Here is a 72,089-nt window from a genome sequence, read left to right as displayed (position 1 = left end):
CACAGTCGAAGAAACGAATTTGGAAGAACGTTGATCGATGCCGGAACCGCCATCAACATCATTCCAATAAAAACCTCAGAGCCGCAGGCATCAGTCGACAAGAAGCTACTCATGCTCTCATCTCATTAGATACCTTGAAGGAGCGCTCGGAATACTTATGGCTACATCACTCTCAAAGTGAACATAAGTTCAACACTGGACAGAAACCAAGTTTTACATAATCAGGAAGATCCAGGATATGACATGTCCTTCAGACGAGCGTGGATCTACGCTGAAAAGATGGGTACTTACAAAGCGCCTTTGGTTACACGTCTCTCAAACGAAGAAAGTTCTGATCCAGAAGATTTGACGGACATTCCATCATCAGAGTACTTGGAGGAATTTCAAACTTTGACGAGGTTGAAGAAAGAACCTGTAAAAGATGCATATACATCCATCAAGAGGTTCCGCACTCAGGCAAGTCTCATCCCATGTCTATGTCATTTATTTCCTCACATGCTATCCTAGCATGGGGACTCAATTCTGCTAGCAACTCTGCAAGACGTTATGAATGGTAGCTTCACCACATTAGTATTTTACCAAGTGGTTGAATCTGACGATCCTCCGAATCAAGCACTGAAACATTCATTACCGAGATGACGTCCAAACATGGCAAAGAACACTTTGGGTGTTTCTCCTGCAAGTCCATGTATTCCACAAAATCAGAAAGCTCTGATGTCTGCACAAGTGTCGAATCCCACTACCGCAACGAAAGGGATGATGAATCAATAGAAGATACTCCAGGGCCGAGATGATCAAACATTCGATACTTAAGGAATATACGCTTCAATGCTCAAGTATCTAAGAAGCCATCAAATTGTACTCCCAATCAAAAAGTACAACTTCAGAACAAATATCTCGACGATGACACATTGATTCAACACCAACACGATCAAATTGTAACTAAACTACAATCGATAAGTCTTCATTATCCCATGATAAGACTTCTGAAGCAGATGCAACATCATTCATACATGGATGGCACTAACTCCTTCAACATACACTGGGCAACCTGAGTTATGCTTTTAGGAGCATTCAGGACACCTTCATCTTAGGGACGCTCAACTCATCAACTAGTTCATAAAAGGCTCACTGGATGGAGGAGCAAAGATTATATCTATAATCATGGTTCTATCCTTTTCGGTCTTTGGAACAACTTCAACCATGGTATCAAAATCAACAATAATATCTGGAGGAACACCATCCATGATCTCAGCATCGACAAGGATCTCTGGAGCGTAATCATGGTCTCAGCACCAACAACGGTCTCAGGAGCAACATCCTCAGGGCTTCATCAACTAATCATTCTCTGAAGTGTTACACATGAAGCGGACTCCTCTAATAACCAATGATTCATATCGAGATGTGTAGACCTGATAACATTCTCATATAAAAGTATTCCCAAAGCTGGCGCGACTGGTGGGCATAATCCAAAGTCTTCTACAAGATGTTCTCATCACCTCTACAAATGAGATACAACACACTTCAGGCCATGGGTTTGCAAAAACGTACCAATGGGTGAGGAATGGGACAATGCTTCCTCAAACGAAAGATGTTCGTCTATGTCTCTTCTACAACTTACCAAAATGGCACATTGATCGGACATAAGAGCTGAAAGATATGGCCTTTACAGTCAGGTTTATGAAATATGAAAAATCTATACGGGATTACAGATCACAAATGTGCACGCTTCGTTGGATGACCTCTACAACTCCGAATTGAGTGATTCTTTTCTCATGTGACAACTCAATCTCTTAGCTTCAAAAGTTGGGGTCAAGCATCAGATTTCGACGTCGTATGAGGTTCCTACAGCTTCCTGAGCATACAACATGCAAGCAACAATTCTTAGACGGGATTCATGACTTCCACAGTCGATCGGTGTCCACCAGGTATTTTCGCTAAGTCCTTCATCAAGGTACCTCCAATTTCGACTACCTGGGTCTTTACATCAAATTTTCTACCTGGATCCTCTATTTAGGTCCTGCCAGAAGAAGGGAAAACGAAATAGAGAGATTCAACAAAATACTGGGGATTGACGGTCCACTGGTCAAGACGATCGATTTCACAATCCAAAACCAACCAAGAAATCAAGACCATAATAAAACCTTACATCTCTCAGAAGTCCAAGGTTCAAGATATCATGGAAGAAAACTAAAGAAAGTCAGCAAAATAAGATTTCTGCTTTTTTGCATCCTCCAAGACTTGCAAAGTAGCTTTCTCCGCCTCCAGCTTCTTGGTCAGCTCAGCAACTTCATCCATCTTCTTCAACACGGCATCACTGGTGGTGAAAGGAGTGTCACCTTCCACTGCTTTCCTGATAGCATCAATCTTTTGACGAAGCCATTTCAGATTGAAGCCAAGTTCTTCAGCTTTCTTCAAGTTGTACTCCCAATCAAAGAGTACATCCCGGGTGACAGTATTTCCAACTGTGATGCGGATATCATTTATAACACGCAAGATGGCTTCTACTTGCCTCGTCAAGAAATAACTATGCTCCGGATCCTTGTTAACGATGATGTGCCCATACGTCTTCCACGGTTTCTTGTACATAGCAGCATATCTAATGGGAACGCTAAATCCACCAACAAACCTGCGATATGGGAGTATCTCAACAAATGGAGGAGTAAAAGAAGTCCCTGCGTTGGGATACTCATGCACTATTATCCGGTTCTCAGTCGCTGGAGCAGCGTCAGCAATCATAGGAACAACTTCGGTTGAAGCAGCTTCTTCCATTCTCGATTCGGGTTCCACCATCTCACGCAAAATTGGAGTTCCAGTCACCTCCACGGAATCAACAACAAGCTTTCCATGACCTTGAGTTACAGGGATGGAGGTCTCATTATCAACGGCTCCATAGTTGCTCAAGTCATCATTGTCGGATCCATTATTCCCAACTTCAGCATTTGACACCTAATGTGAAGATTATATGGGATTAGAATGATTCAAGCGTGGAAACCCAACACAACCATAAAATTCAGAATCTAAGTGAACTAACATCATCTAAGTTCCTTATTATGCACCCAAGACATGCGCAAATAGTGTAGAAGTCATGAAACACGTTTTCAAACAAGCTCAGGTAAAGAGATTTTACACTGACCTGTATTCAACGGAGAACTGGGAGCAATTGATAAGTAATTTAAGGTTGGTCATATACCATTCTCTTCGTATTGATGTTGACTACAACATATCAAAATTTCATAGCAAACATATGAACGAGTTAACAGATATGGCCAAAACATCGGACAACATGCAATCTGGAAAAGTTCTGAAGGTCTCCTGGAAGTTCACTATTTCGCCTTTTTCAGGCCCTAAACATGCTCAAACTTCAAAGATATTCTTTGCTAAAGCTTGGAAATTTCCTGGGCTTGAAGATACATATGCAAACCGAGAAAATATTACTTCGGACGAGGATTCTACAGCGTTTCTAGTAAAGTCCGAAGTCTGAAATTTTCTGGTGACGTATTTCGCCAAAGTTATCCATAAATTCACATGGATTTTTATTCATTCATTCACGAATCAGCGATATCATACTTCTTTGAAGAAATTACAGGAGATATACTTACTAAGGGAGTCTCTAAATCATTTGAAGCCTCGACGAAGCCAGAATCTCCGACAACACCGCTATTTCCATTCGGTTCGGGATTTCGGGAATTCTCCATATTCCCATGTCCCAAAGAAGAGTGCTATTAGGAAATAATATAAGAGAGACTATATTTAGGAGATTTGGACTTTTAAGTTGTGTGAGTTATATTAGGAATGAAATATCTTGAGAACCAAGCCTTGTGTCTTGAGAACCAAGTCTTGTGATTGTATAAATAGCTTGAAGATTTAATGAGAAAGATACACCAAGATTATTATTATCAATGTAGTCTTTTACGCTTCCGCGTTTATGCTCTCCTCTATCTTGCTCGATCCTTAACATGGTATCAGATCAAGACGAGAGGGAGAGAGGAGAGGAGAGGAAAAGAAAAATCAGTTGTGTTTTCATAAAGAGTTTGCAAGTCGTAAGAAGAAAAAACCGGAAAAAAAATAAATAAAATCTGATGATAATTGAGAAGAAGACGTATCATGACTTGTTACCTGTCAAGTCGTGTTTGTGCGGTTCGAGAGTTTTATTAACAAGAAATAAAGAAAATTATGAGTGTTTGTTTCGTAGGGTTATGACTTGAGTTCGAAGCCAAGATCTCGTGATGTACAGATGAAGAAGTTAGAATCGTCCATGGTTATTGAAACTGCTTGACAAGGATTAGGAGATCGGGTATGCTTTTATTGATTCTCGCCGGTAAAGATGAGGAGAGATTATGGAATTTGTTGCCCTACTTTGGTGACGTTTGATCAAGCAAGTCCGTGAAGAAGAACTGTTGCTTCCATTAATATGAGGATCAACAGGACAAAGATACGGTGGCTGCTAAGAAGAAAATGTTGAGTTGTTATGGGCTCGAGAAAGTGAGAAGAACTCTAACGAGTTGATGGTGACTGTATCAGAAGATGATGCTGATATTATTGGTGTGGATGTGTTGAGGTTTGGTGTAGTTGATAGGGGTTTGTCCGACAAGCTGTTTCGAACCTACTGCAAGGAAGAATTGATACGAGTTGCTTATGTGAGAAAATAGATTTAGGAAGGAAGATGGTGATGGACATTGGACGGAGGAGTTATTCCAAATCTATTGTTCGGTTACGATCAATGAAAGAGAATTTCAGCGAGAGAAAGATGGAAGACGTATGAATTGGGAATAGTTTTCAAGCCATGAAAACCTCAAGGACTTGTGTTGTTGCTGGGATGATAGCTCGAGAAGATGAGACAGTCTCTGTTGTGCGATGGTTAAGAAGGTACTCGAGCTTGGCAGTGACGATGATGATATGCTGCTATTGTTGAAAGATGAAGATGGAAGAAGAAGCTCATGGTCGGAGACAGAGATTGTGTTGATGGAGAACAGTGAGAAAGCTGTTAACGCTGCCAGACGTGCTGGTGCAGATATTGAAACTATTAAGAAATCTACTGCGGGAACAAATAAAGCTGCCTCCAGCGGAACTTCATCGAGCACAAGTTAAACAGGGAGAAACTGATTTCCAGATGAAGGAAGATGATATCATGAAAGCAAGGTTACTACTGTACGTGACTTGTTTTTCCCGCAAGGCCAAAGCCAGGCTTCGCAAGTTACTACAGGTTCTAATGAAAAGAAACTGCAGCCCAGATGGTTTGGGTTTGAGGTCAAGTCCGTGGAGTTTTTGGTCCAAGTTGGAACCCTAAAAAGAAAGAGAAAAGGTTTAGAGTTCGATTTAGAATCTGAAAAGAAAGAAGAAAAGGAAGTTTGGTTACTAGTTGATGGAGTTGCTGTGAAGAAATTTGAAGTTGCAGCAGTCACTGCGAAAAGAACTTGACGGTTGCTGCCATATTAAGGACGAAACTCGAGCAGATGGATAATGGAGCTGTATCTGTGTTGGCGACGTTGATTGATAGAACAAGCTGAGAAGCAGAAGAGATAAAGGAATTCTCGGTGAATGATGGACATAATTGACAGAAAAGAATATGGAGCTGTAGATGATTTATATTGCAGCGATGGTGAAGCATGGGACGCGCTGTGAAAAGATGCCTTGAGTTAAAAAGTTGGCTGCATTTTATTCGAGTTAGATACAAAGACAGAAGTATCACGAGTCTGCTAGTGTGGTTCAAATGGTCGTTGTAGACATAGAAAGAGAAGAGAGAACTAGGAAGAAGTGAAGAAACATGAAACAGCTAGCCATGGTTGTTTTTCGATTGGATGATTTTCGTGATGAATGGCTAGGGAAGGAAAAGTTGATTGTTAGCAGAGAAGAATGGAGGAGGATGTATCGGTTGGAAGCGACGAAACGTTGAGGTGTGAACGGAGTTAAAGACCGAGAAAGAAGGAGCGGAGCTTGGTCGAGTTTGCTTGATTGCCAGAGATGGTTTAGGAATCTGTGTGTCTATTTCCTAATTCGGTTAAAAAGTGAAGAGAAGGTGTTTGTTTAAATGCCTACAAACAGAAGTGTGACAATTATGTCACAGCGTTGCAAATCTGTTGCAAAATCTGATAGCGTGGCAAATTTGTGACAACAAATAACAAGAAACAATAGTTACAGCTTGTGGCAGAAGCGTGACAAGAAGAAAGATTGTGAGAGAATCTTGAAAACCAAAGAAGTGTAACAGTTTTCGCAACAAAAGCGTGACTGGAACAAAGAAGAATAGAACAAGAAACAACAAAAATGTTGTGAAGAAAAAAAAATCACCAAGATGTGATGAGAGAAAGAACAACAATAGTAGGTTAAAATCCTATGAGTTGTAGAGAATAACAAAAATGGGTTAAATTTTAAGGAGTACAGAAGTATTCTCCCCAAGAAATCGAAGAGGACCGAAATGTCCCTAAATTACAAAGAGGACCGTAATGTCCCTAAACTTCCATTGGGACCGTAATGTCCTTAAACTTCCGAAGGGGACCGAAATGTCCTAAAACTACGAAGAGGACCGAAATGTCCCTAAACTACGAAGAGGACCGAAATGTCCCTAAACTACGAAGGGGACCGAAATCGTCCTTAAACTACGAAGATGGGATCGTAATGTCCTTAAACTACGATTGGAAGATTTTTTTTAAAATCTAAGTTTAAATTTCTTTTGTCCAAGATGGGCATTTGAGGTCTACATGCTCCATCTTGAGGGAGGGTATTAGGAAATAATATAGGAGACTCTATATTTAGGAGATTTGCACTTTTAAGTTGTGTGAGTTATATTAAGAATGGAATATCTTGAGAACCAAGCCTTGTGTCTTGAGAACCAAGTCGTGTGATTGTATAAATAGCTTGAAGATTTAATGAGAAAGATACACCAATATTATTATTATCAATGTAGTCTTTTACGCTTCCACGTTTATGCTCTCCTCTCTCTTGCTCGATCCTTAACAAGTGCGCTTCATCAACATGCTTCTTATCTACAATGGTTTCTTCCTGGATTCATCAACAAAAATTATTATTATTTCATTCAAGGAGATGCCGCGATCACCTGCACGAAAGAGATATTTACATCGACTTCTTCATCAGTACTGGATTCCTGAATTGTTCGCATGGGAACAAGTTGAAGACCGTCAATCGATGGAGAAAAGGTCTGAAAAGAAATAACAAAACCTTGGTCTCGTGGTCCTAATTGCACGGGCAGGAAAAAGTCATGACACAAGGAGCGCTAACAACTCACCAAAGAAACGGCTGGGGACTGCACGTCATTTGCTAACATCCTGTAGTCCTTACTTCTGGGTGCTCCGCCCCGAAGGCTTTCTTCCATTTCCGAGGAGTCTACATTGATCTGAAACCTCACTACACGATCATCCTGTGGTATAGTTGATGAAATAACCAGGAGTACAACTCAGTATGAAGGATCTCTCACCATCACTCAGAGGTCCCAGAAGTACCATTTCTTGAAGTTGCACCCGCGGAGATGTCATCCCTGGAAACATCGTATTTGAAAGTGTCATCATGGGAGTCAGTCATTCTTGCAAAGTGGCTGTGACAGATGCATAACATTCAACGCATCATTCAAAGCGCAGGATTCAACAAAACGAATCATGGAATAAAGATGCTCACATCAACGTCTGCATAAATGGTAACTTTCAACTCTTACCTGTTTACGATTCCACTAACAGTACATGAGTTAATACTTCAAATCTTGCTCGTTCCTTCAAACCTGCTAAGACGAGCAAAATTCTGACATGATTTTCATAAAACCTTGAAAAACCCACGTAAATTTTACAATGTGAACATTCACTGGTTTCTCAAAATCTGGACAGACGTCCATTCTACGATTGTGAAAACTCACATATAGACATTATTTTACCATGTATAATGGTATACATTCAACGGTTGTTAAAAATCAAAACATAATTTTACAAACTATATAAATATTTAACGTGAAACTCACGTAAATTTGGAAAATATATCTATATATTTTTTCTCCCTCGCACGAATATATCTATATTCTACGAGAGTATATTCTCAAAGAGTTCTGAAAGCTCGAGATAAAAAAATTTCATGAAATCTCATAAACAAAATTTTATTACTAACAGATGCACGTCTATTTAAAAAAAAAAACTTTTCTCTCGTACGAGCATCCACCTTTGAAACGAGAGTTTATTCCACTTTGTGAAATCTCACATATTTAAAAAATAAAATTTTGTTTTTCGTGAAAGCTCATAGACAAAATTTTTATCATTAGACTCAGGTCTATTTTGTTGTTTCTTAAACTAAAGAACGAACGAGCGTCCGTGCTAAAACGGATTCCTTTCTTAGGCCCGATCCGGGAATCCTAAATGACCAAGGTTGCATCGTCCAAACCAGCGGTTCAACGCCACATTATGCTCATCAAACGAAGCTCTATCATGCCACTGAGATCTTCATTCAAGTCATGGTATGCTCGCACTATCAAAATCCGGTAACGTCTTAACTTACGACTAAGTTCAATTACTTATATTGTTTATGACCGGAAAATTACCATTCAATGCTGACTGAGGAACACGAATTTCCTCACTAAGCAGGGGACTTAATGTAGATGGTGGATTTTCGACAAAGGCTAAAATCGTAAACCCATAATTATACGAACTCCTGATCCAGCAATCAGATGTGAGTATTGAGACACGGTTCTCTCATCGAATCCTCTGACTGAGAATACTTTCTCTCAGAGTACATGCAGATATGTAGTCTCTCGGCTAGACAACGGCATATCTCATGAATACTGAACACTTCAGTAATTATTTCTATATAGAATCACGAGATTGACGGCTCCTAGACAGCTTTCTCTGCTAGTATAGAGCGATAACGTCTTCAGGATACAAACAACGAGTTTCCCTGACTATATAAAGGATATGAAGCTCCAGCAAGCTCATGTCAGAATAATTAATACTCCTTGACAGCTTGCTCTGCTAGTATAGAGCCATAAGTTAATTATTTATAAATTCTTGGATTCATCCACTGAATTTCCGAAAATATTCAAATATTTTCGCAGTATTTCGTTACTTCAATCTATGGTTCTTCCCAGCAGAATTCCATGGATTAGTAATAAATATTCAACGCACGGGCATCTGAGCTACCTCTGAGTAAGCCCCGGCTCAAAAGGTTCAAGTGTACTCAACGATGACACACTAACAGTCACCGCACGAACGAGTATTTCAAAATACGACGAAACGATGAACCTATGCAAAATATGAAAGAAAATAATCAATAATTAAAATATTGACCAAGGCGCCAATGGATTGGGCTCATCGGCCGGCCGTGCTGTGGCCAATCCCACGCCAGTTTTATACTTTATCATATTTTTGTTATTTTCCTTGATCTTATGAAAATCCTTTCATTTGAACAAATATCCTTCGTTTTGAGGAAACTCCTCAGTTTCATGGTGCTTCCTTCGCACGAAGGAAATAATATAAAATTGGGAAAAATATTGTGGGGTCGTGATTGTTGGCCAACCGGCCATGCAATGATCCCGACCAGCCCCACACCTCATGGTTCCTCATTATTTTATTATTATTATTTCCCTAATCTCATGGTATTTTCACAAAACCATGAAAATATAATATAAAATTAGGGAAACTCGTGGGATCGGTCCCCAGCCGGCCGGCCACGCCTCAGCCGGTCCCACACGCTCCTTATTTTATTACTGTTATTTTAAGGTTTCCTTGATCCCATGAAATTCCTTGATTTCATGGTATTTCTTTCAAATTATGAAAATTTCTTCAAATCATGGAAAATAATACACAAAAGTTACATAAAATTAGGGAAACTTGTGGGACCGGGCCCAAGCCGGCCGGACATGCCCTAGACGGCCCCACACGCCCTTATTTTATTATTTTAATATTATTTGCTTCCTTGATCCCATGGAAACTCTTTCACTTTAAGGAAACTCCTTAATTTGAACAAAATTCCTTGATTTCATGATATTTTCATAAATTCATGAAAAATAATATAAAATTAAGAAAGGCACCACGGGACCATGGTCATTGGCCGGCCGTCCATTCCTTGGCCTCAGCGGTCCCACGCTTCATCATTCCTTCATTTTATAATTATTTTCCTTCATCTCATGAAGTTTCCTCAGTTTCAGCAAAACCCTGATTTTGTCATATTTTCTCAAATGGTTGCTCAAAGGCACGCCAGAAAATATCAAAATTCTCAGGACTGAGACACGGACATGTTGACGACGCGAGCATGTTACCTTGGCCGACCAAGGTTGGCTCTTTGGATCGTAATGAGCCAGTCCCGCATATTTTCATGATTTGACCTAATTTGCGCAATTGCACATATTAGGTCAAAAACTCTTCCAAATAATTTTGGAATTTCATGAAGTGATCATCATTTGATCCCACGACCATCCAGGGCCGGTTTCATGACCCCTTGATTGGTCTTACCTCTCCATAATTAATTAGGTTTTATCACCTAAGGCTCGGACGAGCATTTTTCGAATAAATGATTAAACCAGCATTTAATCATTCTTTCGTCAACAAATCACCAACTCTTCAAGAGATCTTGGTATTTTGCTCACGCGGGCATATGGACGCTACATAATCGAACCACGGTCTCATGTAACCGGTCCTCCTTCATTTCATGGTTAATTCTCAAATAAACCATCAATTGGTCATCAATTGATCAAATTAGGGTTTCTGAGTCCAATGATCATAATTCTCGACTCGAACACTAATAACTTTACGACGATCTCATGATCAGTATTCTTATTTATTATGCTCGGTTCAACTACCAGTATACTAATTAATGTTTTATTTTGGTCACGCTACCAATAATTCATCAGACGAGCAACACTTGCTCAAACCAAGGAATATTGGTTCAACTATCAATATTCAACGATTCATCAGATGAGCAATACTTGCTCACCTCAAAGTGAGAATTATACCTCTGTCTACAGGCACGTTCAATTTATGAGTCTCAGAATATTTTACAGAATCATGTTCAACTCAGCAAATACATGGACTCATCGTCCCATAAAGTCATGAAGTCAACAACTGACTAATTAACCATGAGACATCAATCGTGTCACATGGGGGATATTAACTAGGGTTTTGGTCTGGCGGTCTACGGCACGTGTGTTCAAACACACGATGGAATGTTAGCAAGTCGTGCAATCAGTTGAAGGAGTTAACAAAGTAATGGATGGAAAATCGACCAAGTCTCCGCACGATGAGCAACTGGTTTCAAACACGATTTCCACCTCCCCACTCTTTGATTCCATCAACTGTCACACTTCATGGGATCATGGTGTCTACAATTCCAGCAATATAAATAAGTCTCTGAATCATGATTGAGGATAGAACAACGATCTCACGTCTCACAGACAACACGAGATCAACACCTTATCAATTGAGCAATTACTCTCAACTGAGAAACTTCAATCATTCAGAACTTATCTTATTCATAATATACAACACACCCACAATCTTTGATTTCCATTGATTCCACACATTTCTCAGCTTCCCTCCTACAGATCAACCCATCCTCTCTTGTGACTGAATTTACTCTGGAACGACCATTGTCTTGGTTTAGGCCGGAGTACTACAGATTGATCTCTCGAATTCAAATCACTCCCTTCTTGCAGTGCATCTGTGTGAGGTTGAACATTTCGCTCGGTTCGAGGAGTCTCCTCCGTACGGTCGTCCCCTCAATTCCGTAAAAACCGGCAAATCGTTTTGCCCCATCCACATTACTTACTTGACTATTTTCTTGAGGAATCCCTTCACAAATTTTTCTCCAAAAGATCTTTAATGGAGACAATACATGAACCCTAGAATAGTTCACGTACGCGGACTGATGAGAGGGGAAGGAGGGTATGCGTACCCGTACTTATTTTATACCCACAGATGGGCTTGGACCCGTACACGAACCGCGACCCACAAAGAGGAAAGTGGGATTTTTAAGTACCCGTATTTAGAAGGAAAAAGGTACCTACACAATCTTTTTGAAAAGCTTTTGTCAGAAAAACTTAATAAAAGGATTACATAAACAAATTCAAACTGTTACTTGCCCCATTTTAAGTTATATACAAATGGGGTGGATCCAATCCTGAATTCAGGTTGTGGAAAGTGCAGAGGATTTCTCATGCAATTTTTTCGGTTGACATTTGTGATCAGAGCCAGGAGCATAATCATAGTGATAATACTCAGAGTTCTTTAAGATCCTTTTCTTATGACATGGAAATGACTTTTTCTGATAAATGGTTCCTTTACCAACCTCATAGGAAATCTTTTTATCAAATTCACATTAGTAGGTAGTTGGAACAGTTTGTACATCATGAGAACATGATTTGACAGGTACAAAATTTTTATCAGAATGATTCAATTTCTCTATGGAAGTAAGTTTTTCTAAGAATTTCAAAACATTTTCAAACGCTCTAAACAGATCCTTGTCAATTGATCCATTATGATAGTATTCCTCAAAGAGATTAAGAGTGATTCTTGTGAGGGTCCATACCTTTGCGCGTTGATCATGTTTCTCCTGAAAACTCTTTTTAGAAGGTTTTTTATTTTTCCTTTAGACTGTTTCTCATCATCTAGATTCGGTGGTATACTAGATGATACAAGATTATTAAGAGAGACCGCAGGTCTAGAGAGTAATAATCTTTAAATAGTCTTTAAGGAGTTCTAGTGTGCGTTGCAGATGCCACGAGCAAGTATTCCAAAATAAATTTCCCATAGGAAATTTTTTAAGGATCAAGCAAACACAAACTTATTAGGTTTATAGTGTTTTCCTGCTCTGATACCAATTGAAAATGCGGGGGTCTAACAACCTCACCCAATATTTCGATTAGCAATCTGTATGGACTAACTCTAATATACTTTTAAGAGAATCAACTAGAGAGTCAGACTCAATTTTAATAAAAAGTATATCAAGGAGTTAATATCTCGATATCTTGATTTAATCTTATACTCAAGCAAATAGAAATCTGCGAGTCTTTATTAAATACAAGAGATATAAACTTGGATGGTACCAAAGACCAATATCCAAGGATCAATAAATTTCCAATCAACAACCAAAGGTTGGATTTCACAATTGATCGATACAACGCATAACCTGTAATATTTCAATTATATAACAAAATATAATGCGAAATAGAAATAACACAAACACCAGAAGTTTTGTTAACGAGGAAACCGCAAATGCAGAAAAACCCCGGGACCTAGTCCAGATTAAACACCACATTGTATTAAGCCGCTACATACACTAGCCTACTAAAAACTAACTTCGGTCTGGACTGTAGTTGAACCCTAATCAATCACACACTGATTCAAGGTACAGTTGCGCTCCTTACGTCTCTGATCCGAGCAGGATGCTACGCACTTGATTTCCTTGATGATCTCACCCACAACCAAGAGTTTCTACGAACCAAAGTCGATGACTTGAATAAAAAAATCTATATCACACAGAAAAAGTCTATAGTAATAGATAAATCTGTCTCCCATAGATAAACCTACAAGTTTTGTTCCGTCTTTTGATAAAATCAAGGTGAACATGAACTAATCGATAAACCGGACTTGTATTCCTGAAGAACAACCTAGAATTATCAATCACCTCACAATAATCTTAATCGTATGGTAGCTGTAGTTGCAGGAAATCCCACAACACACCCCTTGTATTATCATGACTATAATTTTTAGATCTAAACTTATTTGATATGAAAATAAAGATAAAGATAATGAAAATAGAAAATAAGACACAAGATTTACGTGGTTCGATCAATGTGATCTACATCCACGGGGTTAGGGATCTTCACTATGATTGTTTGTAATTACATATGGATTACAATTGAACTCCATTAATGAGTATTTGGAGCTCTTGGTTGAAGAAGGAAGAAGAAGATAATAATACAAATTCTGCTCTCTCTCTCTCTACAAATGTGTCCTCCCTAAAGTGTCTCTCTCCTTTTGTTTTTGATTATCCTCCTTTCTCTCTCTTGCCTTTCTCTTTATATAGGTATTTATATAATGGATCACAGCTCATATATGGTGGGGTACAACTAACATTTCCCCTAATTTCGTATCTGGATTGCGGTATTTTCGAAAACTTACAAATGTTAACTTCGCAAACATCATAAATTTCGCACGATCATCATACTTTTCTCACGTTTAAGCTGATGTCATCTGTTATGTCATTTCTGAAATCATACTGCGATGTCTTCGTGATGTATTACTAGTAATTTCGCAAGCATGTCGTTGTTGCGAGATTCTGATCCTACATCTTGCCTCTTTTTTCTTGAGTATTGCTTGAAGAGCGATCTTCAGGAAAAAATTCGTTGTTGTAATTGTTGGAGCGAGATACGTGTTTTTGGAGTAGTTTTTGATCTTTGTGATGAAAGAACGAGCGAAAGAATACTGGACTTGAAAAGTACGTACTTTCCTCTATTCTTTTGTGAAGTTCCGGAATGTTGCGAAGTAAATAAGAAGTATCATCTTTTGAAGTATGCGAAGTATGAAGTATCCTTGAAGAAGTATAAGAAGCATGAAGTATCCTTGATGAAGTATAAGAAGCATGAAGTATCCTTGATGAAGTATAAGAAGTATCCGTCCTTGAATGATAATAATAAGTATTGCCTCTATTCATGCGAAATTATTACTCCATTTTTGGTGATTCTTGCCGAGAAGATAAAGAACATAAAATGTTTTCTTGGTAATCCATAGTTGCCTCTGTTCTTTATCATGAGGGTAGAATACTTGAGAAAATGTTGAATGTGCGAATTGTTTCTTCATTCTTATCTTGCCTCTTTCTCATGTTTTGTGCTCATGCGATAGTATAATCTCTTCAAGTTGCTTATAATTGTGCGAAATAATTGAGCGAGATAATCACATCATTCGAAACAATCACATTCTGCGAAATTCTGACACATTCTACGAAATTTCGAATCATTCTGCGAAGTTCTGAATCATTCTACGAAGTTCTGAATAATCTTGCGAAATTCTGAATAATCCTGTGAAATTCTGAGTAATCCTGAATAATTCTGCTAAATTCTGCGATATTATTGTGAAATTCTGCAATATTATTCCATACCGTTTGTAAAGTACTTGTGCGAATATAATGCTTACGTGATGATTATGTTATGAAATGTGTATGCGATGTTTATGCTATGAAATGCTTTTATGATGCGAGTATGATGCTTGTATGATGAGAATGCTTATCTATTGCAATGTATAACTAATGTTTGTGTTACTTATCTCATTTTGCACGCTAAAATTGATGTAGATTTAAATTGCCTCCATTCTCCATTTCTCTGGCTTTTTCTTTAGTGTATGCATTCCTCTTCGTGTAGTTATTGTTCCTCACAAGTTCTTACTTGTGTTTCATCTTTCATCTTTCCTGTACTATTAGTATCTCATAACAGTATGATCATAGTACTAAGTCTGCGGCATTTTCACTGCCTCAGTTTCATTTCCATATACATATTCGCAAGTTTATTTGCTTACATATAATCATTTTCACAAGCTTATTTGCTTACTCATCTTCTTATGTGGTCTTATTTTTCCTTCCTAGTTAAAGGTCTTATTTTTCCACCTCTTGTCATTGTGACAAAATCGCAGGACGTCTTTACACTTTCATGTAAGGACCCATTGATCTTGCCTTAACTTTCTCTTTTATTTGAATTTTTGTTGCGACAATATGACAGGCCTAAATATTCTTGCGAACATAAAGCCCCATGACATTGTCGTCTTGCGACGAAATCGCAGGACGTCTTCACACTTTCATGTAATGACCCATAGATCTCGTCTTATCTTTTTCTCTAGTATTATTGCCTCTTCAGGATTGTCGCACAAATATGACAAGCCTTGATACTCCCATGAGTAAGAAGCCTCATGACATTTGCGTCTTAAGACACGTATCAGCTCCCTAATGGAGGGTGCCGCCCCTATCTTCCCCCTGGTTGCCCCTTCAAGGAGGCGTACTTCTACCATACAAGGTTAGCTCCTCCCATCCAGTCTTAACAACAACAAGTTTTTTTCGTAGCCTCTTATCTCTTTTGCCTATATGGCTTATGGTTACGAGACTAGACCCTAAGTGGGGTTTTCTTCGGGCCGAGTGCATCATTTTCCAAGACTTGTCAAGAGTGGTAAAGAAGCTCCAACGCCCCCCGCACTCTTGACTCAACCGTGTACCTCGACGCCTTCATCAATTTCTGCACTCCTTAGAAGAGACCCCTAGTCGTCCAACCTAAAGCAAAATCTTAGGTTGAAAATCCAAGGTACCTCTCCTGGATGGGTTTTATTGACCCCAAATCTCCATGACTCAGGTTCTAGGGGCGGTGTAACCTTTTCCCTGAGCCATGCAACAGGTACCCCCTTCTATGACGCACTTTAGGTCTTACATTTGCCTCTTGCGAAATTTTATTCGCGAACTAGGGTGTACGCCATAAAGGTTCGCCTCTATCTGCGAAATTTTCGCGTCTCTTTGTTTCTGCGAAATGTTCGCGTTTCTTTATTCTTTCATTCATCTTTTCATTTATGTCATCTCTTTCATTCATTCTTTCATTTCTGTCATCTCTTTCATTCATTCTTTCATTCTCATAATATCATATCATTTGAATCAATATAAATATTCAAGAGAAATTCTAATACATGGTAACTCTGAAATCTTTGTAGTTGTGAAATCTTTGTAGTTCTGCGATTCTATCGCGCTTTATAAATCAAATCATAAATCTTTTTATTTTCTGTAAAAGTAAAATGTTCAAGAAAAGTGGTACTTAGCTTTTATGTGATTCGCTGTTGTTGTCAATCTCGCGCGAAAAATACGTTGCATGAAGTATAAGTGTCGCTTAGCAAAAACAAATGCGAAAGGCAAGAATTGAACCCGCGACCTGCTACTTGCATATTCTCGCACCATACCAACTATGCTAACCCTCTCTTGCGAAATAATCAAAGTTCTTGTGAAGTAATCAAATTCCAACTATGTGAGAGGCAATTCTGTATAAATTTCGCGTAATAAAAATAAACATGCGAGAAGCAAGAATTGATCCCGCGACCTGCTGCTTGCATTCATGCCTCCTGAACAACTGTGCAAGCTTCTTCTTTGCGAAATATCTCTGCGAAATTATCATCAACTCTCTTATGTGCGAAATAATCAAAGAAATATATGTGCGAAAAAATACGCATGTGTTGGGACTTGACCACACGACCATGAACTCATTAACTTCGCAGATGACCAATTGTGTTGCCTCTTGTTTGCAAAATAATGAAACAATATTGCGAAATTATTCATTTCTTCGCTCTCTGTAAAAAAGAAGAAAACTATGTTCGCAGTCTAATTCGAACTTGCGACCACGAACGCACATACTGCTCTCTGGACCAATTTTGCAAGAACCTCTCTGCGAAATTAACGCATAAATTTTTTCCTTATTCTTTTATTCTCCCATGCAAATGAGAAGAAAATGAAAAATATGTGTCTCTGCGAATTCGAACCCATAACCTATTTGTTGTTCGCTCAACCTTGAACCATCTGTGTGAATTTCTGTTTGTGATTAGAAATTGCAGCATCTGCCTCTTATCTTTTCTTCTTCCTTCCTTAACTTCTTTCACATTTGCCTTCATCTCCTGAACATGAAAATCTTCCAGTGAAACTTCCATTTTTCCTTAAATTTCACCACAACAACTAATTTTTTCTCTCACTCTTTTCATGTCTTTGAATTGTTGATGATGTTTACTCCCTGAAAGTGTGATTTCTTCCATAAATTTCCATTTTTGAACCTAAACTTTGTAGATCTAGAAAAATATGAACAATAGCTAATCTTCATGGAAATTTCTTGAACCAACAAGCTACAGGAGGGATAAATCCTTTACTCCTCCCTGTTTCTAGCGCCAAAATGTAGTTGCAGGAAATCCCACAACACACCCCTTGTATTATCATGACTATAATTTCTAGATCCAAACTTATTTGATATGAAAATAAAGATAAAGATAATGAAAATAGAAAATAAAACACAAGATTTACGTGGTTCGATCAATGTGATCTACATCCACGGGGTTAGGTATCTTCACTATGATTGTTTGTAATTACATATAGATTACAATTGAGACTCCATTAATGAGTATTTGGAGCTCTTGGTTGAATAAGGAAGAAGAAGATAACAATACAAATTCTGCTCTCTCTCTCTCTACAAATGTGTCCTCCCTAAAGTGTATCTCTCCTTTTTCTTTTTGATTATCCTCCTTTCTCTCTCTTTCCTTTCTCTTTATATAGGTATTTACATAATGGATGACAGCTCATATATGGTGGGGTACAACTAACATTTCCCCTAATTTCGGATCTGGCTTGCGGTATTTTATCAAACATCCTAAATTTCGCACGATCATCATACTTTTCTCACGTTTAAGCTGATGTCATCTATTATGTCATTTCTGAAATCATACTGCGGTGTCTTCGTGATGTATTGCTAGTAATTTCGCAAGCATGTCGTTGTTGCGAGATTCTGATCCTACAATAGCGAAACAAGATATTGTGGAATCACAAACGATGAGACGGAGATGTTTGTGATTTCTTTTTATCTTGCCCTATCAGAGATATAATCTCAAGTCAATTATTTCAATTGAACTCGTACGATAGAAAATGGCAAGATCAGATCGCTCAACTACAAGAAAAGTAGTTTCATCTGGCTTCACAATCCCAATGAAGTCTTAAATTCGTTAACCTACAGGGTCTCGAGAAGAAACCTAAGTTTAAAGGAGAATCGACTCTAGCTAAACCAACTAGTATCACACAGGAGGTGTGGGGATTAGTTTTTCCAGTTGCTAGAGTTCTCCTTTATATAGTTTTCAAATCAGGGTTTGCAATCAATGTTATCTTAGTAACAAAGCATTCAATATTCACCGTTAGATGAAAACCTGATTAGATACAAGCTAATATCTTTCAACTGTTGGATCGAAAATTAGCTTATCATACACAAAAGAAATTTATTTCATTTAGGTTTGAGTAACCATACCTAAACGTGTACACTTAGTTGGTTCACGAATAGTTAACCAATGGTTAGCCATATGAGCACTTTCATATTAACCATATTCATATTCTTCATAACTAGTTCAAATAACTTCAAAAGAACTAGTTGAAGAGTTGTTGAATTGCTTAGGTCTTTATACATAAACACAATTGAAACAGAATCGGTTTGATTCATTTGAATCAATTCATGAACAATATAGACATGGTTTGCAAAGATTGCATTCCTTATAATTTATTGTTTAAGTTCATGAACTACCGATTTGAGAAAATAACCAGCTTGGGTACTGTACGGTTATGCGTACCTTAGCAACCGGATTGAGTTGGTTTTGGTTTCGAAACTCAGCAGAATTTTTCGGGTAGAAAAGTTCCGCCAGTACGCGTACCTAAGGTGACTGGTTTACTAGTTTGTAAACTACAAACTCAGCAGAATTTTCCGGGAGGAAATATTCCGCCAGTACGCGTACGGGTACGCTTACCCAACCTGTCTCCTTTACCAATTCCGTGAGCACACATATGCACACAATTAGTTTCCGGTTGTTTGAGGGTAAAAACTGGTTCTGCTGTTTTTGGTAATTGTGGGTGTGTTGATGAGAAAACAATTAAGACCCTAAACAATGCACTGCACGGGAGTACTTTAGATTCGAGAGATCAATCTGTAAGACTCTGGCCTAAACCAAGAAATGGTCGTTCCAGATTCAATTCGGTCACAAAGTGAAGGATAAGGGTTGATCTTAGGGAGGTAAGAGAAGAAGGTGTTTGAGATCAGAATGTTGAATTATGAAGGTGTGGTTGTTTATGAATTGTATCAGAATGTTGAACTGGAACGGAAGCTATCAGTTCTTGAAGGTTTCTGAATACTTGTGTTAACACTTGCGTTGTTCGTGTCTTTTGTTGAAATAGGCTGAAAGCGTATTTATACAAGTCATTGAGCGCAAACCTCTGATCTCGTAGGAAGCGGAGGAGATTGAGTAATGGAATAGTGGGGTTGTGTAAGTGGTGGTGATCGTCACGTTTCCACTATGAGGGAAAATCGATCACTCTTTCACCCAGTGCTCTCTCATTAATGCTGACCGTCCGTATTTTCCTAACACTTTCTCGTAACGGGCGTGTTGCACGCCGCACGCTATAAACCGCCAGACCAATACCCCAGTGAGCATCCCCCAGTTTGTGACACGTTTGATGTCTCGAGTAAGTGGGTCAAGTCGTGGGACTTTCCGCAAAAAATAGCACGTGACGCTATTAGGTTAAACAACTAAGTTGTTTGTGAAGCCGTTATAAGATATTGTATGCACTCGATGCACGTAAAGCATCGCTTTTAAGCAGATCAAAATAGTCGATGAAGCATCGTTGTTTTAAAGCTCGTCTAAGTTAGTCGCGAGTCGATCGTCTTAAAAGAATAGCGTGACCGGACACGTTTGGGCGATCGTTTGGTAGCTCCAGGGATGAGCTATTGATTAGTCGATCGCTCCATGTAGGCGAGTGGCAGATGGTAGCTATTCTAAAATCCTACCGGTCGATCTAAATTAGATCTGGATCGCTCAAATCGGTCGGCCAAGTTGAGTGGTCGAGATAATTTGCAGCAGTTAATGGCGGTTGTTGAAGCAGCGCGAGGGGCCGTTTTGGCAAATCATCCGGAGATGCACGGGAAAGGCATAGCTTGGCTGATTATTCCTTGCGGAAGGGGGTGGCCAGTGATCATTGCCACGCCCCATAGATTTCTTAGTACTCAAACTAAGCCGTACGGCCAAGTCGGAGAAACGGACGTACGAGATGGCTTTGATATAGCTATCAGCTGTCGTTGATTTAGGGTTTGGTGGCCGCGCGCCCACCCAGTTTTAACTGATCGAACCCAAGCGTCGTGTGATGATTCGAGTAGGACGATTAGATATATGTGAAAAAGAGCTTTCATTGAGCGTATTGACATCTCCTCGGTCATCTAAAATCAGATCTAAGCCACTCGTTTTGGCTGGCAAAAACGAGTGGTCACGATCGATTTGCGACAGTAGAATACTGCCGCGAATAAGAATTAGGGTTTCAGAAAAGCCGCGTCCACCCTAGTTCGATCAGGCGATTTGCTGCCTCATTGACTTCCCACAGGTAAGTCAATCGAACGGGGACAATGTTGGGCCGACGGTGATCTTATGTGCACCTTCTTGATCGTCCGAAACACAATCTAAGCCGTCCAATTAGGCTGTCCAAGTTGGACGGACACGATCGATTTGCGAAAGTTTCTTACCGCCTCGAGAAACCCGTAGTTGGTTCGATCACTTCGATAAAACTGCGCACGTTAATTTTCGGAGAAAGGTGGTAACTCACCTGAGTTAATATTTGTTTGGAGAATATGCTTCAGGCCATTGCATTCACTGGTAAAGCGATGAATGAATCTGTGGCAGTAGCAGTACCTCGGGTCCGTCATCTCTTGATCATTTGGAGGACGCCATACGGGAGGTAATTGAACTTCCCCGTCTCGTACCCAAACTTCTAGTAATTCCAGAATCTTCCTTGTTAGAAATGGGAAGTGCGGGTATTCCAGAGCTGGTTTCTCTTGTGTTAACGGCTGTCGTTGTGAGAACTCCCGCGGACTTTGGTACGAAGCTCGTTTCAAGGGCGGAGTAGAGAGGCGACGTATTTGACGCAAACGCAGACCGTTTAGCTCGATGATCTTGTAGACGCATAAATTTTCTCAAGGACTCTGCATCGGTAACAGTAGCACTATGAGGTGGTGGAACTAAGCACCGTTCATTAGTGCAATCTTTGTTTTCTTGAAGACCTTGGTTAATTTCTCCTTCTTCAGGTACTTCTGGCAGAGTATGAGCAGTTGAGGCTGCGCATTGTTGAATAACCCTATAGACTTCTGCGAGGGTCTCTTGATACAGATTTTTTTAACAAATCTTCGTAAGCTGGGTGCTTATCTTTTATCTCGCCGGTACCATGACTCTCTTGGCGAGTCGTTTCCCCGTGAAACTGTTTCGGCTCCTTGCTGTTGGTTGCATCTTGTGGATTGTTTCCTTTATGCTCATGTCTGATGTCTGTATCGTTGATAGCATTCGCTGGGTGGAAACTTGTCGATTCCTCCCACAATCGGTTTACATTCCTTAGAATATGAAACATCTCGTCTTGCTTCTCGGCGATGTTAGCTTGATTCGCGAGAACATCTTCTAACATCCTGGTCATGTCTTCCATGGTGATTGGATTCTAATCACTTGTGATTTTTGAAGAATTCAACTGGTAGGGATACATCACGGAGCGGAAATCGAGATTGGTGATTGGAATAAAATCAGGTTACGGACTGAGTTTTAAATTGAGATTGGTGATTGGAATGAAATCAGGTTAATGATTGATTTTTAGAACTAAGATCTACCCGTTCTCAATATAGGAAGATTGAAATGAAGATTTAAATCGATTTTTTGCAACCGAGAGATCAACCTCCCACTATGGTCGCCAATTGTTTGAGGGTAAAACTGGTTCTGCTGTTTTTGGTAATTTTGGGTATGTTGATGAGAAACGAATTAAAACCCTAAACAATTCACTGCACGGGAGTACTTTAGATTCGAGAGATCAATCTGTAAAACTCTGGCCTAAACCAAGAAATGGATGTTCCAGATTCAATTCGGTCACAAAGTGAAGGAGAAGGGTTGATCTTAGGGAGGGAAGAGAAGAAGGTGTTTGAGATCAGAATGTTGAATTATGAAGGTGTGGCTGTTTATGACTTGTATCAGAATGTTGAACTGGAATAGAAGCTATCAGTTCTTGAAGGTTTCTGAATACTTGTGTTAACACTTGCGTTGTTTGTGTCTTTTGTTGAAATAGGCTGAAAGCCTATTTATACGTCATTGAGCGTAAACCTCTGATCTCGTAGGAAGTGGAGAAGATTGAGTAATGGAGTAGTGGGGTTGTGTAGGTGGTGGTGATCGTCACGTTTCCACTATGAGGGAAAATCAGTCACTCTTTCACCCACTACTCTCATTACTGCTGACCGTCTGTATTTTCCTAACACTTTCTCGTAATGGGCGTTGCACGTCGCACGCTGTAAACCGCCAGACCAATACCCCAGTGAGCATCCCCAAGTTTGTGACACGTTTGATGTCTCGAGTAAGTGGGTCAAGTCGTGTGACTTGCTGCAAAGAATAGCACGTGACGCTATTAGGTTAAACAACTAAGCTGTTTGTGAAGCCGATATAAGATATCGTATGTACTCGATGCACGTAAAGCATCGCTTTTAAGCAGCTCAAAATAGTCGATGAAGCATCGTTGTTTTAAAGCTCGTCTAAGTTAGTCGCGAGTCGATCGTCTTAAAAGAAGAGCGTGACTGGATACGTTTGGGCGATCATTTGGTAGCTCCAGGGATGAGCTATTGCTTAGTCGATCGCTCCCTGTAGGAGAGTGACAGATGGTATCCATTCTAAAATCCTACCGGTCGATCTATATTAGATATGGATCGCTCAAATCGGCCGACCAAGTTGAGTGGTCGAGACGATTTGCGGCAGTTAATGGCTGCTGTTGAAGCAGCGCGAGAGCCGTTTTTGGGCGATCGTCCGGAGCCGCACGGGCAAGGCATAACTTGGACGATTATTCCTTGCGGAAGGGGGGTGGACAGTGATATTTCCACGCACCATAAATCGCTTAATACTCAATCTAAGCCGTCCGGCCAAGTCGGCGAAGACGGACGAACGAGGTGGCTTTGAGATAGCTATCAGCTGTCGCTGATTTAGGTGGCCGCGCGCCCACCCTGTTTTAACTGATCGAACCCAAGTGTCGTGTGCTGATTCGAGTAGGCCGATTGGCCATATATGAGCGTGTTGACATCTCCTGGGTCATCAAAAATCATATCTAAGCCACTCGATTTGGCTGGAGAAAACGAGTGGTCTCGATCGATTTGCGACAGTAGCATACTTCCGCGAATAAGAATTAGGGTTTCAGGAAAGCCGCGTACACCCTAGTTCGATCAGGCGATTTGCTGCGTCATTGACTTCCCACAGGTAAGTCGATCGAACGGGGACAATGTTGGGCCGACAGTGATATTATGTGCACCTCCTTGATCGTCCGAAACGCAATCTAAGACGTCCAATTAAGCTGGCCAAGTTGGACGAACACGATCGATTTGCGACAGTTTCTTACCGCGGCACCGGTACCTAATTAGGGTTTTGGAAACAAACGTGTTTGCCTTAATTTGGGCAAACGATTTGCTGCTCTATGAACTTGTCGTGGGCAGGTCGATTGAGCAGGGGGGAAGTCGGGCCGCCAATGTGCATGTAGGCGCCTTTTTGATCGTTCCAGGGAAGATCTTAACCGTCCAACTAGGCTGGCTAAGTTGGACGGTCATGATGTATTAAAGACCTTTTTTAACGGTCTTTGCTCGTTTTAGCTAGTTTCTTAACAGCGTGAATACCCATAAGGGTTGACGTTCGTAGTGCTTAGGAATTTACCTAGTGGGACTCGATCGACTAGGGTACTAGTGGGCCCGCTAGTGGTCACCACCGTGATTTCCTAGCTCTATTAGGAGTAGGCTACACTTGTTGGATCATGCGGCCAAATTGTGTGGCCGTGATCGTTTTTTGAGATTGATGTAGACAGTCTGTATTTTCCTTTGAGGAATTTAAACGAGTTCGATCGAGCTAGCTTCTTAAAATCGCGTCGATACGAAGATCTCTTTGTCAGAGAACGATGCAGCCTGTGTGAGTACTTTCATGCAGACTTCAATAATGACACTTCGGGAGATTCATGCTACTCTGCTGAGAGTGAACATTAATGGTCATGTCATGCCAACATTGAGGGTTCTCTTGCGGAACATAGCGTAGGAAAATACAAGGCACACAATGCATTAAATGGATAATGCTACTAGGAAAATTCATAAAATATTCGGGATTGTTGCACCATTCTGAATGAATTCCATACATATTGAATTTCTCAATGAGTGAAGATGTTTTTTCACTCATCACTTCTTAAATGGCTTTATACCCTTGCAGGGCGTCAGCGCATTAAATACATGGTTTTACAATTTTAGCCCTATTCGTAAAACCACCATCAACACCGGTACATGGATTTATACACTAATGTGCGAACACACTATATATGCTTATATACATAGATGGTTACATAATCTCAACTCTATATTTCAATCATTGAAACATTCTTCTATAATGTTATAATAGTCGTTATTCACAACTATCGTCATCAAAGCGATTTTCAAGAGATCGAAACGTCATCATGACTTTCATCACGGGTAAAGATAAAAATGGTTAAAACGAAATCTTACCAACACATATTTCGAGAAATAGATAGGGAGATGGACTCGGCCCGAAATAGAAAATGTGTATGTATGAAAACTATCATACTTATACGACTTTTGTCTCAAGAGTAGGAGATAAAGTAAATAGACTTTTGAGTGATAGATAAGTTCAAGTCTCCACATACCTTTTAGTCGGATGAAGTTCCACTGGTTCCTTGAGTAGTTCTTCGTCTTCGTAAGATGATCGTCGTGGAGTCTGGAGCTCAACTACACTTAACTATCCTAGTCTGAGACTTCGCTATAAGTAGACTAGAAATCAAGACATATAGTTTTGACAACTAAATTTGACACAAGCTTGAGATAGCAACGCTTGCGAGTTCGACCGAGCAATGCTCTAACATTTTGTAACATGAGATCACAGACATAAAAAATTCTAGCAGGCTGTGCAAATGAATTATTTTGAGTAGGTGTTTTATCTAACCCCTTAGCCCATTTATCGTACCAAACGATAATTTTAGTGCCACATCTAACGTCCCACCTATGAAACTTTCTAACTATACTAAGGCCCTGCTCTATCTCTTTTTTATCCATGAAGAATTAGAGTGTTCTTCTTGAAGATGTAGCAAATCACAATAAGGTGAATATTTGGGCTTCAGAAGTTTCACCCATAGCTGTTCTGATTCTGTACATAGTTTCCAAGCTAATTTTGTTAATAGAGCCATGTTAAATTGTTCTAAATTTCTAAATCCTAAGCTCCCTCATGTTTTGAATTACATAGTGAATTCCAAGCAATGATGTTGATACCTTTATTTAATTTATGGCCCACCAAAATTTCCTCTGTGTAGCATCAAGTTGCTTTAAGGTATACTTTGGCAGTCTAAAATTACTCATATAATGCAATGAAATTGAGTTTAAAACTGACTTAACCATGGTAGTTCTGGCTGGTTGGTCTAGGAGTTTAGAATTCCAGCCACTCAGTCTGTTGTTAAAAGCATCACTAATTGATTCAAAAGAAGAAGTTTTAGATTTACCAAGCAGAATCGGCAGACCCAAATACTTATCAGATTTACATAGTTGTCTGACTTCTAGTTTGTTGATTATTTCCAGTTTTTGTTGATGTGAAAGGTCTCTTATAATGAATGCGGCTGATTTCGAAAAGTTTATCATCTGACCCGATATAGTTCCAAAATTGCTTAATATATCAAGAACAGAAGAAATACTTCTTCGATCAGCTTAAAAGAAGAGCAAACAATCATCTGCGAAAAGTAAATGATTAACTGGAGGAGCATCTTTTGCCACCTTGATACCCTTAATTAAGTTATTCTGTTCATCTAGGAAGAGACTTCTTGACAAATACTCCATAGATATAATGAACAAATATGGGGATAATGGCTCCCCCTGATGAAGACCACGCGAGGGATGATACTGACTACAAGAGCTACCATTCAACTTTATAGAAATTTGAATTGTTGATATGCACTGATGGATCAGTTCTCGCCACTCTATGCAAAAGCCTAATGATTGAAGCATATGATCTAGAAAAGACCATTCCAGTCGATCGAAGGCCTTTGACATATCTAATTTAAGAGATATATACCATTTCTTAGACTTTGATTTCTTCATTGAGTGGACTAATGCATGCGCTATAATGATGTTATCATTTATATATCTTTTAGGAACATATGCAGCCTGAGTAGGGGATATAACTTTGTCCATCAGTGTCTTCATCCTATTAACTAATAGTTTTGATATAACTTTATAGGAGTTATTACACAGGCCTATTGGCCTATAGTCATTTGTTGTTGGTGGGTATTGAGTTTTCAGAATAAGACAAATGGAAGTATGGTTTAGATGAGTTGGTAATTTCCGAGTTTTAAAAAATTTCTGCACCATATTGGTAATGTCATCCCCTACTGTATTCCACTGGGTTTGGAAGAAACCTGCGGAAAAACCATCTGGTCCCGGAGAATTCTAACTAGGCATGCTTTAAACCACATTATAGATTTCATCCTTAGTGGGAATTAGCATGAGTCTGTCATTATCTGAAGGAGTAATTACCTTATGAATATGATCAAATGAAGAATCTGAAAACGAAGGATTGGTTGTGGTTGTTATTCTTGAAAAATGGCTGGTAAGCAGGTTAGCTAGGTCATTACTAGTATGATACCATCTACCATGTGAGTCTTTTAAAGAAACAATGTTGTTTCTGGCTCTCATTCTGTTAGAAAAAGCATGAAAATAAGAAGTATTATTGTCTGCTTCCCTGACCCAGTGATCACAGGATTTTTGCTGCCAGAATTCTGCCTGAATACTTTTCCAATGATTTATTTTGTTTATTATGTCATCAATGTGGTAGTTGGTTTGATCATCAAATGGCAATGATTGAAGATAAGAAAGTTGACCTTTTAACCTCTGTAATTGATTCTCTATATATCCAAATTTTTGTTTTTTCCACTTGGATAAATTCTTCCTTATAATGGTAAGTTTTTGTTGAATGTTTTGATTTGAACAAAGACTATTTTGAGAATTCCACGAGCTAGTAATTAGTTGTGAACATGAAGGATCCTTGAGCCAGCACTTGTAGAATTTCCAACAGTTTTTGGGTTTACTACAATCTTCTTCTGTTACTAAGAGGATTGGACAATGATCAGAACCTAGGAAAGGTAAATGATAAAGAGTAGAATCAGGATACTCAATCTACCATTGAGAGTTGTGTAGAGCCATATCTAGTCTTGATCTTTTGTAACCCTTTCCATTAATTCTATTTGACCATGTGAATTTACTACCAATGTAACCTGAATCCATGAGACCAGCAGCATCTATAGTGGAAGAAAAGAAGTATCTGATGATTGACCCTTAGCATCTATATGAACATTAAGATCACCTAGTACCACCCATGACTGAAACACATTTTGACTCAACTCTTTGATGAAATTCCGTTGGATTTTCTTCAAGTCATTGTGAGTTGAACCATAAATGCATGAAAGAATCCATTCTTCTTTACAAGGATTAAACTTTATTAATAAATGTACCATGTTATCCTGAGAAGAAACTACATCATATGGAAAACCATTTTTCCATAGAAGGATGATACCACCTGACAGACCCTGTGAGCTTACAAACAAGGATTAAACTTTATTAATAAATGTACCATGTTATCCTGAGAAGAAACTACATCACATGGAAAACCATTTTTCCATAGAAGGATGATACCACCTGACAGACCCTGTGAGCTTACAAACAAGGAATTTGGGTAACAGTATTGTCTTGTTAAAATTTTTGCCTTATCCTCTTTTATTTTGGTTTCAACTAGAAATATTATATCTGGATTGTGTTGAAATATAATGTCTGCTAGATGGTCTCTAGTTTCTTTATATGTAAATCCTTGAACATTCAAACTAAGAATTTTCATGTTAACAAGAGAGTTAAAAACTAAGCAATGAAAATTATGAAAATGGGGAATTCCAGCAAATTGAGTAAAACTACTAGAAGAATAACAATATATGAAGAAAAAGATTACATGATTGTTTGCAGTTGAGGAATTGTCTTTGAACGCCTTAGAGTAGTTCTGCTCAGACACTGTCCTATGATAAGATGGAATAGAATTAGGTGAATCAGTTTGAGCATCACTAATAATCAGGGTGCCTTCATCAGATTAATCAATTTGGCTAGATGAATTTTGAATGGACTGAGTGGGTTGCTCAAAGTTTTTGATAAGGTTTTTTAGAGGCTGTTTGAAGCAACGAGTAGGGTGAATAAGATCTGGATCTAAGTTATCAACATTGTAATTATCAAAAGTGACGTCGAATTCACCCATGGCTATATAATTCCTGAGTAAAGCCGGATCAATTCTATCTTCAACATTGACATTGTTTCTACCCTCAACATTATCTGTATTGGAATTGGGATTTGAAATATACTCTAAGATATTTGAGGTCTCTATGTTAATTTCTGGAGATAACAAAGAATTGATACCCTGATAATTACTAGGACCTCCTTCCTCCATTTGAATTCTCTTTCCTTTCCTATGAACAAAAGCATCCTTATCTCTTCCACGACTAAAGTGAATTTGTATCATACCTTGCTCATTACAACCTAGTTCCACATCCGATTCATTGCGAGTTTGTGAGTTGACTCCGTGATTCAGCAATTGATTTTGTTGTCTAGCACAGCTCATCAACTGTGAGGAAAGATGGGCTGGACCACCTTGATTAACAATATTTTCCTGCATTTGGTTCTGTGCAGGTATCTGTTGATCCTCATTAACTATTTTCATGCCTTTATTACCTACTTCTGCTGCATGTTTCATATCTGCATGTTCAATTTCTTGGTCTACTATAATTTGAACTCCTCTGGTAGTAGCTGCTTTTAACTCCTCTAGTATCTGGGTTAGACCAAGAAAGAGGATCAAAAATAGAGTTTGAGAAAGATAACCTCGTTGCTGATGAAGTAGGAAGTTATATATTGTTTCACATTCTTGTTCTTTGTGATCAATAGTGTAACAAAACCCACAAAGATTAAAAGGCTGCTTCTCATAAAAAAATCTGATCCACACTTGTTCGCCCACTGCATTTGTTAACCAGAATCCCCTTCTTAATGGATCTCTTACATCTATGAGTACCTTAACCTTTCGAACCTTTCCTTTTGGAACAACACAATCAGGAGGATCCAACTCTTTCGCTTCTCCCATAATGGATGCAATCTTTTTAAATATGAGACTATTAGCAAACTCAGGTTGCATGTTGTACAGTGTTAACCATAGAAGTTGTTTGGTAAGATCAATACTGCTTTTAGGTACATTAGGGTTCCATGGTTCCATGACTAGTAGTTCGCCCTCAATAAACCAAGGTCTGAGCTTGAATACCATATCATATTCCTCTTGAGTGTAGAACTTAATCATGTAGCAGTTTTCTTCCTCTTCTTTTTTGATATATATGTCTTTACTTTTAATCCAGAGTTTCTTGAGTTCTTTGTCTAATTCATCCACTGTATAATATTTGCATGAGTACACCTTTCCTAAGAAGCTGAATTTCCATAGAATGGCTCCTTGTATCAAATCTTCTGTTGATAAGATGGGTTGTTTTAGAGCTCTTAGTCTCTAAGAAAGAGATGTTCTTTCCATAACTTGTTGGACCTCTGAAATTTGGTTCTCCATATGAGAATAAAGATTGTTGAAAGCAATATATCTTGATGAGAGAAGATGATAAAGGAAGAGAAGCGTGGTTAACAATTTCATCTTTCCGAAGATTATCCTAGTGAATGTTGTACACTTGGACGAAACTTGAGAAGATGGGTTAGGATAGAGAAATCAAAGATAGCTAAGGCGGCTTGTTTTCTGGTTTCCGCACGCGTGCAAGTAAATAATAAGTTGAGAAAACCTAAGTGATGAGTTCTAGAAAGTGAATAAATGATACACACAGAAAATCTTCTAAGAACTGGATATATCAGAGAATCTAAAGGAGAAATAATGAAAAGGTATGATAGTAAAGGCGAGACAGATAGGCAAAACTACTTTATAAGTCTCCAGGAAATCCACAACGTGCTTCTAATCAGGTCCTGAAAAAAGGTCAAAAAGTGGACATTAGAGATCAAATAAAAGCTTGTAAGATAGTTAAAAGATGATTGATAAGAGAAAATAAGATGATTAGAAATCAAAAGTGAAGATTTTTTGCTGGATTGATGAAGATGATAATAGTGAGTTAACACCGAGATAATGAGTCAGAAGTTTCTCGAATTCGCTTTCTCGCAAGCTCCGACGTGCTTAATATAGTCAACTTTGCTATAGATGTCTGCTTTTTTTCGGCCAAGATAATAAAAAGAGAAATTTTTTTCGGCCAAGATAAAAAAGAGAAATTATGATAGGGTTGGAGAGCCGATGTAAAACTCAACTATATCATCGTGATATGAAACCCACGGACAAGTGTCTGGGGCGATATTTTCATGCGATACGTCATGTTGGAAAAAATGAGGCGAGCCAATTTTTTGGTATATTTTGGCTGGCTTATAATTTTGAAGAACAACTAAAAAAAACGGGTAGCTAGCCCAGCTGGTGACCATATTTCTCACAGGTTTGATGTGTTCCAGAAGGTCCCGAATCCGAATCACCGATAACGCAATTCTGCAGAATTTGACATGGAAAGTAGAGTTAGCTTGCGCAGCTTACGACATAATAATCAACCTCCTATCCGCTTCGCCTCCCTTGTCCGGTCCTCATGAAGCTTTCTGATAGACTAGCATGACAACATGTTCAGCTATTGCGGTACAGATCCTCAATCAGGTGACTGAAAAAACAAAAAAAATATTGGCTCTCATTTCTAGACTCCCCACCTAGAGGTGAGCAACGGGTCAGGTGGGTGAGTGCGGATTTAGTATCATCCATGTCCAATCCATTAAAATGACGAATATTAGAAATGCACCCACGTCCAGTACATTACCTAGCGGGTAAAATACCCACGGATAAACAGATGAACTGAATGGATCGGCGGATTTCAGAATATAATGACAAAAAACTAATATTAATATTGTGTACAATAAACACCGATAAAAAAAGATTAGTGATCATGCATGTTGAGTCCATAGTATCCTCAACTTTGTCCCTCTCTCTCATTCTGATCCTGGTTACTTCTCTGGCTTCTAAATGTAGGTACCTTACTCACGCTCTACTTATCCTTCATATTTTATTATAACACCAAAACTCCCCTCCGCAATGGGTGTCTAACAGATGGGTGATATTTAACTCCACCCAACCCGTAAAAACGATTGGGTGCCAAAAATTCACCAGGACCCTATCCGCCGAGAAACCGATTGGGTGTCCACTCACTAGAATACGGATTGGTTGGATAAAATGAGTGGTGGTGTGGGTGTTTTTGCTCACCCGAGGTCCCCACCTTATTTGGCACGAAAAGGCTTAGTTCCTGGTTTTTGGCTAGGCCCATATTTACGTTTTCAAATTCTCCCTCACTCCAATGGGACAAAATGGAAAATAATCTAGCTTTTTACTCTAATGACATTAGGGTTTTATTGTTGTTTGCTGGCATGAAAAGCTGTGGAATGGAGAATCATTAGATGGGTAAGTTTTGAATGTTTTCAGATTACTATTTATCTCTGTTAAATCTCTTGATAATTGATTGATGGAGCTATATTATTAAATTAGTGCATACGAACCTTGATCAAATTAATGTCGTCAAGTGGTTTTTGAAACTTTAAATCATTAATAATTGAGTTTCTACCATCTTTAATAATTTGTGTGAATGTGTTTGGTGTTTATTGATAATTGATTTCTTCATCTTGCTTGAGCTTAATAGACAAGTAAATATTAGGTGAGTAGTAAAACTTTGTAACTTCCCACATCCATGAAAATCAATTGTTTTTTTTTTTAACAGTCTCAAAATGTTGGTTAAGATATTAAGTATGTTAGTATTAGCAATTCCTTGGGAGAAAAATGACATCTAAGTGCTTAGGTCATCTCTGTGTGAGCAGATAAACGGAAGTCCGTATTCTTTTTCAATATTGTTCGAGAACTATTTTGAAAACCATGAAGAAGACCTGAATCAATAATGTTTGAAAATAAGTAACTACTAACTACAAATGATGTAACATCTATGCTGATCCCATCTTATTTCATAAAGTTTTCTTCGATTACAAAGTCATAGTATAGACACTTTCTATGGGCTTTTGCTCAAAAGTCTGGTCATTAATCATTTTGTTACTTTCTGGTTTGGGATCTATTTGTACCTTTTGGTCACTACGGGGAATAGACCAACCGATAATTAGTGGTAAATTTTGTATAATTGTTTATATATTACAGCCAGTTTATTGCTATAGGACTTCGAACTGAATATTTTCCTGACACCCAGACCAGCGATCCGAAAGAAGAAGCGGTGAGTGTTGTTGTAGTCATGAAGCTCACCTTGTAACTAAGCTTCTGTCCAACCTTCTTAAACTTTAATTTCTTTGGTCTAACATTAATCATAATCCATCCGGCTGGCTGACTTGCACTCTATAATTACTTTTGGGTTTCCCAACATTAGTCACAGTTCTCATATACGTTATGGTAGAATTTGTGGTGCCACGTACGAAATTTAGAGCGAAAGAAGGGTAGTTCAAGTCGCCTGCCTGAGTAAGTCCATTTCTCGAGCAAATGTCTCTTCTCCGAGCTAATAGAGCAATCTGAGAAGAGGTGTAGTTAAGAGTGCAGATATACTTCAGGTAATCCGAGATGGTGATATCGTAGACTAACCCAGGATCTGAAGCTTTTTCAGGGTTTACATGTCCAGACCCAAAAGCATAAGGACTTGCTGGTTCGGAGTTACTAAGATTTTTGGCGTCCGCAATGGGACGTCTTTTGTTGTTTAGAGTGTAAGAGGTCGTCATCAAGGCGGACTTGATTGCTGCTGGCGACCAGTTTGGGTGCACTGACTTGAGAAGTGCCGCTACACCGCTAACATGAGGACAGGACATAGATGTACCTGAAATTATGTTAAACTCGACAATCCTTTTGTCACTCATTAGTCGGGTTGGACTCACCGTGGGTGGCCATGCTGCTAAGATATTCATGCCTGGTGCTGTCACGTCGGGCTTTATCACCTCAGGTGCAATGGGGCTAGGTCCCCTTGAAGAGAATGCCGCAATTATTGGCGCTGGAGAACCATATACTGTTCCCTCAAAAGTTATTGAAGCCATTGGTTTCTTTGTTACATTCCGTATTTTTTAATGGCATTTGCAGCTAGCACACCTAATGAAGTTGCTGGTAAGATGTGGGGGTCTGCGAAAAGCTCTTCTCCTTCGTCTTCTGAGTTCAGTAGAAGCATACCCATTCCTCCTGCCATCTCTACTTGCTCTCCTTTACCAGTGCGGGAGTTTATGCCTCGCTGGCAGACAACAATATTTCCTTTGACCAGTTTGGGATTCAAGGAACCACTGATGCAGTACCTAGCATCTTGGTCAGTGCGATTAGGTGCGGCCTTCCCATAAACAAGGGGCAAACTTTTGGTCGATCGAATACCGTGATAAAGAGATGAACCTTTGAAAACTTGTCCATTACCTAGCTTCACCGTGGTTGGAAAACTTCGGTCCAAGTAGCTTGCAGTGACCGTCATAATCCAAGGTGCAGTATTAGCTACAGTTGATGCAAATGGGCCTGAATTCCCTGCTGAACATGAGACGAAAACACCCTTCTGGATAGCCCCTAATGCTGCTATAGCCATGTTATCACTGTAGTAAGGATTTGAAATTCCACCTAAAGAGAGAGAAAGCACATCAACCCCGTCAGAAACAGCCTGATCCATAGCAGCTAGTATATCAGAGCTTGCACAGCCAGTTTGCCAACAAACTTTATAAGCAGCAATTCTCCCCGTGTATCTCATTCCGCCAGCTGCTCCTTTAGCCATTCCAAAGAGGTTGGCACCCGTTACTATATTACCAGCGGCAGTCGATGCAGTGTGGGTTCCATGCCCTGCTGAGTCTCTCGGTGATCGATAATCAGTTGTCTCATTGATTCTTCCAGCCACAGCTTCATATCCTTTAAAGAAGGATCTTGCACCAATTAGCTTCTTATTGCAATTCGAAGACGAGAACTTGGGTCCATTTTCACAGTGCCCCTTCCAACGAGCAGGTTTAGGAGACATGTACTTGGCTCCCGCATCGCTGAAGCTGACGTGTTCAGGCCATATTCCGGTGTCGATTATTCCAACAATGACATCTGACGCCAAATTAGGAGCCTGCCACAGTCCTTTGCCATTTTGAAGACCTAAAAACTGAGGAGTGTGGAGGCTGAACATGTCGTCAGGAGTTGCGGAAAGGAACCCGTCGACTTTGTTTAGAGTTTCAACTTGTTTGGGTGAAAGCTTGGCAGCAAATCCTGAGACGGTGTTTTCGTAAACGTATAAGAGCTGGGGAGGTTCTAGTAGTTGTGTTTGTGGCTCTTCATCATCAGCGTCACTATCACCAATAGAATCAATTACTGTTTCATACCATCTCTTGCCATCTCCAAGCATTTGATCCAAAGCATCAACTTTTTCCTTGTCCATGTGGACTATATATGTCATTGATTTCGTTGCCTCTAACTCGAGGATCATTGATAATATCGCCATGGTAATCAGCAACAAAGAAGATTTCTTTTTCAGCGTAAACATTTTTGTTTACTCCTGGTTTACTGCAGCAAGATAAGGAAGAAAAATTACTCTGTAATTAATATATGTATATACAATTTATAAGGTACGAATATATAGCTCTAAATTTAATTCCTGGTATTTGCATGATTACTTTAACCATTTCAGTTATTTGGAGATAGTTAGTCAAAAAAGGTGATTAGTGAGTTCTCTGCTACGTGACTGTTTTATGTTTTTCTTAATTGTGTGGATACTTATATATTTTATAATACCTATCAGTGACAAGATCTAAAGCTCGGAAAACTTTAAAGCCGGATATATGGAATCCAGCAGAGACCGTCTGGACTTCAACCAGCTTTAGTAGAATCAACTTCTAAAGGTAAGTGAGCTTTCCATTCTATACTAATTGAAGAACCAAACCCTTGTTTTTTCAAATCACTTTACGTGTGATCTTATGCAGCATGTACATGTACATCTGAAACGTTAAAAAGCAATTAGATGGCGCCCTTTGTTTTAGAAGGTGTTTTTTTGTTTATGTTCGGGCAAAGCTAAGAGACCTTGAATCACTTCTGCATTTATGAGGTGGCTTCTTGTTGTCTGAACTTAGAGTAAGTAGGGGAGATTCTTCAAAAAATTCTATTATCATTAGGTTAACAAGAATTATCACGATTATGGTGACACACACTAGCTTTTGTGTTCACATGAAAATATGAGAGGAAAAATAGAGATAATCGGAGAGAAATACCTTCTTCTTGTATTTTTCCACGCAAATGATCAAGTGAGAAGAAGGTTTAGGATATAAAAACTGAAATAGGAGAAATACCTGCTTCTTGTATTTTTCCACGCAAAGGACCAAGTGAGAAGAAGGATTAGGATATAAAAACCGAAATAGGCAGAAGTGAAGCATTTATAGGCATGCGATGGAGGTGGTAATATGAATACATGGTTGGTTTTATTACTGCTGGAGAGTTGACAAATTAGTTATGGCTTCTTTAGGATTCTTACAGTGCAGTAGTGTTGCACAAGTAATAGGACCACTACTCTACTACAGTATCATCTAACTCTCTTTTTCTTGTACTTGCGTCATTGTCTGTAATGGGAAAAGTTCTTGAATGCATTTGGAAAGAATTGCACGCTTCCAAAGAATAAGCCTTAAAAGAGGAATCCCACATGGGAGGTTTCGAGTCTCTACTAGCTATGCCAAAATCATGACAGACCATTCAAAGTTCTGAATTGTTAATCTACCACCAAAATGTTTCATTTTTTTATACCTTTCTCTCTTTTTCCGTTTTTCAGTTTGCACCAAAGAAAACAGAAAACAATCAGGAAAACTATTATCGGAAGTTGGAGCAATGTGCTGAAGCTCCGTTCTCCATGCTTTTCTCCTGCATTCCCCCCTGGGTCTGACCGTCCATGTTTTCGTGTCTGATTGATCTTTGGTGCTTGTTTTTTCCTCTCTGTACCACATGGATTGTTTGTCCATGTTCTATGCTTGTACTTGTAACTGATCCAATCAAATAATTAGTATTTATGAGAATTCAATGAAGTATTTTGTTTTCTTTTTAATCCCGAACCACATATTACGATTACCATAATTTGCAGAGGAAAATGCACGGTCTCCTGCAAAAGGAGTGCTTTAGTTCAACCACGAAGATTCAGGCCTTTTTACATTAACCCCCATACAAGGAGGCTATTATCTAGGATTTCAGTCGACTGGAGTAGCGAGTAAAAAGAAATCGCTATATCTTGTTATTCGAATATGTTCCTAAAGATGAGATTTTCCCTTGTGCAGCTTAGATGAGCAGTCCACTATTGCTTTTTCTTTCTAGCTGAAGTGCAATGGGTATTCTAGGATCATAGGTGATGAATGGATTGTGTGTCCCACCTTCCACTGTTACTGGTAACTTGCTGATGAATCAAGAACCTCAAAAATTGTCAACTTTGAGGAAGGGTCTAGGTTTGAAAAAATATTGGTTGGATGTGGGATCTAAAGGCGAAGTGGAGATGAGTAATGATGATTGCTGTAGATGAACCCCCAAGGTAAATTTTCAAATGGCATTCTTTTTCATCAGTATGGACAACAGTGTTGTTCATGTTGGAAAATTCCATTCTAAACCATGATTTGTCTTTCATGGTAAGACGACATCAAACCACAAAAGTGTTTACTTTAGAGTGGATTCTCAAATCTAATACTAAAATGCACTTGATGTTTGATTGAATTTATTGATGCCTAATGAATAGGAAATAGTTGGCCTTTTCAAATTTCCCAGGAGAGAAAATAGAAACAAGAGTGAGGTCTTTTGGCTACCCTCTGGAGACCATTCTCCAGTTTATTGCTTGGTACATGGGACAGAAGAACTGTACCTGTTCCTCGCTATTTACACAAGGTGGTACAACGTACAAGTAACTCCCGGAACGTGATTAGGGTTAGGGTCAACCCTGACAACCCTTTTAGGGTCAGTTCTTGCATTTACTATTTTTATACTTCTTCTCTGAGCTACGTCCGATCACCATTAGTTCCATTAATTCTGTCTTTTCTAACTCTTACACGAGGCAGGGTAGAGGGGAAAGAGTCGGGCGAGAAGAATTGTCCCGGCCCTTGGACTCTCTGATTGGGATTTGCAAATGTTTCTATCAAGCAAACTACAACAATATCCAGTAAACAACTGTGGCCTAGTCTCCTTTAAATTGACATCCAAGAGATCTATACAGAGAAACATCATACAACTCTCCATGAGAGAAGAGAGACAGACAGAGAGGGAGAGAGAGAATTAGATTAACAAATACAATACTAATAATAGTAATTAGGAAACCATATATGAAGACAATAGCTTGGCCAGTTAATAAGTAGCTAATGAAAATTTTTGTTACATTGATAAGTAACACCAGTAGTCCAGGTAGATGGTGCTACATCGATTGCTACGACAGTTTGCTTTGTTGTGTAACTGGTGATCTTGAAGGAGAGAGACTGTCCTTTTAGCGTTGAAAAAGCTTGATAAGAAGCACCCCAGTTGTGGCTCATGCTTATCCATTCATTACTTTGGCTTCCTTTAACAGACATGCTTGCAATATCTCCACTTCCTCCAACATTCATCACATACACCAATAGCCAATAACCATTCCCTTGGAATGAAAACCTTAGCCCTCCATCCCTCTTGCATGGAACTCTGCATACACATCATGAGCAGACAACCTCTTTAACTTCAATAGAAAAAATGAAAAATATTGCTATCTGAGAAAAAGAAAAGAAGATATTGAGCCCATGGGTCTCTAATTATTTAGCTCAGCCCAGCCCTGGACTCAACTGGCCAGTTTTGAAATATGATAACGAACATGGCGCGCAAAACATCCCAGTGCATATGGATCTCATTGCTCAAAAAGGAAAAAAGAATGTTTGAAAGTTTGGTTTATATGTACTATATCCTACCTACGGTAGTTAACAGGAACAATACCACCAACATGATTGGCAATTTTCATGAAGGCGGGCTTAGACATGTCGAAATGAGTCCTAGGTGGGTTGCACCAACCCCCAGCATTGGAGTCTTTGGACCAGTTTGGTGGGCAAAGGTTTGTGGCGGTCACTGTGGTGATTGGCGAGTATACATTGCAATATTTAGAATCAACACATTGAATTTGGAAACAAGATCCACAAGCAAAGCCATTGTTGTACAGTGTTGTGCTCAGAGCTGCAGTATCCGTCCCATAATTGCTTGCAATCCAATTCCCATACCCACAAGCCCCTCCTGCAGAAAAAGAAATGAAAAACAAGGAGGGAGGGAGTATATCAGTGCCATGATTACTGCAATCAAAGAGAAAACAATAGGAAGCAAGCTTGCGAAGAAAATTGCATTTGATCTCGAACAATATTTTTTAACAAGCCAAATTTTCTGCAAAAAATAATTTCTGTTCTTGCCTTGTGAAGAATAGAAAGCTGCTTTTATGCTCTAGGATACACCTTTGGCATCATAGCTACTGGTATCCGAGAAAACATGCAAAAAACAAAGAGAAGCATACCCATGTCTGCAGCTTGGCCACTATCGTCCCCATAAAATGTTGCATGTGCACTGTTCCATGTATCACCTCCGTACCCCTGTCCATCAACTGATTTCAGAATAATCATCACGCTGATCAACAAACTCACCCCGAACCCTAGTCTTGCCATTGTTAACTAATCAGCTGTTAAGATACTATTAGCTATCTCTAGCTCTATTGATCAATTAAGGCTATTTTGCATCAGTTCCATGTACTGCACTTCCTTTTTTACCTGCCTATCTTTTATATATCGAAAGAGAGAGAGAAAAATGTGATGATCTGGCTATTAATAAATCACTTGAAATGGAAGAAAAACTGGTTACTAATAGTACTGACTTGCACGATAAAATTCAGAATAGTTGATGAGCTCAACTCCGTATTTTGAAAAACAATATTTAAGCATGTAAGAGCTTAGCATTTTTCGCCGGTTCACAATTCTAAAATCTGATACGTACACCTGTTAATTGTTATTCAATATTACAAACGAAGTACCATTTTGATTTTGTTTTATCAATGAAACGGCATAAAATAGATGCGTGATGTTTTGGAGCAGCGTGTGTGTGAATTAACCGAATAAAATCATTGCGACAGCGTAATTTCGTGTTTGTATGGTGTCGTCGTATATTTTGAGAGGGAAAATTTAAAAGTTAAGGTTTCGTGAAAATGATGTCATTCCCTCCAAACAAACATAATCTAAAAAGTTGGATGTAACACTTACTAACCAGATTTTTTCCCTCCAAGACACAAACGACGTCGGTTAGATTTTGGTCCGTCACGAAATCCGGTCTGATCATCATAATTCATAAAGTAATACGTATTTAGCTATACATTTGACTTTTAGTATATGAGTGCTCGTAGTGGGCAACACAAATAATTCTTTCAAACTGTGTCTCAAAGACTCAAAACGAGCTCAATGCTAGGCTACAATTGAGATCCACATTAAGTTTCACCAATAGGCCATATCGCTCTCATGCAAGGCTCAGTCTCGTTTCCAGTCACATATGGCGAGTCACGTTGACTCTCAAATCTGATCTGAATGCCATACCTTTTGTGAGAACACAAAATTGGTTAAAAAGACCAAAATCAATAATTTCTGGGTGAAATGGACAGTTAGATTTTGATACTGTTTAAATGGACAAAAATGTAAAAATAGACAGGATGTAACCAGTTTTATTGTGCCAATTTTCAAATATTTTTTCTTATTTTTAATTTACACAAGATATATCCAGTTTTATCCTTGTTATTTTTTAAATTTAAACTAGGACGAAACCCTTACTATTTTTTTTGGCCATTTCACCCAAACTATTTTTTACTCGTCCATTTGAACCGTGATTTAAAAATATTTTGACAAATGACCCATTTTCCGTTGTGAGAAAGAATCCGGTTAGAATTGCCACTTTCAGCTGCCAAAGTATTCTAAAACTTATATCATATCCGATTTTAGATAAAAGACGTTATCACTTTTTCATTTTATCTTTTTTTCATTTTAGCATATTGAAAAATTACTAGCACCTCATGGATGGTCTTTTAGGGTGATCTACATACAAAGCCGTGAAATTATAGCTGGAAATTGAGATGAAACTTGAAAGAGAAACTTATACTAACACGCGTCAACCAATTTTGTTTAAATATCAATAGTCGTCCATGAGTCCCAATCTGCCGATTATCTAATGATTTCCAATATTTGAATTTTGAGAAATTATAAAATAAACAAGTTAAGAAATGGAATTAGGCTAGCTCATAATTAACGTGCTTCCAATTAGGTTTATAATCGGTGAATCTTAAATACCTACCGCAGTTGTATACTATCATGAAGTTAAGATTTAACAAAATTGGATTGAGGGTCCGTTTCGCCAGTAACGTCTTGCATTGGAACTACATGTAGTTCAATATTCAGTGTTTAGTATGAAATTAAGACGGATGTAATACATCCATAGAATTCTAACTTTTAAAACTTAATTATAAGAGAAATAGAAACTATAAATAAATAAAAATGAAGAATATATATAAAAAGAAAAAATTTTAAAAGAGTTATAGACTCAAAAGGGTGTTGGTGCCCAGCTTGTTGCTAGGTTGCCAACCAAAAGCTTTGTATGATGATGTTTACTATTACAATATATTTTGTTAGAGAATAATAACTTTTAATATTATATAAAAAATATTTTCTGAAATAATAATAACAAATCAAATAATATTAATTTTTGATAGAAGAATAATACTCCCTCCGTCCCTAATAAGATGACCTATTTGGTTTTAAACTTTGTCCCATAAATAGATGACCTATTTCACTAATCAAGAGATATTTCTAAAACTACCCTTTTAATTGATTATTTTTTCTATAAGAAATATGTATAATTTGATAGTCATGTTTATATTCGTTGCGCAGGTGTTTTAAAATGATTTTCGACGGTATAAAGTTTATAAAAAACCGTGGTATAGTTTAAGAGATAAATCGTTTCTAAATTTTATTAATTATTGCCAATAAGGGTATAATTGTAAAAAATAGTTAAATATACTCCACTTTCCTCCTTGCCTTAAAATTTGTGCAAACTACAACTAGGTCATCTTATTGGGGACGGAGGGAGTATATTTTTAGAAAACAAAAATTGAAGAATATTTTGGAGTAACAATTAGGTTAAAGCAAGAGATAGAGAAGGAGAAGAACTTGGTATTAATAAAGAGACATCAATCTATTACATACATATAATGTTATCTTATATACAAGAAAGGGAAGACCTATCCATCTAATGGACCGCACATCTATGGGCCACATGTCCTATAACACTCCCCCTTGTGCGGTTCAATAACAAAGCTTTATACATAGTGCTTCACATATAGTGCTTTAAATGTAGTTCTTCAAATGTCGTTCTCTCCTTGATGACTTGTGCCGAAATCAATTGCCTTACTAAAATTTTGACAAGGAAAAACCAAGTGGGATAAAACCTTGGTACAACTCTTCACATGTAGTACTTCACATGTTGTCTCTTATTTTACATGTAGTTCATCACATGCAATACGATCTTCACAGATCGATGAGTCTAAGTTAATTGCCTCGTTAAAACTTCGCCAGGGAAACCCAGAGGGACAAAACCTGAACTAAATAAAAAGAGTACAATATTAAGCAACCTTAGAACATAGTTGGACTCAAATATGTTGTCTCATTAAAACCTTGACAAGGAACAACCTAGTGGGACAAAACCTTGACGAAGGGAAAAGAGTACAACGTGACAGATGTAAGTAAAGGTGATCCGTTGCAGATGATCACTTTGCTCCGTTGAAGTTGATTAGTTGCTTCACAACTCATAAGGCAGAAAATCCTTGTGGGAAAGAAAATAACCTCAGTTAGCAAATTACTTCCTGGTGTTTGTTGTTGTATCATTAAAAACCTTGCCGAGTATTAAAACCCTGTGGGAAAAAGCAACCTCGGTGAAGGAAAATAGTTCAACACACCATTAGATGCTCCCTCTGATGTCAGACAATTTTCATTATTCTAATACAGTCAAAAGGAGTTTATCACACTTTACTTTGGTGACTTGAATGTTTATAAGACCCTGTTGTTGATTCTGGAAGTTTCGTTGCTTAAGAGAATATCACGTTTCATTTCTTTGATTAAGATATTTTCAATAATATCAACGCGATCTTTATGTCTTCAATGTTCAACATACTTGATGTTTTTAGTATTGTCTCGCTAAAAACCTTGTTGAGTAACAAAACCCTTTGGGAAAAACTATTCTCGATCGAAGGGAAAAATAGTACAACACAAGCTTCAGTTTCGAAATAAATTATGTCGACATCATATCCTTGGATCCTCCCCTGATGTCGGCATCTCCCCCTGATTACTTTCAGAGTTGTTCCAGACAGTTCCTTTAGTCATGTAGTTTTCGAAACTGAATATCGATAATGACTTAGAAAATAGTCTATCATATCTCCCCCTAATTACTTTCGTTGGAGACGATATTATTGTTCCTTCATAGTGAACAACTTTTGGATTGCACTTTCATTAGCATTCCTTTTTATGTCCTTATAGGGATTAAAAAAAAAATTATGTCAGTGGTTACTTTTGAGTACATGATTACATTCATTATACCATTCCAATGGCGCTGAACTATATCTAGCTAACAAGTTCCTTGAGGATGTAAAATTTAATCGAGTGCATTATTATACTAAGTACAAAAATGCGTCTACTGTACTTAGATATGGTAATTTCATCTCCCAACACATCTTCGTCATCTTCCTTTAGACGAAATGGTATCTTACTTACATTTGAACCTCGACTAATCATGGGAGTGCTATCAGGATGCATGTCTTTGTTAAATTTCCTGACAACTTTAGACATATGCAAACTGGTGGAATAATATACCACAAGCTCGGACTTCTAGTTCAGAACATAGATAAGATCGATATTTCCCAGGATTTTCATCTCAAATTCAGATTTTAAATAGCTTATAAGATATCTTATTCCATCAAGAGTACTTATCATGTTCATACCGTCGACATAAATAGCTATAATTCTGAATCAGGAACTTATTTAATACGCATGGCACGAAAACTTACTTGTTTATCCCTTCCCAATCAAATAGTCACCTAGACGGGTATACCACATCCGCGTGATTGTTCAAATCAATAAGTGAGTGCTCCAGTGTAACTGAAAACACACTCCGTGGTTTAGAGTCATTCGACTTGGGAAGCAAAAGGCCATCATGCACTTTTTCAAATATATTCTATCTCTTGATTCTTTCAGAGATACATAATAACCACATAATTATGTTGCATTTCAAGTTCTTTTGAAATTACCAAGCTAACTAAGTAGAGGAACGATATAACGTTCATTACAAGAGGACAATACCAGGGATTTTTGAGAAACCTCGCGCCACAAGGAGAGTCTTTATAGTTTAAGACTGCTTTCTTCTCATTATGCTTTGTGACAAATTAATCATGTATGTCCAATAGGCTTTACACTTGGTTGGTTAGCATTACTACACCAAATACCTGTATATTTGTCAAAGAACCAAGTTCTACCTGGATTGTATAGGCCAAATACGCTCTTCGTTGAAATTAAGCAACAAGGAGCTTGGTTCGATCTCATCTTGCTTTATTTCCTTAAGCAAATGTATATGAAATTAATCATCAATATGCTCGCATGATATTTCCAGTGACTCGTGTGCATTCTCATAATCCACTTGGGATGTCATTGTTCTCTGGAATCATTAAACTTTGGAGCGTCCTCCAGTTTGATTCATGGACATATTCAGAGACAATCTTATAAGATGATTTCTGATGATATAAATAATTTGTTCCTTACTCACCTACTTCCTTTCTTGGTGAGCATTGATCGAACCTGGTGGTCTCTCCATCTTACTTTATGGAGCCACGACCTCAACTACACTTCCACCAAGTGTAGTTGCAACACCTTAGTCTATGGTGTACCCCATACTGAGGATTTCTAAACTTGCAGGAATATTTGCAGCAGGTATGTGTGATCTTGTCACTTTAGCGACATCAGTGTACATTCTGAAAATCGATTATTCTTTGTCACTTCACATTTACATTTGTGGAGTACAAGAATCAATATGAGACACGGTGGGAACACACCATGACAATTCCCATCGTCCCCTAGAAAATACTTTTTCTTATCTCCCCCTAACGACGGGAAGACTGTCTCACTAAAGTGATAACCCGTAAATCTAGCGGTAAGAGACCTCCTGTCAAAAGGTTTAAAATGCGGATAATTGTTGGGAACTCATTTCCAACATAACTACTCAACAATTTTGAAGACCCATCATAGTACGATGTGGAGTCGTAATGGCACATATATAGTGCAACCAAAAATGCGTAAGAACACGAATGTCAGGATTAAATCCAGTTACCAACTGGTACGCAAAAAATGTTGACTAATATTGGGTTCTAAAAACAAATTAAGTAAGATGCGTGTAATATTGCATATCCCCAAAGCAATAAAGGATAGGTTGGTACGCATAACCTATTCCTTAGGCACCATCTGCAACCTTTGATGGTAGCCTCTGCGATACCATTGAGTATAAGATGCTCTATATTGATCCTATAAAACTTGCAATATTCATCAAGTCCTTTTGATGTAAATTCTCTAGCATTAATAAGGGTAGTGAGCCTTTACACTTTGTATTATGTAATATGTGTTAGGAGTTTTTAAACGCAAATTTCCTGGGAACTATAACTAGTCCAAAATGTCAAAACATTCACCAGAGCCATAAGTCACTTTAATGGTCCGCATTCTGCATGAATATTTTTCTAAATTTCACCTTGTTATCTTTGTAATATGGATTGTTTACCATTTGCATCTTAGGATGGTCTCGATCCTGTTTTACTGAAGACTTTGTAAAATGAGTGATATGCTCTCTTACTTAAAAGCATAATGGGAGGGAGGAGGGGGTTGTGCATCTGGTACTTTAGAAAACACTTATTGAGAGATATGTCGTTACTTCGCATTATTTCAATCTTTTTCTCGTTGTCTCGTCCACTCAAACACAACGATATATGTATGAGTCCTTTCAAAATGAAACATCATGTCACAACCAAAGTGCCTTTATGGTTATGTCAAAGTTTGTATGAGTCAATTTCCAACATTTCATCGTCGGAGTCAATATGGATTCAATAATCCAAATACTTTAGTGATTTACATTTCACTAGATTGGCTCATTAGTTTCTCTAAAATGCATTTCCTTCCAAATATATTTGTAGGATCAGAATCTCGCAACGGTAATATCTCAGTGAAATTATCAACAACACAACACAACAGCGTCGTAGAACAATTTCAGAAATGATACGATAAACGACGTCATCTAGGATCACGAGAAAGATGTGATAGTCCTGCGAAAATTAGAGAGCTTGCGAAATTAACATTTGTAAGGTTTCGAGAATGTCGCAGACTATACCCTAAAATAAAGGACAGATTAGCTGTCATCCACTATGTATTTCCTTATAAATAGTCGTTCAAGTTGTAAAGAGAGGGAGATCTATTTTGAGTAAGAAACAAGTAAATAGGAGAGAGAAAGTCTAGAGCAGATGTCATTCTTGATTTCTTTATCTTTTCTTGTAAGAACATTCAAAGATTGATCAATAAAATTAAGAGTGTAAACCTAAAAATAAGTTGATTAATAATGAAATCATATGAGGGGTGTAGTGTAGGATTTCCTGCAACTACATAATGGCGCTAGAAACAGGGAACGTATTGAAGATTATTCTAGAAAAATCTGAAAATTAATATTAAGATTGGTCAAGATTTAGAGTGATTGATTAAGAATTTTCCATAATTTCTTGCAATATTGTTAACATTGAAGAAATGGCTAGAAGAAGAAATACATCCGAACAACCGACTACTGTTAGAAGAAGCAAGAGAATTGCTGGGAGAGAAAGAAGTAAAATGGGAGAATCTACTAGAATGAGAAGTAATAGAGAAAATCAAACTCAAACACAAATTCAACAAACACTAGTTCAAGGGAGGAATACAGATTATGACAGGGTGAGTATACACACTTGGCGATCAAATTCGGCAGAAGAAGTAGAAGAAGAACAACAAAACAGAAACCATACACAGGAAGAAAGAAATCAAGAAGTAGATGAAGGAATAATTCATGGAGATGAGGAAATTGGAGCGTTAGAAACATTGAGACGAAGAATACATGAAGAACGAAGAGCTGAGGCAGAAGAACGTGCAAATCTAACAAGGCAAAATCACGAATTAAGGATGGAGAATATAAGACTACAGAATAGAAGATCGAGAAGTATTACAAAATCATATTCAAGATCGACTAGAAGAGAAATGATGCGAAACTCACCCACAATTAATGCTGGAAATAATATTCATGAAGAAATATCAAATCCTAATGAAGAATATCGCGAAAATAGAGAAAGAGCTGATGATCGTTACGTTCCACGAAATGAAACTTTTGATGATGGGCAAAATGGTGGAAATCAAGAGAACGGACAATGTCAGGGACGAAATGACCAAGATGGCGAAGGAAATCGAGAGGAAGAAAGAAGAATTTTACATGAAAGAGAAACTCAAAGAAATCAACAGACAATTGAAGAAGAAATTGAAAGACATTATGCTGAACAAGCACGTTTAATCTGCGAACGTGAAAGATTGAGAGCGGAAATGGAAGAACAAGAACTTCAGGAGACAATTCGCCAGAACAATCACGACAATCGATAAAGAAGGCGTACACAAAACCGGAATAACGGTAATCTCAATGAGGAGTATGATAGAGTACAGAGGATGGTTGAATTACAGCGAATGAAATTGATAAGAAATGAACAAAATCATGGAGGGGAAAATGAAAGGCATCATCATATGCGAATTCAAGATATATATGAGGAAGAGAATCGCAGAAGAAGACGAGATGAGGATAATGAAGAAGAATACAAAATTTCGCGAGAGAAGATAGACATGAACGCAGAAGAAGAGAGGCGAAATTTAAAAGACCAATGGATCAAGATTCAGGTGTAAATAAACAAATCTTGAAAGAATTAGAAGAAATGAGAGGAATGCTAAATAATAGAGGAGAAGTAGGTAGAAGACAATTGGATGAAGAAATATAAGAAGATGCGAAAACTCCATTTACAAGGGAAGTACAATTAGGAGGAATACCACCGAAATGCAATTTGCCCGCATTAACCAGCATTTTTAATGGAACAACTTGTGCAATTCAACACATTAAAGCCTATGTGAGGTGCATGTTACAATGGGAAAATCATGATGTCGTATTGTGCAAATATTTCGCATCCATCTTAATAGGAAAGGCGTTAAAATGGTTTGAAGGTCTACCAAAGAACACAATAACATCCTTCAATCATTTGCAGACTACATTCTTGGGGGCATATATAAGTAATAATTCCTCGTGACTTGGAATAGAAGATGTGTTTGGATTAAAACAAAGGATTGGTGAAAGTTTGAAGCACCTGACTAAAAGATGGAGAACTATGTGTAGCGAAATGGCTGGCCGTAGATGAGTGATATCTTATATTATCATTTATCAATGAGATGTTTGCAACAAACCTATTGTATGTCCAAATTTTCAGAGTCAAGAATACAATCACAATGACTGAATTGCGAGAACTTCAAGAAGAATACATTGCTCTAGAGGAAAGGCAAAATGAAATGGAATCATATCCAGTTGCGAACACCAGCTCACAAACAACGAATGCAAGCTTATTACGCAATCTAATAAACACAGTAGCGAATACTTCGCAAGTACAACAAGAGAAGGTGACGAGTAACAATCAACAGAAACTGGTGGCTATGGGAAGCCGAGATCAAGAAGAGTATGAAAGAGAAAGAAATTTCTACAATCGTGGTGGAAATAACAAGATTCAAAGACTCGATCAACCACAAGAAACTTATGGAGGTCAAAGACAAAACTATAATAGAGGACAAGGAGGTCACAAGGTAGTATGGGAAGAAATCAAGATGCCACCTCTAAATGCAAGTGTGGAGAAGATACGGGAAGCTATAATCTTGATGGAAAATATACTAACACCATGGAACATGGGAACGGAACCACCTCCAAATCACAGAAGCCATGAGTTTTGTTCTTATCATCATTTTCATGGACATACAACAAATGATTGCAGAAATGTAAAAAGAATTATTTTGAGAATGATAGATCAAGGAAAACTAAACGACTTTCTGGTAGGGAATCCACAATCTCAACCACTGCCACCACCACCAGAGCATCACAAAGTGAATACGATGAAAAAGAAGGAAACATTCTTCATAGAAGTTGGTGCAAAAGCAAAAAATCTATTCTGTCACTCTATCGTACATTCATATAAGACAATTGAAGATTTTCATGATAATGTTTTGAGTAGAGTGTTCGCAAGAGATAATGATGGAAGAGAAATTATGAATATTGCGAAAATATCGCGACTAGAGGAATGACAGAAACAGATCATTTCTTTTACCGCAGAAGAAATTCCCGAAGGAGAAGAGGTGCATGACGATCCATTGGTGGTAAAATTATAAATTAATCCAAAACTGAAAACAGATGAGGATGATGAAGCTGAAGATTCATGGGCAATTAATAGAATTCTAATCGATACTGGAAGCTCTGTGAACATTTTATTTTATCATACTTATAAAACCATGGGTGGAAGAGATGATGATCTTATACCATCAACATATAAGATATATGGTTTTAATGGTAATGCTAACAAGCCTAAAGGGGAGGTTACTATGCGAATTTCATTGAAAGGAATATCTTATGAAATCTTATTCTGTGTCGTTGATGTAGAATCACCCTACAATGCGTTAATTGGTCGACCTTGGTTACATGGTATTCTAGGTGTAGCTTCAACTTTCCACCAGTGCATCAAATTCCCTCACCCCAGTGGTGTAGGAATCATAAATGGAGATTGGGTTGAAGGAAAGAGGTGTTACGAAACTGAGAGAGAATCTTGCGAAGGAAGAGCAAACAAGAAGGAAAACTGGCGACACAAAATCAAAGATGTTGCGAAACTAATGCTAGCTCAGAATAAAAATGATGAACATACCACTACCAAGGAAGCAGTAGCAGAAAATAATAAAAAAGCAGAGGATGACAAAGGTAATAAAAACAAGAAATGTATGAATGATTAAGTTGTTGCGATACTCTCGCAATAAGTAAAATTCTCAAAAATACATTTGATTGAATGACAAAATTAAGATTGCAAAATTCAGATACAATATGATGATTTGCGATACCCTCGCAGAGATAATGAATTTTACAGAAGACAATCATAGAAAAATGACAAAAAAATAAAGGGGCAAACCTTTATGGCGTACACCCTAGTTCGCGAATGCAATTTTGCAAGAGGCAAATGTAAGACCTAAAGTACGTCATATAAGGGGGTACCTGTTGCATGGCTCAGGGAAAGGCTACACCGCCACCGGAACCTGAGTCATGGAGATTTGGGGTCAATAAAGCCCATCCGGGAGAGGCACCTTGGATTCTCAGCTTAAGCATGTGACTTAAGTTTGGCGACTAAGGTAATAAGGACTCTCCCAAGGAGTGCAGATCTGATCAAGGCACCGAGGTACACGGTTGAGTCAAGAGTGTCAGGGACGTTTGAAGCGTACTTTGCCATTCTTGACAAGTCTTGGATTATACTGCACTCGGCCTGAAGAAAACCCTACTTAGGGTGCAGTCTCGTAACCATAAGACCTATAGGTAAAAGGGATAAGAGGCTGCGAAAACAACTGGTTGTTGTTAAGACTGGATGGGAGGAGCTAATCTTGTATGGTAGAAGTACGTCTCCTTGAAGGGGCAACCAGGGGGGAGATAAGGGCGGCACCCTCCATTAGGGAGCTGATAAGTGTCTTAAGATGCAAATGTCATGAGGCTTTTTATTCGCAAGGATATTAAGGCTTGTCATATTTGTGCAACAATCCTGAAGAGGCAATAATACAAAAGAAAAGGATAAGACGAGATCAATGGGTTTTCGCAAGAAAGTGCGAAGACGTCCTGTCATGGGGCTTCATTTTCGCAAGAATATTTAGGCCTGTCGTATTGTCGCAACATTCCTGAAGAGGCCATAATACAAAATAAAAAGTTAAGGCAAGATCAATGGGTTTTTGCATGAAAGTGCAAGGACGTCCTGCGATTTTGTCGCAATGACAAGAGGTGGCATAATAAGACCTTTAATTAGGAAGGCAAAATAAGACCACGCAGGAATGAGATTTTGAAAAGAATCAAAATACACTTCGCATAAGATTGTGAAGTTATACATAATTGACCGTGAAATTGAGACATAAAATAAGAAAAAATTTATGAAATCTCTCATTTGGATTCAAATAACAGAGGCAAGTATGGGAATGTATGAAATTAGAAAATGTTATTTGTCTCCATATGATAGATTTACTCAAAGATTCAAGAATTAATGATTATATTGATTAACTGTATTGCAAAGAAGAATTGTTTTAATGAATGCAGGTCAAAATGAAAGAAACACAAATATACAGAAAGAAGAAATAAATGTACAAGTATTACAAAGAATCAAAGAAAGAAATAAAGACTACTTGTTAGTTGATCCTTCATTATCTTCATCAGACTTGTTCCCTTCTTCGTCTGCGTCAGAATCTTCATCACCATCAGAACCTCCATCACTATCACATTCTTCATCGTCAGATTCGCTATCAGAGATAATCAAACTGGGAGTATTTTGTGGGATTTCTTCCAAGAGACAAGGATAATCAGAATGTGGGATATTATGATCGTCACAAACCATTTGGATAGTTTGATTGCGAAAATGCATAGCATCATTCTTAAAATTCGCAACAGCGATCTTGATTTGATTCTTTAATCTAGAATACTTGTCGTTGCGAGAAGAAAGATTCTTTGCGAGCTCCTCCTTTTCAGCTTCGAGTTCTTCAATCTTTTCACGATATCTATTTTCAGAATCTGCGAGCAAAAGACAATCAATTATTAACTTGATGAAAATTCATAAGAAGCAAAAGATTAGTAAAAAAGAGCAGTTAGTAACCTTCTCTGTCAGAAATCATATCTCTAATCAAGGCTGTATGCTCAACTTGGAGACTAACATTTACACCTAAATATTTTCTAGCATCATCTAAGATTTTCGCATCCCAAACAAATTCATCCTCACTACTTATAAGAAGACGAGAACGAATTTGATTTTCCCTTTCGCAGAGTTTGATGTTCTTGCAGTTAGCTTCATCTCGTTCAAGTTGAAATTCAAGAAGAGCCTCTTGGAATTTCGCCAAAACCTTGGCACCTTGATCAGAGATGTGATCCTTATCATCTATGAGACCGCTAATTTTGGTTCTTAACTCATTGGTTTTCTCTTTAGAATCAAGTAGGAGACGCTTAAATCGGTTGGCTAAGCCTAAACTAGATCTATGGTCAATTTCTAGGAAGCGAAATTTAAATCTAAGCTCGTTTAGAGAAAGAGATGAAATTCTATCATTTGAGAAGCTATTTAAGGAATTGTTAAGACGCTCAAGAAGGGTATCATTATCCAAGGCATTAGGAAATGAACGAAGAAGGGTAGCTTCATCAGAAAGACCATAAATGTATGCAAAAAGGATCATTTAAATAAGATAAAACAACAGGATGAATGAATGAAGGGAAAAGAGAAAAGTAACATACCGTAAAGATGATTATTAGCTTGCTGAAGACTAGAGATTTTGTTCTTATACGAAGAAGAATCAATTTCTAATTGTCTATTTTTCTCGCGAAGACCTTTAACTTCAGCTTCCAATTCTTCATTCTTTGTGCGAAATTTAAGATTCTTCTTTTCAAGATTTTTGCGTCTTCTCTCTAGGTCTGAGGCAACAACAAAAGAAGCTTTTCCAGCCTGCGAGAAAATATAAAAAATATTAATATAGAAAGAAATTTTGAGTTATGACAATAAAGAAATAAAGGGATAAAAATATACCAGACTATTGAGGGAATGCAAGAAGTCGGGAGTCACTGATCTAGAAACTCCACGAAGAGAACTATCACCATCCAGTAAAGGGACATCGCAAAGTGTAGCGAGAGCCTTGCAGGTGTTGGAGAATTGGCTATCTCCCATTCCTTGCAGAGAATCAGAAAAGAGGCCAGAGAGTTTAGCCATAGAAGATTCAGGTGGAAAATCTTCACTTGCGACAAAATCATCATTGTCCTCATCATCCTTGTCACTTTCGAAATTTTCTTGAGGAGGAATATTTGAAGGAGAAGAACGGACTTTCCTTTTCTTTGAAGGAGGAGCAGTTGATTTTTCTCTGTGAAGAGCACCTTTACCTTTATCACCAGTCTTTGCAACATCAGCAGGCTCTTCTATTTCAGCAATAGTCTTCATACACAGATAGAAATAAGAAATGGAAGCAACAATATACAGTTTAAAATCATAAGTAAATTTTTCGTACCTGATCTGTATATGAACGAAGAGCTAACAGAGTACTAGCTTTCCCAGTCCTGTTATAACTATCTTTCAGTTTTTAGATCTGCAGAATGTCGCAAAAGTTAGCGAATAAAATAATAAAGATAAATAAAGAAATTTAAAGTGAACTAAATGGGAAGAAACATACCTCTTTCTCTTTCTCGGGCCGAGAGAAAACCCAAGGTTGATAAGCAGCGAGATTCGCATGAAGAACATTTGACCCAGCAATGTAAGGTTTTTTTAGCATTAAAGGAAAAATACACCATTTATCATCTTTGGATTGGAGAGGAGTTGTGTTTTTACCAGAATGCCATTCAATATCTTGCATGATAATTTTGGCTTCATCAATGTTATCTTTCCTTTTTAAGCGAATACCCAAGCGACTATTCTCTTTCTTCATGGAGATAAGTTCATAGTTCTCAAAGAAACTCGCTACTGTGTATTTCTCAGCAATTATCTCTAGGTTTGCGAATTTAGGATCCCTAAGTTCTTTTGAGTACATAGATCCTCTACCAGCACCACGGTTACCGAACTCTAGCATCAGACGGATGCAGTCCCCACTCAGTTGGAAGATAACTCGCGAAAATCCCGAGTGAGCGAGAATTTCATAGAATAAAGAAAGATATGGGTCATTAAGAGGAATAGGGAGACCTGCGAGAATCTGACCTAGCGAAATTATGATTGATTGATCATCACAATACTGATCAGAGAAAAGTTTGACAGAAAGAATTGATTTGGCATTTTCACCAGGAATGGTGGAGAGTGTGAAATCTTTATCAGCAAGATCTTTTTGGACATCTTTTAAATTCTTCTCATGTCTATGACCACTTGGATCCATATTTGAATATAGAGTATGGGAATGAATAAAAAGTAAGAGGATTGAAGGGGGAAAAAATTACAGCAGCAGAACTTGCCGAAGAATAACAGAGTTGCAGAGATGAGAGAATAAAAATAGAAGAGAAAGTAAAAAGAAAAGTGGAAAGAAGAGTAAGACGAGTATATAAAGGAGATTTTTTTTACTCGAAGAAATAAAAACCATTATGATGAAAAGACGTGAGCGGTTGAAAAGCAGCGGCTACAGAAGACGTATCAAGAAACAAATGGAAGAAAGAATACGTGTGATAAATGCAGAATATGAAAAGATGAACAGCTGCGGCATTTCTCACATCATTCTCTACTTTGAAGAGAAGATATGAGAAGAGGCAAGATGTAGGATCAGAATCTCGCAACGGTAATATCTCAGCCAAATTATCAACAACACAACACAACAGTGTCGCAGAACAATTTCAGAAATGATACGATAAACGACGTCAGCTAGGATCACGAGAAAGATGTGATAGTCCTGCGAAAATTAGAGAGATTTCGAAATTAACATTTGTAAGGTTGCGAGAATGTCGCAGACTATACCCGAAAATAAAGGACAGATTAGCTGTCATCCACTATGTATTTCCTTATAAATAGTCGTTCAAGTTGTAAAGAGGGGGAGATCTATTTTGAGTAAGAAACAAGTAAACAGGAGAGAGAAAGTCTAGAGCAGAGGTCATTCTTGATTTCTTTATCTTTTCTTGTAAGAACATTCAAAGATTGATCAATAAAATTAAGAGTGTAAACCTAAAAATGAGTTGATTAATAATGAAATCATATGAGGGGTGTAGTGTAGGATTTCCTGCAACTACAATATTAGAGACTATAAAAGATGCAATCAATTATATTCTCATCACTGTGAGGTTTCACATGATATCCATTTAATTACATGGGTTTCTTTAGAATTAAACAAGGTGTGATTATCTCTCGGTACATGTAGAGATTTTGTGACGTCTTTGTTCTATCTCGAAAAAACAAATTTTGAGCAGTGTTTCACTCGATGATCCAATCCTCGTAGTCACATTATAAGGAAATTGTTTAACAACTAGTTTAAATTCCTTAAGCTAGTGGAAGAAAAACAACTATGAGTTAGACACTTGGGTCTTAAGAGTTATAATAAGTGGTGTGGCCTTATAACGTAATAAAAGTGGGATTCAACTCAAGTACTTTAGAGTGAATGTATATTACGTGTCACCCAATATATCTCAAGTGCTTTAGAGAATTTATGTCTCGTGTTTTCATTCCATAAGTGCAGACATTGGATCTAGTTCAAGTGAATAAGATAGTCAATTGGTCAGGCAAAGTTCTTGTTGCCGTTAAATTTGATGTGAAAATTGGTTGCTACTATGTTACACACATTATATTGTATATACCAACACCTATAACTAGGTGCATTTCCAACTCTTGCATTTATAATGGAAGATAAAATTACATTTTTAGCTTCATCCCATGATATAAATGTCCTTTTTCTCATGCTTTATATGAGTCATTACGTCTAACCCTTATTACTTTGGGGTTCTTTCCATTTTCAATTTTGCTACATTTAGCTTAATTTGAGAAATTTCTTTATCTCAATAGGCCGAGAAAATCAATACACATGTCAACCAATTGCTTTAGGTTGAATAAATTAGTAAAGATATACTGGTTCGTTAGTATCATGGATGAAGTAGAGAAATGGAAATTTTTTGACTCATATCATCTTTTGTGAGTTCTTCCACAAAATTTGGAATACATGTGATTTTATTTACAACGTATCTTTTGAAAATACCGACTCTTAATAGTCGAGCCAGTGGATTGCATCCCACGGAACATTTCAAATTTGGGAAGAAAATATCAAGTACATAATAATGGTGTTCAAGTACTTCTAAACCCCAAATAAATACATTGGAATTGAGTTGGTACAACCAATTAAACAAAAGACAGCATTCAACTATAGCCAATATCATATTCAAGAGAATAAAATAACACTAAAACCAAAACTCTTAATGGTCGAGATAAACAGTCATAGTTTAAGTTGACCGTTTATATGATATGGACTTATCTTAAAACAAAGAAAAAACAGAACTAGGCATGTTCTAAAAACAAATAAATAGATAAGTCCAACAAACATTTAATATTAAAATGCAAATTAACATTAGTTACATACCTGGAGTCGAGCTTTAGTTGCCACTGCACAGTGCAGATACAAGGACCAACCTCCAGGGCATATACATACTTGGGTTTGGTTCTCCATGTACATATGCAAAACCAGGACTGCCTTGGTCATGCACGTCCCGAGCCCAACACAGCCAAAGTAAACAGAACAGCCCAAGCAAATAGCCTCGGATCGGAACGGGATAGGACAGGACAGGACAACCTCGGATCGGGATAGGATAGGACAGGACATCCTAGCCTTCGATCGGGATAGGGTAGGACAGGACAGCCCAGCCTCGGATCGGTATAGGATAGGACAGGGCAGACCAGCCTCGGGATAGGACAGGACAACTTTTCTTCTCCATCTCCACAGAACGCGAACAGATGTGTTCTCTTCCATGATTTCCCACCTACCTAAATCGAGATCCAACCAAATCCCAAATTACGAACTATTAATTATTCAAAACAATTCATGATAATTAGCACAAATACAAACACAATAGGATAATATAATAATCAAAATGATCCTGATTCCTCCTCAAATCAACTTTCCCCTAGATTTAAAATACCCAATGTATAAAATCAAAAACAGGGAGAAAAGAAAAAAATATATATAGGAAAAAACAGATTCAACTTAGCTTCTTTGATTCGAGCGATTTCATAATTGCATAATTACATTGATCTAAATCATCCATGTAGAGAAAAAAAAATCAACCCAATCTAGTTCTGCGGTATAGCTTCGTGGTGATAACGTTTTGGAGTAACAATTAGGTTAAAGCAAGAGATAGAGAAGAAGAAGAACTTGTATTGATAAAGAGACATCAATCTATTACATACATATAATGTTATCTTATATACAAGAAAGGGAAGACCTATTCATCTAATGGACCGTACATCTATGGGCCACATGCCTTATAACAGAATATTAATTTTTGACACAGGCTTCAGACCCTTCCAACAGCGTATTTCCACCTTGTCGATGAAAGATGGCGGTCTCGATGTCTACAGTATGACTGATACAAGTCACTATTATTATATCGAATCATGTATGCAGAGTTGGGATTTTACAAAACATCATGCTTAATGCGTCCTCCACCGATGCGCCTAGCAAGTGTTTCCAGCAAGCTTTGAGTAGCTTCGTAGAGGTATGTGGATTGTCTTTTTCTACTTTCAACTTCAAAAATATTGCCCCCCGTACAATGCATTCTCTGACAGTGTTACATTTTGATGTTTTTAAGAAAAAAATACGGAAAACTTCTCTATGTCTAGTTTGGGATTCTGTTTAATGGCAGAGTAATAAGGTGGTTCATGCTCAGGATTTTCTAAAGGCGGTTCTCATTAGCGGTTTAAATCAAAGTACGGGGCCTTGGCAATTTAGGTCCATTTTAAGTTACAGATTGGGCATACCTCTTTTTAGGAAGATAGTACATGGTCAAGTTGTAACAAAAAGATGGATATTTTCGGTGACCATGCTTTGCATTGCGCTAGTAACGTTGGTATCAAATTTCTCAATGTCCTTGTGAGGGATGTATTTGCAGATATTTGTTACAAGGATGGTGTGCACGCGGGGAAGGAGGTAGTTCTTGGTTTTTAATCAGATAACGACACTTCCTTGAGACCTGCGGATATTCTTGTTTACTGTTGAGAGAACGGTTAAGATGTATGTTTCGATGTTACTGGTGTTTCACCATTCACTGGTGGTGGAGTTCGTACTTTCACACCTGGTCATGCCACATCTAGCGCCACTATGCGTAAACCCAATAATACTTAGAAAAGTGCTCCCTTTATGATTATGGCTTTGGTGTTTTAGCTTTCCCGACTTTGGACGAGCTGGGTGAAGAAACTATCATTTCTTTGAGAAAGATGAAGAATTGTATCACGAACCATGATGCTAATTATAAGATAGGCGGTACTCTTTTTTCATAGAATAGGTTCAGCTATCCAAAAGGATGTTGGCCTCCAGCTCGTTGCCGGGCTACCCACCAACTTATTGTAATTTATTATTTTTATCTTTGCAAACAATTTGTCACATAATTTTTCATTTCACATAACTAATGTACTTTAACAATAATAACAAAAAGTAAAAAAAATAAAAGAATAAAAGAAACCAAAAGATATAAAAATTAAAAACTAAAACTGAAATTTAGTATGAGAAGAATAAATAAAATAATAGTAATAAAATTTGAAAAAATAAAATAAAGTAATACTCCCTCCGCTCCTAATTAATAGGCTGGTTTTGGTTTTAGAGAAAATTAAGGAAATTAAGAGAATTAATCATTGAAAGTGGTCCTCATGACACTTGTCAATAAAAGAAGTGAAGTGAAATGGCCCGCATGACACTTGTCAGCAAAAGAAGTAAAGTGAAATAGTCACATGACACTTGTCATCAAAAGAAGTTAAGAGAAAAGTGGTCCCAGAAAACTAAAGTAACATTTGACTTTCCTAATTAGGAAACCAGCCTATTTTTTTGAAACATATATTTATAGAAACCAGCCTATTATTTAGGAACGGAGGGAGTAGTAAAAGCAAATTAAAAAAAAATAAGAAAAGAATTTTAAAGATAAATAAATTAAATTTGAACATTTAATAAGAAAAGTAAATAATAAAAAATAAAAAATAAAATATTTTTTAATTAATAATAAAAATTTAAACAAGAGATAAAATAAAACCGGGTATCTAGCTCAGCTGGTCATCCCCGTTCCTCAAAGGTTTATGCGCTCCAGGAGGTCCCAGGTTCGAGTCACCTATGGCCAATAGTGGAGAGTATTTGACATGGAAGGTAGAGTTAGCTTGCCCCCCTTGCGACATAATCACCCCCTATCTGATTCGGCTGTCTTGGCTTGTTCCTCATGAGGCTCGCTGGTAGGCTAGCACAGGCAACCTGTTAAATTAATGTAGTTGGAGCTTAGCTTGTTAGGCTTCCAACTAGGTTTCCAATAATATAAAAATAGATAAAATAATAATAGTAAGGGCGAGGAGAGAGAGTTCCCGGGCGATTTTCAGGCGACAGAAAGTCTGACGATTTGTTCCAGAAATTTCTTTGGATTTCTTCCATAGGCTTTCATTCATTCTTCATCTTTCAAACCCCCTTGTTATTTCCTTTCGATTTACGCCATTTTTAGCCATTATCTCTCACCCAACCTAAGGTAGTTACGACAGTTGATTTTTACTGATGCCATGTGTTATACTCGTTGTAGATTGTCATCGTTATCACAACAAAGAACATCATCACCTGAAGCATCTTCGTCTCACCTATATGCACAAGAGTTCAATATTAGAGTCCTGTAAAGATTTTTTCTTTATCTAAGATTTTGGGCCTGAAACAGATTCAGATGGAGAACACTTCACTGTTCCTTTAAAGGGCTTGATGATTGCAAAAGACGGGGTTAATGGTATGGGGTTTGTTCGCAGTTCTTTTGCTAGACACCTTAACAAGAAACACTATCGTACAGAAGAGGCTAAACAAACTTGCAGGGATAGATTAAGCAATGACTTGAATAATTATATGGCCTGGGAAAGAGTTTTAGGGTCACTGCAGATGTGGCTTTGCTGCACATGCATGATTATGCATGCTTGGAAAAAACCATGTCGTCACATGGGAGATATCATCTCAAGACCAGTTAATGATAAGTGCGTTGATTTCCTTATTTATGACATAGACAAGCCCTCTAATTAAGAATATCAGTGAAACATCATACATCGTGGTTGAGAATACATCTGCATCTCTCTTCATATAATTGCTCAATGAAGTTTTTCAAAGACAATTCACATATATTACGAGTATTCCTCCACCATGTAGACCAAATTTCTCAAGAACCCTAAAATCATGTTTGGATGTTGTCATGTTAAGTCTCAAGGAATTATCCTCTTGGATAGAGTTATTGCTCATTCCTATTTGTACCTTCAACCTCTACACCCCTAAATGCTCACTTGAAGATTGGTCTGGCAATAAGAAGAGATTACAAGTTTCATCCATTAATCATGCACTGCTTACCAGGAGAGAACATAAAGGTTGTTTTACTCTCATTGACAAACTGTTGGAGTTACCAAAATGTAAACCACTGAGCAAACCAAAAAGCAAGAAGACTCAGGACAGTGCCAACTTGCAAGAATGTAGAAATAAGTTAGGTTTTCGGCACTATACAACGGCCATTCGAGTGATTTTATCAAGTGGAATCTCCCCAAGAAATAAAGCTACACTTTCTGAATTGTAGGAAGAGCACCACATGCCTCTCTTTTTTTTATACCTGATGAAGCAATCAATATTGATGCTATTGTTGTATACACGGGTTCAGTTCTTTGGGATAGCAAAATCCACCCCAAAGGCACATCTTGTGGACGGAATGGTCTTAGGGATCAACACCTACTCGATACTATGAGTGGAGAATCAAGTGCAATTGCAGATGAGTTAGTAATCTCAGTCACCAAGGTGGTAAATCTATTGCTCTCTGATAACTTCCCATCTGCACTAGTATAGCTTGTGCTCCTCTTACTCCATTGCAGAAACCAGGTGGGGGTCTCAGACCATTGTTGTGGGTACCATCCGGCGTAGGTTAGTGTCCAAAGTTGCGGCCACTAAAATTGGGAATGAAATGTTTACATACTTGGTAAACCACCAGTTTGGAGTGGGAGTGCCATGTGGTGGAGAAAGTATACTCCATTTTGTCAACAAACTCATGGAGTTAAAAGGTACAATGAAGAATATATACATGCTACTTATCGACTTCTCGAATGCATTTAATATGGTTTATCGAATAACATTAATCTGTGAGGTCAGAATACATTGTCCTGCAATTGCTCATTGGGTAGAATTTTGTTAGGCTAAACCAACTAGGATATACTATAATAAATTTATCATATCCTCAGCTCAAGGGCGTGCAACAGGGTGACCCCCTTGGGCTCTTACTCTTCGCACTTACTCTCCATCCCCTTGTGCAAAACATTGCTTCAAGGTGCAGGTTGGACTTAAACGCTTGGTACCTTGATGATTGTATAATCATTAGTGATACGCTGGAAGTTTCCAAGGCATTGACTAACACTCAATCTGAAGGAGCCATCAGGGATCTTCATCTTAACATCAACAAACTGGGTTATTCTGGCCCACAACAGATCCAAGGAGTTTAATTTCAGGTGTTTTCCCTATCAACATCGATAGACCCTCATATGGAGTCAAACTTTTATATGGTCCTGTTAGCCGGGATCTATAATTCTGCAAGGACATGGTGATGCAGAGAGTCAACAAAACCATCCAGCTCATGTCCCTAATCAAGAAGCTCAAGGATACTAGAAAATTTATTAAACTGCAAAGCAGAAAAACCCTGGAACCTAGTTCGGAACTTGAGCATCACATTGTATTAAGCCGCTACAGACACTAGCCTATTATCAGACTTCAGAATGGATTATAGTTGAGAACGAATCAACCCTACGAGCAATTCAACTTCAGTCACTCCTTTACATCTCTTGATTCTTTTAAGACCCTGAGCAAACATGATTCCCCTTGTTGGCATCCTTTACAGGCCTAGGAGTTGCTTCAACCTAAGTGGAGACTTTTATTATTATTTTCCTCTCATAGAAAGACTATTTGATTTCTTTCAGAAAGATATTCAATCAATATATGGAAATCTATATGCTATGAGGGATCTTCAAGAAAAGAAGATATCAAGCAAACTCAAAGATTGGTTCAACTTATTCTCTTCAAAATTTATAGAGAAGTCTAATCAATTCTAACTCATAAAAACAATCTAAGCAAATCAAAAAAGAAGTGATTTAGATATCTATCTTTTGGAATCACAAAGTCTGAGACAAAGAGAACTTTGTGATTTCTATCAATCAAGTTTCTGATCTGAAGTTTCGAGAACTTAGATGATCAATAAGAACAAGATCCAGATAACAAAAACTATCAGGTAAAAAATAGTCTAACCGGTTTCACGAATCCCTTAGTGAAGTCTTTCAAATCGTAACCTAATTATGTTACCCAGAGGAAACCTAGGTTTTTAGAAAACGACTCTAGTATGCAACTAGGACACGCCATGATTAAGTTTCTAATGCGCAGGGAGTCATCTATTTATAATGATGAATAGTATTGGTAGCTTACAAACAAAGCTAAGTTCATGAACTTTTACCTTGTATAAAACTGCCAAGTAAGTGAAACTTCTCTATGTAGGTTGTGTATGAAAGCAAGTGAGAAGTTGTCTTTGAATTACAAAAAAGATGTATGCAACCAGAGTGCACCATATAGTTTGCTAGAGAGCCATGATTTAGTAGTCTGAAACTGATAAGCTTAATTTGTCACAAGACCAAATCGGTTTATGAACTGTCAAAACATTTTGTGAATTAAAAAGTCGTCTCATAACTTTTTAAAGTTCGCGAACTGTGCAAAATAGTTTGTGTACTTGAAAGTAAAAAGTGTACAGGAAACATCAAAATCAAATAGTTCGCCAAATGACCAATCAGTTCGTGTGCACTGAAGTAAATAGTGTCCAGTACTTTCTCAAAATCGACTAGTTTGCAGACTGACTAGTTCAGTTCGTGTACACGAGTTAATTGAGAAATTAAATCAAGTCTTTATATTTACTAGTTCAAGTTAGTTAACTGGTGAAACAGCTTGTGAATTTTAAGAACTAACTTGATTACTCCTTATAGCTTGCATCTTGTTTGCAATGTTGATCATAATACTACAATCATAATAAATGCCCCAATATATAGAACAATAGATAAATAGGTTATTCAATCTTCACATACCTTTGTTGATGAAATTTTCCTTGACGCCGTCCTCAGTCTTCAATTCTTCAAAGGTCGTTTGGTTATTACTGATACTCAACTAGCATGTTTTAATCTTGGTCTGAGACTGACTTTAATAGAATATAAATCAAGACTTAATTTTGAAAAATAAAAATTTACAACAAGCTTGAAATTCCAAAACTTGTGAGTTTGACCACCCGATGCTCTAACACCTTCAAGATCCGAGTTCAACAAGAACAAGTCGTGTATGATCTCAATCAATAAGAGCTTGAACTATCTAGATTGATTATGTACTGCTTGTGATATTATTATTATGAAGATAAAAAATGTAATGTGAATAAAGAAATAAGACAAGACATCAAAATTTTGTTAACGAGGAAAACTGCACTGACAGAGAAACTCCGGAACCTAGTTTAGTTTGAATTTTGAACACCACGCTATATTAAACCGCTAATACACTAGCCTATTATCAGACTTCGGACTAGATTGTAGTTGAGACCGAATTAACCCTCCCAGCAATTCAGCTTCAGTCCTACTTTCGTAAGGCTCTGAACCCAACATGGTTCTACGCACTTGATTCCCTTAGCTGACGTATTTACAGCCTAAGAGTTTCTCCAGCATCACTGAATACTTTTGGTACTTATCTACCTCTACCAGAAAGCATATTGATTTCCCTTTCAATATGTTTAAATCAATTTTTAGAAATATATTTGCATTACACAAATCTAGGAAACTTCACATATCCAGAACAGCTTGCACTTTTGTCAAAGAGAATCCTAGATCACTACCACCTCACAAGAACAATCAAAAAATATCTATCTTGTGTAATCACAAAGTCTGATACATAAAGAACTTTGTGATTTCTATCTATCTTGTTCCTGGTCTAAAGTTTGTGAACTTCAATAACCAGTAAAACAAGATCCAGGTATAAGAACTATCAGGTAAAAGATAGTATGATCGGGATTCACGAATCCCTAAGTGAAGTCTTCAAAGTCGTGACCTAATTTAGTTTTGTAAATAAACCTAGGTTGTAGAGGACAGATTTAGTTTTGCAACTAGGACATAAGAGCGTTAGGGATTAAGAAATCCTGCTAAAACAGTCTCTCTATTTGTAAATTCTCAAGGTTATGGGCAGCTTTTTATTGAAGCTAAGGTTGCTTAGAATCGAATCTAACACTTTCCTAGTTTATATGAAAATCCAAATTAGGAATTCATATAAGCATAAGAAAGGTTACCTTGAAATTATACATAAGAATATGCACTATGGTCCGGACAGTAATGGAACCGTGTACAATGATAGTTCACAAGGACTAAGCAATAATGATGTTCTCAAGACTAAACACTAATCCACAATCCCAATAAGAAATTATGAATAAAGTTGTCTTAGAAGTGTTTATGAGAGATATACCAAAAGCGTAAAGATCCATTAATAATTAGTTTATAAAAAGAAAACTAGCTCCTTAGCGAATAGTGTCCTCGTTGATTCCTCAAAAAGTATACAGCAACATGTCAAAAGTGACATGGTATGTATACCGGGTTTACATACCCTTGGACAGTTTGTGAACTTTTTTATTCATCACAGACAAAGTATACATACTGGGTATAGATACTTACACAGTTCGTGAATTTTTGGCTTTTATTGAAAAGTTACGGAACTATGTCATCGTATATATACTGGATATGCACACCCTTGGAAGTTCGTGTACTTTTCCCTTAAAAACTTAAGGCTACAGTATTATGTCTAAAACGACATGATATATATACAATATATCTAGGCCTATCAATGGATAACTGTTATCCGTTAGCCGAATCCGATTATCCGGTTTCCGTTAGGTTTAGTTTTGTTATACCGGTAACCGGTTAACCGTAACCGATAATGTAGCGAATAATTTTATCCTACCGTAACGGTACCGGTTGGGCTATTTCCGTTAGCCTTAGTTCCGATAACCGCTAACGTGTGACTAGCACGTGTAAATTCCGCTATACCTAGGTTTATATTATACTCGACAGAATCACTTCTTCTGTTCTTCTTCTTCAGTAACACAAACGAGAGAAGAAAAACTCACCCCTCACCCTCATCTCCTTCCTTTCAATTCGAGAAAAATCATCATCTTCTCTATACAAATCATCTGTGATTACTGATTAGGAAACTAGGGTTATCTTCTTTTTTTTCTTTCGAGTTTAATTTCAATCCTAAAAACTAAATTTTCAATTTAGGGTTTCTGAAATTAGGGTTTTCAATTCGTGAAATTAATCATGTCCCAAAACGAAAGAGGAGCATCCAATTGCGTTGGTTCATCAAGCAGAAGCAATCCCTCTCAATCACTTTCAGTTGCATCTCAATTACCTTTTGCATCAAACCAAGTTCAACAATCAGGAATTCATTCAACACCTGTTGTTGTTGCAACAGAAGAAACAGTAGCAGAAATAGAAGTAGATGAAGATCCAATTATAGCTGAAGAAAAGAAGAAACTGCGTGCAGTAAGGTCTGATGCTTGGAATGATTTTGAAAGGTTAATTGAAAAGAATATGGTAAAAGATAAGGAGATTGGGATACTTATAGCTGAATGCAAACATTGTCATAGGAGAATGACTGCACCCAGTATCCAAGGAACCAGCAAATTGCATTACCATGCTAAAACCTGCAAAGAAAATCCTGCAGACAAGAAAGGACAAAGAAAGATTGCTACAACCAAAACAGGTAATGCACAAACTAAGCTTGTTAATTGGAAGTATGATGTTGATGCTACTAGGATACTAGTTGCCAAAATGATTGCTAAACATGGTTATCCAATCACTATAGTTGAGCATCCATATTTTGTTGAGTTTGTGAAGTCTTTAAATCCTGCTGCTAAGCTTTACACTAGGAATACAGTTAGGCAAGATATCATGAAACTAAGAACTGAGTTCAAACTGCAATTACAAGAACAATTTGAGACAATTACATCTAAGTGTAGTTTAACAACAGATATGTGGCCATGTAAGCATACAAAGGATGGTTATTGTTGTGTGACAATGCATTACATAGATGATGAGTGGAAACTGATTAAGAAAACACTAGCATATACTTTAGTACCATCACCACATTCTGGAGAAGTTCTAGCATCGGTAGTGAAATCAGTTTGTCTAGATTGGAACATAGACACTAAGCTTTTTGCTGTAGCTGCTGACAATGCTAGCTCCAACAATGTTATGATGGACCATCTGAAGAAATGGCTTGATACCAAAGACTGTTTAGTTCTTAATGGGGATATGTTCCAAATGAGGTGTAGTAATCATGTATTGCACTTGATTGTGGGGTGTGGAATGAGAGTGACTGCTCCATTTATAGATGCAGTTAGAGAGTGTGTCAAATATGTCAAAGCAAGTCAGGCTAGAAAAGAGAGATTTGAATGTGCTATTGCCCAAGTTAAGCTTCCTGCTTCAAGGTCTGTGGGTTTAGATGTGGAACTCCACCTTTAAGATGCTAAAGAATGCAATCTTTCTGAGACAAGCTTTTGTTAGGCTAGCTGATTTGGATAATGACTTCAAGATACTACCAACTGCTAAGGAGTGGCAACAAGGAATACATGTATGTGAATGTTTGGAATTGTTTGATGTCATTTCAACCAAATTTTCTGGGATTAATTATCCCACAACAAATTTGTATTATAATGGGGTGAAAGAAGTTAATATATGCATTAAGATATGGGAATCAAGTGAGCATGAGTATATCAGAGACATGGCCAAGAATATGAGGATGAAATTTAATGCCCACTGGAAAGAGAGTAACACTTTGATGGACATTGGGGTTGTTTTAGATCCTAGGTACAAAGCTAAATGGGTGGAGTTTGTTATGAAGAAAGTATATGGTGTGGAACACTATAAAAGTCACTATAACAAATTTGAGCTTGAACTCAATGCTCTTTTCTGTGCTTATGAAACTAACACTACAGCTCCAGATTACTTTGATACTGGAATGCATTCAACTGCAATTGAGAGCTCTGCAGGTACAACAACATCATATGAATTTGGTTATGATGATTTCATTATGGAAAACAATATGTTTGAGGTTGAGAAGTCAGAATTGGAGACATACTTAGCAGAACCAGTTCTTCCTAAAGGCACAACCACTGAAGAAATGAGGTTTGATATCTTAAGTTGGTGGAAGAATCATGTTCCTAAGTACCCAATTCTCTCAAGGATTGCAAGAGATGTATTGACAGTTCCAGTGACAAGTGTAGCATCAGAATCTATGTTCAGTATTGGTGGCAGAGTTCTCACATCTCACAGGAGTTCATTAGCTCCAGATCTTGTTGAAGCTTTGCTTTGTTTGGGTGATTGGCTGCCAGATCTTACTCTCATTGAAAGTGATAGTTGTGTTACTGGTAAGTTTCCTTACACCTTAATATTTTACTTGCTTTTATATTTATTGCGATTGCCTTATTGCATTGACACTGCCAGCTTAAGTTGCTTCACTGTCCAACACTTTTGATTTTCCTTTCAAAATGCAGAAGTTGAGGACTAAGGAGTAAGGAGGAATGCATTTGCAGATGCAGTTGGCAGTGGAGAATCTGGAGATGGAGGAAGCATGTGCAGATCAGCAGATGCAGTTGGCAGTTCCTTTAATCCTTTGTCTTTTCTTTTGCAAAAACACTTTTTTATTTTGCTAGAACAAATGAACATGTAATTTGGTTTAGAACATGAACATATGTATGTTTTTTTTGTGTGGAATGGATTTAGAACTTGTTTGATTGGATTTAGAAGTTATTATGTGTAATTGTTTTGTGTTTTAAACCTGTTTTGTGTTTTCCTGTGACATACCGGTTGGTACCGGAAAATTAACCGTTAACCGATAAGTCCGACGTAACGGCAATGGTTTTCAATTTCATAATTCCGTCGGCACTTAACGGATATCGGTTAACCTCTAATTTTAATGGAAACGGTAGCGGCAGAGCCATTATTTGTTACATTAAGTGCCGTTGACAACCCTAAATATATCTCAAGCAGTTCGTGTACTTTTGCTCTCATATTCAGTTCATGTATTGTTTGTTTGGGCAATTTTGCAAATATCAATTCAAACAAAAATAGTTTGAGAACAATAAATATTTCTTAACTAAGATTGCTAATGACCTATGAACCTCCATTGCTCGAACATATTTCGAGAGTTTACACGAGAAAAGCTTGAACTTGAAATTTCTCCTTTGCAATAATATTAAATCTACTAAAATCATACAACATAGTCCTAGAAGATAGAATGGTAGATACAATGGGTAAATAGGATAAGCAAGTTTTCACATATCATTGTTGATTAAGTTCTCTCTAAAGTCTCTTTCTTCAGTTTTTTATCTTCAAGTGTTTTCGGTGATATTTGATATTCAACTCCCATGCTCTAAATATTAGTCTGAGACTTGACTTTAGTAGACTAAAAATCAAGATATAGTTTTGTAATTGAACATTGACAACAAGCTTGAGATAGCTAAACTTGTGAGTTTGACAGAGCGATGCTCTTAGTATGACAGATAGACTTGATAGTTTATGATCTGTCAAAGTGTTGAAGGAATAAGAAACAAAATTGAACACAATCTGAGACATATAACACCACCATCCACCATTTTGAAAATCTCGTTAAAAACTAAAGGTCGAAATTAAGATCGTTAGATGTCTCGAATTATGCTCATTTTTGGTAGGAATCTAGAGTTTAATAAGAAAATTATATCATCAAAATATTAACTTCAAAATCATTGTCTTTTGAGCTCCATAAGAAAATTAATGTATATCTCCTATAAATAGTGTTCAAATAAGATTTTTCATAGATTCTCCCTCGATCTTGACAACTTCTTAAGACCTCTGAGGATCGGGCGAAAACTGAGTTAACTTAGTAAAAAAAAAAATCAAAAATTGTTTTCCCTCCTTAAAGAATTTCTACTTCTGTTCTTTGTTTCTTTAATTCCTTTCTTCTTCCCTAAGTAGTTTTCACACGTTGCATATGTTTTATTTTATTAAATTTGTTTAGCTAAAACGCTTGTAGAAGGTTTTAGTTTTCTTCTCATGTTTTGTGAGTCGATTAATTTTGATAGATCAATATCTATAAGTAGTCTAATGTGGTTTTAATCTGTTTTGCAGGTTTTCTATAGTTGTTTCTGTGTAGTTCCTAGTGGTGGAAAATCAGTAATGTTTAACTCTTGGGATCAATTTGATTCTGAAGATTGTCACAGTAGTGTTTGCTTATAACTACAGTGGTGTTCTTCTGATTATCCTCATTATAATTGTGAGTTAAAGGTCGTTTAAGATCACTGGTATTCCATTCTGTTCCTTTGATCCCTTTTCATATCTTGTTAAAACTCTAGTTTTTCTATCTTTTCTTCATCATGATATCCATCAGATCTAGTTTCAGCATATTAATTCAGAAAGTTAAACTTCATGAATCGGTCATCAGTTCTTGCCGTGATTATACATTCAAAAGTGGGAAAGTTTCAAGGTTTTTAAAATTCAAAAATATTGTCAATTTAGTCAAGCCGGAAAATCAACAGAATAACACAAAAATATGGAAATAGGAAGATTTTCGTATATCTCAAAGCTTTTATAATCCCATTCGGTATCCGGGATACATCATAAACCCTAAAACTCATAGAAACCTTGTGAAGCAAACTTGTTTTCTCAAAACACAGTGCGGTAATATGTCTTCTCAAGGTAACAGACAAGTTGAAAACCTCAACTCAAGAATGCAATCTGCAACTATTGGTCCCATTGCACCAAGACCATTAAGAAGAATTGTTGTTTCTGCTCAAGTTTCAACTGATGGAGCTGATGAGTACTTATTTTGTTTGCTTGGAAAAATCATGTTCAAAAAACCATTGGATCATGAAGATGTGAAGAAAGAAATTAATGATTGTTGGAGAAGTTACAAAAGGTATGACATCATCACTAAAGGGACAAATATTTTTCTCTTTCGATTCCAAATGGAAGATTCAAAAAATGGAGTTCAAGCTAAAATGTGGGATATCTTGGGACATTTGCTGGCTCTAATTCCTTATGATTCTGATGTACCAATAAAAGATCATGTTTTTGACAAGGACATCTGGTGTATTAAGCTAAGAAACTTAGGAAATATTATCCTGAATGAAACTCTGATTAACGGAATATGCAAAGATATCGGAAAGAAATTTGCTTCAGAAGGAAAGAGAAGATTACCAAGAGGAAGCGTGACAAGTATGGTGTATGTTGAAATAAATCTCAAGGAACCTTTGAGAAGAGGAGGATGGGTCGATACACCAAATGGTCAGAGGAAATGGGTTATTTACCATTACGAAATGCAACCTTATAAGATTTGTAAAGAAAACTGGGTAATTGATCATGATGATAAGTCTTTCAAAAGACTGGCACAGGAACAAAAATTAGAAGCTATGACTGATCAAGAATATGCGGTATGGATTCAGACTGAGGAAGGAAAAGCTTTTTTGATTGGATATATCACAAGTACGGATGCAGATATCATGGAGGATGGTTTTGAACATGAAGTGGGCTCTCTTAGTAATTCTATACATAATACCTCTTCGATCGATCCCCAAATTGAAGTGAACTCTAATTTAGGGATTGAGGATTCTGACCAGAGAAAAAATAAACGAACTAGAGAAGAAGGTTCATCTGATAATCCTAGTCCTCTCTCACCCAATTCAACCAATACCCATATTAATCCTATTTATCAATCTGAGGAAAATATAGAGTACATTGATATACCTATTGAGCATAGAATGGAATACTAACATAGTCATGGTGAGGAAAATCGCACAAAAGCAATTGATAGCTCAACAACTGATCTCTCTGGGACGTATACACAGAATCGCTATGGGAATCCTGCAATATTCATCAGGTTTTTCTAATCAACCCTAGTTTTTATTTTAGTCCGAAATCTAAGTTTAAATTAGGTCTTTCTTTTGGTTTGTGCTAAAGTACTTTTCAGCTGTGTTTAAATTTATTAGTATAGTTATTATTTGTGTTATTTCTCTTCTTAGCCGTATTTCAACTATGAAAATTTTATCCTGGAATGTGCAAGGATATGGGAACAAGTACACTAAATTTAATCTGAGGGATTTAGTAAAATCTAATGATCCTGACATAGTTTTTCTCATTGAGACCAAAAATAGTGAGAGGAAAATGATAAGGTATACTCATAATTCAGGCTTCATGAATTTCTGCTATGTCAACCCTATTGGTGCTTCAGGAGGCATTTTTCTTCTTTGGAAAGATGGGATTCAACTTGACATTATAGATGCTACTAATAATTTCATTGTCTGTCACACCCAGATAGATGCTAGAAGTAGTAAATCTCTGATTGTCCTTATGTATGGTGCTTTGAATAGTATAGCTATTAAAGAACAATGGGATTTTCTGTATAGATTAGCTGGTATTTATATCTGTCCTTGGATCATAGTTGGAGACCTAAACTTTATCACTAAGAAAGAAGATAAATTAGGGGGGAATGTTCCTAACCAATCTGACCTGGATGTTGTGAATGATCACCTAGATAACTTGAACTTAAGTGATGTTCCTTTTATAGGAAATCCTTATACCTGGTCTAACAAGAGGAGTGAACAACATTTGATTTTGGAAAGGCTAGATAGAGCTTTTGTAATGGAGACTGGTTTACTTATTTTCCTACTTTGTGTTGTTTATCATTTAATTCCCTATGCTAGTGATCATTCTCCAATCTTGTTGGTGTGTGACAGGAATGTTAATGGTACTAGTAAACCTTATAGATTCAATAAATGTTGGTTTCTTGATAGATCTTGTGCTGAATTGATTGAATCTAACTGGACTGTCAATGAAAGAGGGTCTCGTGCTTTTAAATTCACTAGATCCCTTCACAATGTTAAGCAAATTCTTAAGGACTGGAATTATAGGAAGTTTGATAATTTCCAAGATCAGATAAGAGATGTGCAGACTCAACTTAATATTTTAGCCCAATCTAATAATAGCAACAACAATAGTAATAGAGTCAAAGAGCTTGAAGCCAAGCTTGATTATCTGGTATCAAGTGCAACATGACTTTTATATGCAGAGAGCTAAAGAAGATTTATGTTTAGTGATAGAAA

The 72,089-nt window shown here is 37.5% G+C and overlaps 1 protein-coding gene, 1 long non-coding RNA gene and 1 pseudogene across 3 annotated transcripts; 1 reads left to right on the top strand and 2 right to left on the bottom strand.

The window, feature by feature from the left end:
* The first annotated feature begins 32,185 nt into the window (after window positions 1-32,185).
* Window positions 32,186-36,889, top strand: LOC113297130. 2 transcript variants are annotated; one of them, XR_003333338.1, is made up of 3 exons: window positions 32,186-32,309; window positions 35,629-35,728; window positions 36,646-36,889. It is a non-coding gene; the product is annotated as an uncharacterized LOC113297130 (long non-coding RNA). The 2 variants fall into 2 exon arrangements; XR_003333339.1 differs by lacking the exon at window positions 32,186-32,309 and adding an exon at window positions 35,332-35,455.
* Window positions 32,320-36,621, bottom strand: LOC113297129 (annotated as a pseudogene).
* Window positions 36,890-37,936: 1,047 nt separating the features above from the next.
* On the bottom strand, window positions 37,937-39,511 carry LOC113294579 (expansin-A18-like). Its single transcript, XM_026542969.1, has 3 exons — window positions 39,364-39,511; window positions 38,777-39,092; window positions 37,937-38,516 (listed from the first exon to the last, which is right to left on the bottom strand). The coding sequence occupies exons 1-3, from the start codon at window positions 39,509-39,511 to the stop codon at window positions 38,201-38,203; spliced, it is 780 nt and encodes a 259-aa protein (XP_026398754.1). The 3' UTR covers window positions 37,937-38,200.
* Between the last annotated feature and the right edge of the window lie 32,578 nt (window positions 39,512-72,089).

Source organism: Papaver somniferum, chromosome 7 (genome assembly GCF_003573695.1).
Source record: "Papaver somniferum cultivar HN1 chromosome 7, ASM357369v1, whole genome shotgun sequence".
Classification (NCBI taxonomy): domain Eukaryota; kingdom Viridiplantae; phylum Streptophyta; class Magnoliopsida; order Ranunculales; family Papaveraceae; genus Papaver; species Papaver somniferum.
Note: the sequence above shows the minus strand (reverse complement) of the source record. Positions and strands in the feature narration are given on the sequence as shown.

What these genes read in the sequence shown, in the direction of transcription:
- LOC113294579 (XM_026542969.1), bottom strand. Translation starts at nt 39,511, where the DNA reads ATGGCAAGACTAGGGTTCGGGGTGAGTTTGTTGATCAGCGTGATGATT. An exon ending in TGGCCAAGCTGCAGACATGG is followed by an intron (nt 39,093 to 39,363) that starts GTATGCTTCTCT and finishes CTTTTTCTGCAG; the next exon opens with GAGGGGCTTGTGGGTATGGG. An exon ending in GTTCCTGTTAACTACCGTAG is followed by an intron (nt 38,517 to 38,776) that starts GTAGGATATAGT and finishes ATGTGTATGCAG; the next exon opens with AGTTCCATGCAAGAGGGATG.